The sequence below is a fragment of the Dama dama genome, chromosome 16, assembly GCF_033118175.1.
Source record: "Dama dama isolate Ldn47 chromosome 16, ASM3311817v1, whole genome shotgun sequence".
In the NCBI taxonomy this organism is placed as follows: Eukaryota; Metazoa; Chordata; class Mammalia; order Artiodactyla; family Cervidae; genus Dama; species Dama dama.
In genome coordinates, this window is record NC_083696.1 from 45,181,325 (window position 1) to 45,253,036 (window position 71,712).

Below are 71,712 nucleotides of genomic sequence, written 5' to 3' on the forward strand. Positions count from 1 at the left end.
AAAAACATGAAGAGCCTGAAAAGGTGTGGAAATTATGAAGAGCTTCAAAAGGTGTCAAATATATGAGGAGCATAAAACGGTTTGAAAAAAAGGAGGAGCATGAAATGGTGTTGAAAAACATGAAGAGCGTGAAAAGGTGTGAAAAATATGAAGAGCTTCAAAAGGTTTCAAAAATATGAGAGGCATGAACGGTCTGAAATATAGGGGGAGCATGAAGCGGTGTAGAAAAACATGAAGAGCCTGAAAAGGTGTGGAAATTATGAAGAGCTTCAAAAGATGTCAAATATATGAGGAGCATAAAACGGTCTGAAAAAAAGGAGGAGCATGAAATGGTGTTGAAAACCATGAAGAGCCTGAAAAGGTGTGATAAATATGAAGAGTTTCAAAACGTGTCAAAAAGATGAGGAGCATGAAACGGTCTGAAAAATAGGAGGAGCATGAAGCGGTGTTGAAAAATATGAAGAGCCTGAAAAGGTGTGAAAAATCTGAAGAGCATCAAAAGGTTTCAAATATATGAGGAGCATGTAACGGTCTGAAAAATAGGAGGAGCATGAAGTGGTGTTGAAAACCATGAAGAGCCTGTAAGGTGTGAAAAATATGAAGAACTTCAAAAGGTGTCAAAATTATAAGGAGCATGAAACGGCCTGAAAAATAGGAGGAGCATGAAGTGGTGTTGAAAAACGTGAAGAGCCTGAAAAGGTGTGAAAAATATGAAGAACTTCAAAAGGTGTCAAAAATATGAGCAGCATGAAACGGTCTGAAAAACAGGAGGAGCATGAAACGGTGTTCAAAAACATGAAGAGCCTGGAGAAGTGTGAAAAATATGAAGAGCTTCAAAAGGTGTGAAAAATACGAGGAGCAAGAAATGGTCTGAAAAATAGGAGGAGCATGAAGTGGTGTTCAAAAACATGAAAAGCCTGAAAAGATGTGAAATATATGAAGAGCTTCAAAAGCTGTCAAAAATATGAGGAGCATGAAACGGTCTGAAAAATAGGAGAAGCATGAAACGGTGTTGAGAAACATGAAGAGCCTGAAAAGGTGTGAAAAATATGAAGAGCATGAAAAGGTGTGAAAAATATGCGGAGCATGAAACTGTGTTCAAAAACATGAAGAGCCTGAAAAGCTGTGAAAAATATGAAGAGCTTCAAAAGGTGTCAAAAATATGAGGAGCAAGAAACGGTCTGAAAATTAGGAGGAGCATGAAGCCGTTTTCAAAAACTTGAAGAGCCTGAAATGGTGTGAAAAATACGAAGAGCTTCAAAAGGTGTCAAAGATATGAGAAGCATGAAACGGTCTGAAAAATAGGAGGAGCATGATACGGCGTTGAAAAACATAAAGAGCCTGAAAAGGTGTGAAAATTATGAAGAGCTTCAGAATGTGTCAAAAAAATGACGAGCATGATATGGTTTGAAAAATAGGAGGAGCATGTAACGGTGTTCAAAAACATGAAGAGCCTGAAAGGTATGAAAAATATGCAGAGCTTCAAAACGTCTCAAAAACATGAGGAGCATGAAACGGTCTGAAAAATAGGAGGAGCATGAAACGGTGTTCCAAAACATGAAGAGCCTGAAAAGGTGTGAAAAATATGAAGAGCTTCAAAAGGTGTCAAAAATATGAGGACCATGAAACGTTCTGAAAAATAGGAGGAGCATGAAGCGGTGTTGAAAAACATGAAGAGCCTGAAAAGGTGTGAAATATATGAAGAGCTTCAAAAGGTGTAAAAAATATGAGGAGTTTGAAACGGTCTGAAAAATAAGAGGATCTGGTTTCCTCAGTGTGTATGCCCAGAAGTGGAATTGCTGGGTCATATGGCAGTTCTATTTCCAGTTTTTTCAGAAATCTCTACACCGTTTTCCATAGCGGCTGTACTAGTGTGCATTCCCACCAACAGTATAAGAGGGTTCCCTTTTCTCCACTCCCTCTCCAGCATTTATTGCTTGTAGACTTTTGGATAGCAGCCATCCTGACTGGCATGTAATGGTACCTCATTGTGGTTTTGATTTGCATTTCTCTAATAATGAGTGATGTTGAGCATCTTTTCATGTGTTTGTTATCCATCTGTATGTCTTCTTTGGAGAAATGTCTGTTTAGTTCTTTGGCTCATTTTTTATTGGGTCATTTATTTTTCTGGAATTGAGCTGCAGGATTTGCTTGTATATTTTTGAGATTAATCCTTTGTCTGTTTCTTCATTTGCTATTATTTTCTCCCAATCTGAGGGCTGTCTTTTCAACTTACTTATAGTTTCCTTTGTAGTGCAAAAGCTTTTAAGTTTCATTAGGTCACATTTGTTTAGTTTTGCTTTTATTTCCAATATTCTGGGAGGGGGGTCATAGAGGATCTTGCTTTGATTTATGTCGGAGAGTGTTTTGCCTATCTTCTCCTCTAGGAGTTTTATAGTTTCTGGTCTTACATTTAGATCTTTAATCCATTTTGAGTTTATTTTTGTGTATGGTGTTAGAAAGTGTTCTATTTTCATTCTTTTACAAGTGGTTGACCAGTTTTCCCAGCACCACTTGTTAAAGAGGTTGTCTTTTTTCCATTGTATATCCTTGCCTCCTTTGTCAAAGATAAGGTGTCCATAGGTTCGTCTGAAAGAGACACGTGCACCCCAATGTTCATCGCAGCACTGTTTATAATAGCCAGGACATGGAAGCAACCTAGATGCCCGTCAGCAGATGAATGGATAAGAAAGCTGTGGTACATATACACCATGGAATATTACTCAGCCATTAAAAAATTCATTTGATTCAGTCCTAATGAGATGGATGAAGCTGGAGCCCATTATACAGAGTGAAGTAAGCCAGAAAGTTAAAGAACATTACAGCATACTGACACATGTATATGGAATTTAGAAAGGTGACAATGATAACCCTATATGCAGAACAGAAAAAGAGACACAGAAATACAGAACAGACTTTTAAACTTTGTGGGAGAATGTGAGGGTGGGATATTTCAAAAGAACAGCATGTATGCTATCTATGGTGAAACAGATCACCAGCCCAGGTAGGAAGCACGAGACAAGTGCTCCGGCTTGGTGCACTGGGAAGACCCAGAGGAATCGGGTGGAGAGGGAGGTGGGAGGGGGAATCGCGACTGGGAATACATGGAAATCCATGGCTGATTCATATCAAAGTATGACAAAACCCACTGGGAAAAAAAATTAAAAAAAAAAAAATAAGAGGAGCATGAAACGGTGTTCAAAAACATGAAGAGCCTGAAAAGGTGTGGAAATTATGAAGAGCTTCAAAAGGTGTCAAATATATGAGGAGCATAAAACGGTTTGAAAAAAAGGAGGAGCATGAAATGGTGTTGAAAAACATGAAGAGCCTGAAAAGGTGTGAAAAATATGAAGAGCTTCAAAAGGTTTCAAAAATATGAGAGGCATGAACGGTCTGAAATAAAGGGGGAGCATGAAGCGGTGTAGAAAAACATGAAGAGCCTGAAAAGGTGTGGAAATTATGAAGAGCTTCAAAAGGTGTCAAATATATGAGGAGCATAAAACGGTTGAAAAAAAGGAGGAGCATGAAATGGTGTTGAAAAACATGAAGAGCCTGAAACGGTGTGATAAATATGAAGAGTTTCAAAACGTGTCAAAAAGATGAGGAGCATGAAACGGTCTGAAAAATAGGAGGAGCATGAAGCGGTGTTGAAAAATATGAAAAGCCTGAAAAGGTGTGAAAAATCTGAAGAGCTTCAAAATGTGTCAAATATATGAGGAGCATGAAACGGTCTGAAAAATAGGAGGAGCATGAAGTGGTGTTGAAAACCATGAAGAGCCTGTAAGGTGTGAAAAATATGAAGAACTTCAAAAGGTGTCAAAAATATAAGGAGCATGAAACGGCCTGAAAATAGGAGGAGCATGAAGTGGTGTTGAAAAACGTGAAGAGCCTGAAAAGGTGTGAAATATATGAAGAACTTCAAAAGGTGTCAAAAATATGAGCAGCATGAAACGGTCTGAAAAACAGGAGGAGCATGAAACGGTGTTCAAAAACATGAAGAGCCTGAAAAAGTGTGAAAAATATGAAGAGCTTCAAACGTGTGAAAAATACGAGGAGCATGAAATGGTCTGAAAAATAGGAGGAGCATGAACCGGTGTTCAAAAACATGAAGAGCCTGAAAAGGTGTGAAATATATGAAGAGCTTCAAAAGCTGTCAAAAATATGAGGAGCATGACACGGTCAGAAATATAGGAGGAGCATGAAGTGGTGTTGAATACATGAAGAACCTGAAAAGTTGTGAAAAATATGAAGAGCTTCAAAAGTTGTCAAATATATGAGGAGCATGAAACGGTCTGAAAATTAGGAGGCGGATGAAACGGTGTTCAAAACATGAAGAGCCTGAAATGTTTTGAAAAATGTGAATAGCTTGAAAAGGTGTCAAAATATGAGGGGCATGAAACGGTCTGAAAAAGAGGATGAGCAAGAAGCGCTGTTGAAAAACATAAAGAGCCTGAAAATGTGTGAAAAATATGAAGAGCTTCAAAAGGAGTCAAAATATGAGGAGCATGAAACGGTCTGAAAAATAGGAGGAGCATGAAACTGTGTTGAAAACATGAAGAGCCTGAAAAGTTGTTAGAAATATGACGAGCTTCAAAAGATATCCAAAATATGAGGAGCATGAAACGGTTTGAAAAATAGAAGGAGCATGATGTGGTGTTGAAAACAAGAAGTGCATAAAATGTGTGAAAAATATGAAGAGCTTCAAAAGATATCAAATATATGAGGAGCATGTAACGGTCTGAAAATTAGGAGGAGCATGAGGTGGTGTTCAAAAACATGAAGAGCCTGAAAAGGTGTGAAAAATATGAAGAGCATCAAGAGGTGTCAAAATATGAGGAGCATGAAATGGTCTAAAAAATAGGAGAAGAATGAAACGGTGTTTAAAATCATGAAGAGCCTGAAAAAGTGTGAAAAATATGAAGAGCTTCAAAAGGTGTCAAAAATATGAGGAGCATGAAACGGTCTGAAAAATAACAGGAGCATGAAGCGGTATTGAAAAACATGAAGAGCCTGAAAAGGTGTGAAAAATATGAAGAGCTCAAAAGGTGTCAAAAATATGAGGAGCATGAAACGGTCTGAAAAATAGGAGGAGCAGAAGCAGATTTGAAAAACATGAAGAGCCTGAAAAGGTGTGAAAAATATGAAGAGCTTCAAAAGGTGTGAAAAATATGAGGTGCATGAAACGATCTGAAAAATAGGAGGAGCATGAAACGGTGATCAAAAACATGAAGATGCTGAAAAGTTGTGAAAAATATGAAGAGCTTCAAAAGGTGTGAAATACATGAGTAGCATGAAACTCTGAAAAAGAGGAGGAGCATGAAGCCTTGTTCAAAAACATGAAGAGCCTAAAAAGTTGTGAAAAATATGAAAAGATTCAAAAGGTGTCAAAAATGAGATGAGCATGAAACGGTCTGAAAAATAGGAGGATCATGAAACGGTGTTGAAAAACATGAAGAGCCTGAAAAGGTGTGAAAAATATGAAGAGCTTCAAAAGGCTTCAAAAATATGAGGAGAATGAAACGGTCTGAAAAATAGGAGGAGCATGAAGATGTGTTCAAAAACATGAAGAGCCTGAAAAGGTGTGAAAAATATTAAGAGCTCAAAAGGTGTGAAATACATGAGGAGCATTAAACGGTCTGAAAAATAAAAGCAGCATGAAACGGTGTTGAATAACATGAAGAGCCTGAAAAGGAGTGAAAAATATGAAGATCTTCAAAAGGTGTGAAAAATATGATGAGCTTCAAAGGTGTCAAAAATGAGATGAGCATGAAACGGTCTGAAGAATAAGAGAAGCATGAAGTGGTGTTGAAAAACATGAAGAGCCTGAAAAGATGTGAAAAATATGAAGAGCTTCAAAAGGTGTGAAAAATATGAGGAGCATGAAACGGTCTGAAAAATAGGAGAACATGAAACGGTGATCAAAAACATGAAGAACCTGAAAGGGTGTGAAAAATATGAAGAGCTTCAAAAGGTGTGAAATACATGAGGAGCATGAAACTCTCTGAAAAATAGGAGGAGCATGAAGCGGTGTTGAAAAACATGAAGAGTCTGAAAACGTGTGAAAATATGAAGAGTTTCAAAAATATGAAAAATATGAAGAGCTTCAAAAGTTGTGAAAAATATCAAGAGCTTCAAAAGATGTCAAAAATTAGATGAGCATGAAAGGGTCTGAAAAATAGGAGGAGCATGAAGAGGCTTTGAAAATCATGAAGAGCCTGAAAAGTTGTGAAAAATATGAAGAGCTTCAAAACGTGTCAAAAATATGAGGAGCATGAAATGGTGTGAAAAGTAGGAGGAGCAAGAAGGGGTGTTGAAAAACAAGAAGAGCCTGGAATGGTGTGAAAAATACGAAGAGCTTCAAAAGATGTCGTAAAATATGAAGAGCTTCAAAAGGTGTCAAAAATGAGATGAGCATGAAACGGACTGAAAAATAGGAGGAGCATGAAGCAGTGTTGAAAAACATGAAGAACCTGAAAAGCTGTGAGAAATACGAAGAGCTTCAAATGGTGTCAAAAATATGAGGAGCATGAAACGGTCTGTAAAATAGGAGGAGCATGAAGCGGTGTTCAAAAACATGAAGAGTTTGTAAAGGTGTGAAATATATGAAGAGTTTCAAAAGGTGTCAAAAATATGAGGAGCATGAAACGGTCTGAAAAATAGGAGGAGCATGAAACGGTGTTGAAAAAAATGAACAGCCTGAAAACGTTTGAAAAATATGAAGAGCTTCAAAAGGTGTGAAATTAATGAGGAGCATGAAACGGTCTGAAAAATAAAAGCAGCATGAAACGGTGTTGAAAAACATGAAGAGCCTGAAAAGATGTGAAAAATATGAAGAGCTTCAAAAGGTGTGAAAAATATGAGGAGCATGAAACGGTCTGAAAAATAGGAGGAGCATGAAACGGTGATCAAAAACATGAAGAACCTGAAAGGGTGTAAAAATATGAAGAGCTTCAAAAGGTGTGAAATACATGAGGAGCATGAAACTCTCTGAAAAATAGGAGGAGCATGAAGCGGTGTTGAAAAACATGAAGAGTCTGAAAACGTGTGAAAATATGAAGAGCTTCAAAAATATGAAAAATATGAAGAGCTTCAAAAGTTGTGAAAAATATGAAGAGCTTCAAAAGATGTCAAAAATTAGATGAGCATGCAAGGGTCTGAAAAATAGGAGGAGCATGAAGAGGCTTTGAAAATCATGAAGAGCCTGAAAAGTTGTGAAAAGTATGAAGAGCTTCAAAACGTGTCAAAAATATGAGGAGCATGAAATGGTCTGAAAATTAGGAGGAGCAAGAAGGGGTGTTGAAAAACAAGAAGAGCCTGGAATGGTGTGAAAAATACGAAGAGCTTCAAAAGGTGTCAAAAATGAGATGAGCATGAAACGGTCTGAAAAATAGGAGGAGCATGAAGCGGTGTTGAAAAACATGAAGAACCTGAAAAGCTGTGAGAAATACGAAGAGCTTCAAATGGTGTGAAAAATATGAGGAGCATGAAGCTGTGTTCAAAAACATGCAGAGCCTGAAAAGGTGTTAAAAATATGAAGAGTTTCAAAAGGTGTCGAAAATATGAGGTGCATGAAACGGTCTGAAAAATAGGAGGAGCATGAAGCGGTGTTGAAAAACATGAAGAGTCTGAAAAGGTGTGAAAAATATCAAGAGCTTTAAAGGTGTCAAAAATATGAGGAGCATGAAACGGTCTGAAAAATAGGAGGAGCATGAAGCGGTGTTGAAAATCATGATGAGCCTGAAAAGTGTGAAATATATGAAGAGCTTCAAAAGGTGTAAAAAATAGGAGGAGCATGAACAAGTGTTCAAAAACATAAAGAGTATGAAAAGGTGTGAAAAACTTGAAGAGCTTCATAAGGTTTCAAAATTAGTTTAGCATGAAAGGGTCTGAAAAATAGGAGGAGCATGAAGTGGTGTTGAAAACATGAAGGGCCTGAAAAGGTGTGAAATATATGAAGAGCTTCAAAAGGTGTAAAAAATATGAAGAGCTTTAAAAGGTGTCAAAAATGAGATGAGCATGAAACGGTCGGAAAAATAGGAGGAGCATGAAGCGGTGTTCAAAAACATGGGGAGCCTGAAAAGCTGTGAAATTAAGAGAAGCTTCAAAAGGTGTGAAAAATATGAGGAGCATGAAACGGTCTGAAAAATACGAGGAGCATGAAGCGGTTTTAAAAAACATGAAGAGCTTTAAAAGGTGTGAAACATATGAAGAGCTTCAAAAGGTGTCAAAAATATGAGTAGCAAGAAACAGTCTGAAAAATAAGAGGAGCATGAAGGGGTGTTGAAAAACATAAGGAGCCAGAAAAGGTGTGAGAATTATGTAGAGCTTCAAAAGGTGTCAAAAATATGAGGAGCATTAAACGGTATGAAAAATAGGAGGAGCATGAAGCTGTGTAGAAAAACATGAAGAGCCTGAACAGGTGTGAAAAATATGAAGAGCTTCAAAAGGTGTGAAAAATATGAGGAGCATGAAAAGGTCTGAAAAATAGGAAGAGCATGAAGCGGTGTAGAAAAACATGAAGCGCCTTAAAAGGTGTGAAAAATATGAAGAGCTTCAAAAGGTGTCGTATATATGAGGAGCATGAAACGGTCTGAAAAATAGGAGGAGCATGAAGTGATATTCAAAAAAATGAAGAGCCAGAAAAGGTGTGAAAAATACAAAGAGCTTCAAAAGGTGTCAAAAATATAAGGAGAGTGAAACTCTCTGAAAAATAGGAGGAGCATGAAGCGATGTTGAAAAACATGAAGAGCCTGAAAAGGTCTGAAAAAAATGAAAAGCTTCAAAGGTGTCAATAATAAGATGTGCATGAAACAGTCTGAAAAATAGGAGGAGCATGAAACGGTCTGAAATATAGGAGGAGCATGAAGCAGTGTTCAAAACAAGAAGAGCCTGAAAAGGTGTGACAAATATAAAGAGCTTCACAACGTGTGATAAATATGAGGAGCATGTAACGGTCTGAAAAATAGGAGGAGCATGAAACGGTGTGAAAAACATGAAGAGCATGAAAAGGTGTGAAAAATATGAAGAGCTTCAAAAGGTGTCAAAAATATGAGGAGCATGAAACGGCCTCAAAAATAGGAGGAGCATGAAGCGGTCTGAAAAATAGGAGGAGCATGAAGCTGTGTTCAAAAACATGAAGAGCCTGAAAAGGTGTGAAAAATATGAAGAGCTTCAAAACGTGTCAAAAATATGAGGAGCCTGAAACGGTCTCAAAAATAGGAGGAGCATGAAACGGTCTGAAAAATAGGAGGAGCATGAAGCGGTGTTCAAAAACATGAAGAGCCAGAAAAGGTGTGAAAAATATGAAGAGCTTCAAAAAGTGTAAAAATATGAGGAGCAAGAAACGGTCGGAAAATAGGAGGAGCATGAAACGATCTGAAAAATAGGAGGAGCATGAAGCTGTGTTCAAAAACATGAAGAGCCTGAAAAGGTGTGAAAAATATGAAGAGCTTCAAAAGGTGTAAAAAATTTGAGCAGCATGAAACGGTCTGAAAAATAGGAGGAGCATGAAGTGGAGCTGAAAAACATGAAGTGCCTGAAAAGGTGTGCAAAATATGAAGAGCTTCAAAAGGTGTAAAAAATGAGATGAGCATGAAACGGTCTGAAAAATAGGAGGAGCATGAACTGGTGCTGAAAAACCTGAAGAGCCTGAAAAGGTGTGAAAAATATGAAGAGCTTCAAAAGGTGTGAAAAATATGAGGAGCATGAAACGGTCTGAAAAATAGGAGGAGCATGGATCGGTGTTCAAAAACATGAAGAGCCTGAAAAGGTGTTAAAAATATGAAGAGCTTCAAAAAGTGTCAAATATATGAGGAGAAAGAAACGGTCCGAAAAAAAGGAGGAGCATGAAGCGGTGTTCAAAAATATGAAGAGCCTGAAAAGGTGTGAAAAATATGAAGAGCTTCAAAAGGTGTCAAAAATATGAGGAGCATGAAACGGCCTCAAATATAGGAGGAGTATGAATCGCTGATGAAAAACATGGAGTGCCTGAAAAGGTGTGAAAAATATGAAGAGCTTCAAAACGTGTCAAAAATATGAGGAGAATGAAACAGTCTCAAGGATAGGAGGAGCATGAAACGGTCTGAAAAATATGAGGGCATGAAACTGTGTTGAAAAACATGAAGAGCCTGAAATTGTGTGAAAAATATGAAGAGCTTCAAAACGTGTCAAAAATATGAGGAGCATGAAACGGTCTCAAGAATAGGAGGAGCATGAAACGGTCTGAAAAATATGAGGGCATGAAACTGTGTTGAAAAACATGAAGAGCCTGAAATGGTGTAAAAAATATGAAGAGCTTCAAAAGGTTTCAAAAATATGAGGAGCATGAAACGGTCTGAAAAATAGGAGGAGCATGAAGCGGTTTTGAAAAACTGAAGAGCCTGAAAAGGTATGGGAAATATGAAGAGCTTCAAAAGGTGTGAAATACATGAGGAGCATGAAACGGTCTGAAAAATAGGAGGAGCATGAAGCGGTGTTGAAAAACATGAAGAGCCTGAAAAGGTGTGATAAATATGAAGAGCTTCTAAAGGTGTCAAATATATGAGGAGCATGAAAAGGTGTGAAAAAAAGGAAGAGCTTCAAAAGTTGTCAAAAATATGAGGAGCATGAAAAGGTCTGAAAAATACGAGGAGCATGAAGTGGTGTTCAAAAACATGAAGAGCCTGAAAAGGTGTGAAAAATATGAAGAGTTTCAAAAGGTTTCAAAACTTTGAGGAGCATGAATCGGTCTGAAAAATAGGAGGAGCATGAAGCGGTGTTCAAAAACATGAAGAGCCTGAAAAGGTGTGAAAAATATGAAGAGCTCCAAAAGTTGTCAAAAATATGTGGAGCGTGAAACGGTCTCAAAAATAGGAGGAGCGTGAAACGGTAATGAAAAACATGAAGAGCCTGAAAACGTGTGAAAAATATGAAGAGCTTCAAAAGGTGTAAAAAATATGAGGAGCATGAAACGGTCTCAAATATAGTAGGAGCATGAAGCGGTGTTGAAAAACATGAAGAGCCTGAAAAGGTGTGAAAAATATGAAGAGCTTCAAAAGGTGTCAATAATAAGAGGTGCATGAAACAGCCTGAAATATATGAGGAGCATGAAACGGTCTGAAGAATAGGAGGAGCATGAAGCGCTGTTGAAAAATATGAAGAGCCTGAAAAGGAGTGAAAAATATGAAGAGCTACAAAACGTGTCAAAATATGAGGAGCATGAAACGGTCTCAAAAATACTGGGAGCATGAAATGGTCTGAAAAATAGGAGGACCATGAAACGGTGTTGAAAAACATCAAGAGCCTGAAAACGTGTGAAAAATAGGAGGAGCTTCAAAAGGTGTCAAAAATATGAGGAGCATGAAACGGTCTGAAAAATAGGAGCAGCATGAAACGGTGTTCAAAAACATGAAGAGCCTGGAAAGGTTGGAAAAATATGAAGAGTATCAAAAGGTTTGAAAAATACGAAGAGCTTCAAAAGGTGTGAAAAACATGAAGAGATTCAAAAGGTGTGAAAAATAGGAGCAGCTTCAAAAGGTTTCAAAAATATGAGGAGCATGAAACGGTCTGAAAAATAGGAGGAGCATGAAGCGGTGTTGAAAAACATGAAGAGCCTGAAAACGTGTGAAAAATATTAAGAGCTTCAAAAGGTGTCAAAATGAGATGAGCATGAAACGTTCTGAAAAATAGGAGGAACATGAAGCTGTGTTGAAAACCATCAAGAGCCTGAAAAGGTGTGAAACATATGAAGAGCTTCAAAACGTGTCAAAAATATGAGGAGCCTGAAACGGTCTCAAAAATAGGAGGAGAATGAAACGGTCTGAAAAATAGGAGGAGCATGAAGCTGTGTTCAAAAACATGAAGAGCCAGAAAAGGTGTGAAAAATATGAAGAGCTTCAAAAAGTGTCAAAAATATGAGGAGCAAGAAACGGTCGGAAAATAGGAGGAGCATGAAAAGATCTGAAAAATAGGAGGAGCATGAAGCTGTGTTCAAAAACATGAAGAGCCTGAAAAGGTGTGAAAAATATGAAGAGCTTCAAAAGGTGTAAAAAATTTGAGCAGATTGAAACGGTCTGAAAAATAGGAGGAGCATGAAGTGGAGCTGAAAAACATGAATGCCTGAAAAGGTGTGCAAAATATGAAGAGCTTCAAAAGGTGTAAAAAATGAGATGAGCATGAAACGGTCTGAAAAATAGGAGGAGCATGAACTGGTGCTGAAAATCCTGAAGAGCCTGAAAAGTGTGAAAAATATGAAGAGCTTCAAAAGGTGTGAAAAATATGAGGAGCATGAAACGGTCTGAAAATAGGAGGAGCATGGATCAGTGTTCAAAAACATGAAGAGCCTGAAAAGGTGTGAAAAATATGAAGAGCTTCAAAAAGTGTCAAATATATGAGGAGAAAGAAACGGTCTGAAAAAAAGGAGGAGCATGAAGCGGTGTTCAAAAACATGAAGAGCCTGAAAAGGTGTGAAAAATATGAGGAGCTTCAAAAGGTGTAAAAAATTTGAGAAGCATGAAACGGTCTGAAAAATAGGAGGAGCATGAAGTGGAGCTGAAAAACATGAAGTGCCTGAAAAGGTGTGCAAAATATGAAGAGCTTCAAAAGGTGTAAAAAATGAGATGAGCATGAAACGGTCTGAAAAATTGGAGGAGCATGAACTGGTGCTGAAAAACCTGAAGAGCATGAAAAGGTGTGAAAAATATGAAGAGCTTCAAAAGGTGTGAAAACTATGAAGAGCTTCAAAAGGTGTCAAAAATATGAGGAGAATGAAACGGTCTGAAAAATAGGCGGAGCATGAAACGGTGTTCAAAAACATGAAGAGCCTGAAAAGGTGTGAAAAATATGAAGAGCATCAAAACGTGTCAAAATATGAGGAGCATGAAACGGTCTGAAAAATAGGAGGAGCAAGAAGCGGTGTTGAAAAACATGAAGAGCCTGAAAATGTGTGAAAAATATGAAGAGCTTCAAAAGGTGTGAAAAATATGAAGAGCTTCAAAAGCTGTCAAATGAGATGAGCATGAAACGGTCTGAAAAATAGCAGGAGCATGAAGAGGTGTTCAAAAACATGAAGAGCCTGAAAAGGGGTGAAAAATATGAAGAGCTTAAAAAGGTGGCAAAATTATGAGGAGCATTAAACGGTCTGAAAAATAGCAGGAGCATGAAGCTTTGTTCAACAACATGAAGAGACTGAAAAGGTGCGAAAAATATGAAGAACCTGAAAAGGTGTGAAAAATATGAAGAGCTTCAAAAGGTGTCAAAAATTAGATGAGCATGAAACGGTCTGAAAAATAGGAGGAGCATTAAACGGTGTGGAAAAACATGAAGAGCCTGAAAATGTGTGGAAAAATAGGAGGAGCTTCAAAATGTGTCAAATATATGAGGAGAATGAAACGGTCTGAAAAATAGGAGGAGCATGAAACGGTCTGAAAAATAGGAAGAGCATGAAACGGTCTGAAAAATAGGAGGATCATGAAGCTGTGTTCAAAAACATGAAGAGCCTGAAAAGGTGTGAAAAATATGAAGAGCTTAAAAAGGTGTCAAAATTATGAGGAGCATTAAACGGCCTGAAAAATAGGAGCATGAACCTGTGTTCAACAACATGAAGAGCCTAAAAAGGTGTGAAAATTATGAAGAGCTTCAAAAAGTGTCAATAATTTGAGGAGCAAGGAACGGTCTGAAAAATAGGAGTAGCATGAAATGATCTGAAAAATAGGAGAAGCATGAAGCTGTGTTCAAAAACATGAAGAGCCAGAAAAGGTGTGAAAAATATGAAGAGCTTCAAAAAGTGTCAAAAATATGAGGAGCAAGAAACGGTCGGAAAAGAGGAGGAGCATGAAACGATCTGAAAAATAGGAGGAGCATGAAGCTGTGTTCAAAAACATGAAGAGCCTGAAAAGGTGTGAAAAATATGAGGAGCTTCAAAAGGTGTAAAAAATTTGAGCAGCATGAAACGGTCTGAAAAATAGGAGGAGCATGAAGTGGAGCTGAAAAACCTGAAGAGCCTGAAAAAGTGTGCAAAATATGAAGAGCTTCAAAAGGTGTGAAAAATATGAGGAGCATGAAACGGTCTGAAAAATAGGAGGAGCTTGGATCGGTGTTCAAATACATGAAGAGACTGAAAAGGTGTGAAAAATATGAAGAGCTTCAAAAAGTGTCAAATATATGAGGAGAAAGAAACGGTCTGAAAAAAAGGAGAAGCATGAAGCGGTGTTCAAAAACATGAAGAGCCTGAAAAGGTGTGAAAAATATGAAGAGCTTCAAAAGCTGTCAAAAATGAGATGAGCATGAAACGGTCTGCAAAAAAGGATGAGCATGAAGCGTTGTTGAAAATCTTGAAGAGCTTGAAAAGGTGTGAAAAATATGAAGAGCTTCAAAAGCTTTCAAAAATATGAGGATCATGAAACGGTCTGCAAAATAGGAACAACATGAAACGGTCTGAAAAATAAGAGGAGCATGAAATGGTGTTGAAAAACAGGAAGAGCCTGAAAATGTGAGAAAAATATGAAGAGCTTCAAAAGGTTTCAAAAAAATGAGGAGCATGAAAATTTCTGAAAAAGAGGAGGAGCATGAACCGGCATTGAAAAACATGAAGAGCCTGAAAAGGTGTGAAAAATATGAAGAGGTTTAAAAGGTGTCAAAAATATGAGGAGCATGAAACTTTCTGTAAAATAGGAGGAGCATGAAGCTGTGTTCAAAAACATGAAGAGCCAGAAAAGGTGTGAAAAATATGAAGAGCTTCAAAAAGTGTCAAAAATATGAGGAGCAAGAAACGGTCAGAAAAATATGAGCAGCATGAAACGATCTGAAAAATAGGAGGAGCATGAAGCTGTGTTGAAAAACATGAAGAGCCTGAAAAGGTGTGAAAAATATGAAGAGCCTTAAAAAATGTCAAAAATATGAGGAGTATGAAATGGTCTGAAAAATAGCAGGAGCATGAAGCGGTTTTGAAAAACATGAAGAGCCTGAAAATGTGTGAAAAATATGAAGAGCTTCAAAAGGTTTGAAAAATATGAAGAGCTTCAAAAGCTGTCAAATGAGATGAGCATGAAACGGTCTGAAAAATAACAGGAGCATGAAGCGGTGTTCAAAAACATGAAGAGCCTGAAAAGGGGTGAAAAATATGAAGAGCTTAAAAAGGTGTTAAAATTATGAGGAGCATGAAACGGTCTGAAAAATAGGAGGAGCATGAAGCTGTGTTCAACAACATGAAGAGCCTGAAAAGGTGTGAAAAATATGAAGAGCCTGAAAAGGTGTGAAAATTATGAAGAGCTTCAAAAGTTGTCAAAAATGAGATGAGCATGAAACGGTCTGATAAATAGGAGGAGCATTAAGCGGTGATGAAAATCATGAAGAGCCTGAAAAGGTGTGAAAATTATTAAGAGCTTCAAAAATGTGAAAAATATGAAGAGCTTCAAAAGGTCTCAAAAATGAGATGAGCATGAAACGGTCTGAAAAATAGGAGGAGCATTAAACGGTGTGGAAAAACATGAAGAGCCTGAAAAGGTGTGGAAAAATAGGAAGAGCTTCAAAATGTGTCAAATATATGAGGAGAATGAAACGGTCTGAAAAATAGGAGGAGCATGAAACGGTCTGAAAAATAGGAAGAGAATGAGACGGACTGAAAAATAGGAGGATCATGAAGCGGTGTTGAAAATCGTGAAGAGCCTGAAATGGTGTGAAAAATGTGAAGAGCTTCAACAGGTGTCAAAAACTTGAGGAGAATGAAACGGTCTCAAAAATAGGAGGAGCATGAAGCTGTGTTCAAAAACATGAAGAGCCAGAAAAGGTGTGAAAAATATGAAGAGCTTCAAAAAGTGTCAAAAATATGAGGAGCAAGAAACGGTCTGAAAAATAGGAGTAGCATGAAACGATCTGAAAAATAGGAGGAGCATGAAGCTGTGTTGAAAAACATGAAGAGTCTGAAAAGGTGTGAAAAATATGAAGAGCTTCAAAAAGTGTCAAAAATATGAGGAGTAAGAAACGGTCGGAAAATAGGAGGAGCATGAAACGATCTGAAAAACAGGAGGAGCATGAAGCTTTGTTCAAAAAATGAAGAGCCTGAAAAGGTGTGAAAAATATGAAGAGCTTCAAAAGGTGTAAAAAATTTGAGCAGCATGAAACGGTCTGAAAAATAGGAGGAGCATGAAGTGGAGCTGAAAAACCTGAAGAGCCTGAAAAGGTGTGCAAAATATGAAGAGCTTCAAAAGCTGTGAGAAATATGAGGAGCATGAAACGGTCTGAAAAATAGGAGGAGCATGTATCAGTGTTCAAAAACATGAAGAGCCTGAAAAGGTGTGAAAAATATCAAGTGCTTCAAAAAGTGTCAAATATATGAGGAGAAAGAAACGGTCTGAAAAAAAGGAGGAGCATGATGCGGTGTTCAAAAACATGAAGAGCCTGAAAAGGTGTGAAAAATATGAAGAGCTTCAAAAGCTGTCAAAAATGAGATCAGCATGAAACGGTCTGAAAAAAAGGAGGAGCTTGAAGCGTTGTTGAAAATCTTGAAGAGCTTGAAAAAGTGTGAAAAATATGAAGAGCCTCAAAACGTGTCAAAAATATGAGGATCATGAAACGGTCTGAAAAATAGGAGCAACATGAAACAGTCTGAAAAATAAGAGGAGCATGAAATGGTGTTCAAAAACAGGAAGAGCCTGAAAATGTGAGAAAAATATGAACAGCTTCAAAAGGTTTCAAAAATATGAGGAGCATGAAACTTTCTGAAAAAGAGGAGGGGCATGAACCGGTGTTGAAAAACATGAAGAGCCTGAAAAGGTGTGAAAAATATGAAGAGGTTTAACAGGTGTCAAAAATATGAGGAGCATGAAACTTTCTGAAAAATAGGAGGATCATGAAACCGTGTTCAAAAACATGAAGAGCCTGAAAAGGTGTGAAAAATATGAAGAGCCTTAAAAAATGTCAAAAATATGAGGAGTATGAAACGGTCTGAAAAATAGCAGGAGCATGAAGCGGTGTTGAAAAACATGAAGAGCCTGAAAAGGTGTGAAAAATATGAAGAGCTTCAAAAGGGGTAAAAATTGAGAGCAGCATGAAACTGTCTGAAAAATAGGAGGAGCATGAAGTGGAGCTGAAAAACATGAAGTGTCTGAAAAGGTGGGCAAAATATGAAGAGCTTCAAAAGGTGTAAAAAATGAGATGAGCATGAAACTGTCTGAAAAATAGGAGGAGCATGAAGTGGTGTTGAAAAACATGACGAGCCTGAAAAGTTGTGAAAAATATGAAGAGCTTCAAAAGGTTTCAAATATATGAGGAGCATGAAACGGTCTGAAAAATAGGAGGAGCATGAAATCGTGTTCAAATACATGAAGAGACTGAAAAGGTGTGAAAAATATGAAGAGCTTCAAAAGGTGTGAAATACATGAGGAACATGAAACGGTCTGAAAAATAGGAGGAGCATGAAGGTGTGTTCAAAAATATGAAGAGCCTGAAAAGGTGTGAAAAATATGAAGAGCTTCAAAAGGTGTCAAAAATATGAGGAACATGAAAAGGCCTGAAAATTAGGAGAAGCATGAAGCGGTGTTCAAAATCATGAAGAGACTGAAAAGGTGTGAAAAATATTAAAAGCTTCAAAAGCTGTCAAAAACATGAGGAGCATGAAACGGTCTGAAAATTAGGAGGGGTATGAAACGGTGTTCAAAAACATGAAGAGCATGAAAAGGTTTGAAAAATATGAAGAGCTTCCAAAATTGTCAAAAATATGAGGAGCATGAAACGGTCTGAAAAATAGAAGGAGCATGAAGCGGTCGGAAAAATAGGAGGAGCATGAAGCGGTGTTCAAAAACATAAAGAGCCTGAAAAGTTGTGAAAAATGTGAAGAGTTTAAAAGGTGTCAAAATATGAGGAGCATGAAACGTTCTGAAAAATAGGAGGAGCATGAAGCTATGCTCAAAAACATGAATAGCCTGAAAAGGTGTGAAAAATGTGAAGAGCTTCAAAAGGGGTGAAAAATGTGAGGAGCATGAAATGGTCTGAAAAATAGGAGGAGCATGAAGAGGTGTTCAAAAACTTGAAGAGCCTGAAAAGGTGTGAAAAATATGAAGAGCTTCAAAAATTGTCAAAATTATGAGGAGCATGATACGGAAAAAACATAGGAGGAGCTTGACACGGTGTTCAAAAACATGAAGGGCCTGGAAAGGTGTGAAAAATATGAAAAGCCTCAAAACGTGTCAAATATATGAGGAGCATGAACCGGTCTGAAAAATAGGAGGAACATGAAGCGGTGTTGAAAAACATGAAGAGCCTGAAAAAGTGTGAAAAACATGAAGAGCCTGAAAATGTGTGAAAAATATGAAGAGCTTCAAGAAGTGTGAAAAATAGGAGGAGCATGAAGCGGTGTTGAAAAACATGAAGAGCCTGAAATGGCGTCAAAATTAGGAAGAGCTTCAAAAGGTGTCAAAAATATGAGGAGCAAGAAAAGGTCTGAAAAATAGGAGGAGCATGAAACGGTGTTCAAAAACATGAAGAGCCTGAAAAGGTGTGAATAATATGAAGAGATTCAAAAGGTGTGAAAAATATGAAGAAGTTCCAAAGGCGTCAAAAATGAGATGAGCATGAAACGGTCTGAAAAATAGGAGGAGCATGAAGCGGTGTTGAAAAACTTGAAGAGCCTGAAAAGGTATGAAAAATATGAAGAGCTTCAAAAGGTATGAAAAATATGAAGAGCATCAAAAGGTGTCAAAACAAGATGAGCATGAAATATTCTGAAAAATAGGAGGAGCATGAAGTGGTGTTCAAAAAATGAAGAGCCTGAAAAGGTGTAAAATATATGAAGAGCTTCAAAAGGTGTCTAAAATATGAGGAGCATGAAACGGTCTGAAATATAGGAGGAGCATGAAACGGTGTTCAAAAACATGAAGAGACTGAAAAGGTGTGAAAAATATGATGAGCTTCAAAAGGTGTCAAAAATATGAGGAGCATGAAACGGTCTGAAAAATAGGAGAAGCAAAAGCTGTGTTCAAAAACCTGAGAGCCTGAAACGGTGTGAAATATATGAACAGCTGCAAAACGTGTCAAAAATATGAAGAGCATGAAGCGATCTGCAAAATAGGAGAAGCATGAAACGGTGTTCAAAAACATGAAGAGCCTGAAAAGGTGTGAAAAATATGAAGACCTTCAAAAGGTGTCAAAAATATGAAGAGCCTGAATCGGTCTGAAAAATTGGAGGAGCCAGAAATGATGTTCCAAAACATTAAAGGTTGAAAAGGTGTGAAAAATATGAAGAGCTTCAAAACGTGTCAAAAATATGAGAAGCTTGAAACGGTCTCAAAAATAGGAGGACCATGAAGCGGTGTTGAAAAACATGAAGAGCCTGAAAACGTGTGAAAAAAAAGAAGAGCTTCAAAAGGTGTGAAAAATATGAAGAGCTTCAAAAGCTTTCAAAAATGAGATGAGCATGAAACGCTCTGAAAAATAGGAGGAGCAAGAAACGGTGTTCAAAAACATGCAGAGCCTGAAAGGGTGTGAAAAATATGAAGAGCTTCAAAAGGTGTGAAAAATAGGAGGAGTATGAAGCGTTGTTGAAAAACATGAAGAGCCTGGAAAGGTGTGAAAAATATGAAGAGCTTCAAAAGGTGTCAAAAATATGAGGAGCAAAAACGGTCTGAAAATAGGAGGAGCATGAAGTGGTGTTGAAAATCATGAAGAGTCTGGAAAGGTGTGAATAATATGAAGAGCTTCAAAATGTGTCAAACATATGAGGAGGATGAAACGGTCTGAAACATAGGAGGAGCATGAGTGGTGTTCAAAAACATGAAGACATGAAAAGGTCTGAAAAATATGAAGAGCTTCAAAAGGTGTCAAAAATATGAAGAGCTTCAAAATGTCTCAAAAACATCAGGAGCATGAAACGGTCTGAAAATAGAAGGAGCATGAAGCGGTGTTCAAAAACATGAAGAGCCTGAAAAGGTGTGAAAAATATGAAGAGCTTCAAAAGGTGTCAAAAATATGAAGAGCTTCAAAAGGTGTCAAAAATGATATGAGCTTGAAACGGTCTGAAAATTAGGAGAAGCATGAAGCGGTGTTCAAAAAATGAAGAGCCTGAAAAGGTGTGAAAAATAAGAAGAGCTTCAAAAGGTGTGAAAAATGCGAGGATCATGAAACGGTCTGAAAAATAGGAGGAGCATTAAGCAGTGTTCAAAAACATGAAGAGCCTGAAAAGGTATGAAATATATGAAGAGCTTCAAAAAGTGTCAAAAATATGAGGAGCATGAAATGGTCTCAAAAATAGGAGGAGCATGAAGCGGTGTTAAAAATATGGAGAGCGTGAAAAGGTGTGAAAAATATGAAGAGCGTCAAAAGCTGTGAAAATTATGAGGAACATGAAACAGTCTGAAAAATAGTAGGAGCATGAAGCGGTGTTGAAAAACATGAAGAGCCTGAAAAGGTGTGAAAAATATGAAGAGCTTCCAAAATTGTCAAAAATATGAGGAGCATGAAACGGTCTGAAAAATAGGAGGAGCCTGAAACAGTCGGAAAAAAAGGAGGACATTGAAACTGTGTTGAAAAACATGAAGAGCATGAAAACGTGTGAAAAATAGGAGGAGCTTCAAAAGGTGTCAAAAATATGAGGAGCATGAAACGGTCTGAAAAATAGGAGGAGCAAGAAGCGGCGTGCAACAACATGAAGAGCCTTAAAATGTGTGAAAAATATGAAGAGCTTCAAAACGTGTTAAATATATGAGGAGCATGAAACGGTCTCATATATAGGAGGAGCATGAAGCGGTGTTGAAAAACATGAAGAGCCTGAAAATGTGTGAAGAATATGAAGAGCTTCAAAAGGTGTGAAAATTATGAGGAGCATGAAAAGGTCTGAAAAATAGGAAGAGCATGAAGCGGTGTAGAAAAACATGAAGCGCCTTAAAAGGTGTGAAAAATATGAAGAGCTTCAAAAGGTGTCGTATATATGAGGAGCATGAAACGGTCTGAAAAATAGGAGGAGCATGAAGTGGTATTCAAAAAAATGAAGAGCCAGAAAAGGTGTGAAAAATACAAAGAGCTTCAAAAGGTGTCAAAAATATAAGGAGCTTGAAACTCTCTGAAAAATAGGAGGAGCATGAAGCGGTGTTGAAAAACATGAAGAGCCTGAAAAGGTCTGAAAAAAATGAAAAGCTTCAAAGGTGTCAATAATAAGATGTGCATGAAACAGTCTGAAAAATAGGAGGAGCATGAAACGGTCTGAAATATAGGAGGAGCATGAAGCGGTGTTCAAAACAAGAAGAGCCTGAAAAGGTGTGACAAATATAAAGAGCTTTACAACGTGTGAAAAATATGAGGAGCATGTAACGGTCTGAAAAATAGGAGGAGCATGAAACGGTGTGAAAAACATGAAGAGCATGAAAAGGTGTGAAAAATATGAAGAGCTTCAAAAGGTGTCAAAAATATGAGGAGCATGAAACGGCCTCAAAAATAGGAGGAGCATGAAGCGGTCTGAAAAATAGGAGGAGCATGAAGCTGTGTTCAAAAACATGAAGAGCCTAAAAAGGTGTGAAAAATATGAAGAGCTTCAAAACGTGTCAAAAATATGAGGAGCCTGAAACGGTCTCAAAAATAGGAGGAGCATGAAACGGTCTGAAAAATAGGAGGAGCATGAAGCGGTGTTCAAAAACATGACGAGCCAGAAAAGGTGTGAAAAATATGAAGAGCTTCAAAAAGTGTCAAAAATATGAGGAGCAAGAAACGGTCGGAAAATAGGAGGAGCATGAAACGATCTGAAAAATAGGAGGAGCATGAAGCTGTGTTCAAAAACATGAAGAGCCTGAAAAGGTGTGAAAAATATGAAGAGCTTCAAAAGGTGTAAAAAATTTGAGCAGCATGAAACGGTCTGAAAAATAGGAGGAGCATGAAGTGGAGCTGAAAAACATGAAGTGCCTGAAAAGGTGTGCAAAATATGAAGAGCTTCAAAAGGTGTAAAAAATGAGATGAGCATGAAACGGTCTGAAAAATAGGAGGAGCATGAACTGGTGCTGAAAAACCTGAAGAGCCTGAAAAGGTGTGAAAAATATGAAGAGCTTCAAAAGGTGTGAAAAATATGAGGAGCATGAAACGGTCTGAAAAATAGGAGGAGCATGGATCGGTGTTCAAAAACATGAAGAGCCTGAAAAGGTGTTAAAAATATGAAGAGCTTCAAAAAGTGTCAAATATATGAGGAGAAAGAAACGGTCAGAAAAAAAGGAGGAGCATGAAGCGGTGTTCAAAAACATGAAGAGCCTGAAAACGTGTGAAAAATATGAAGAGCTTCAAAAGGTGTCAAAAATATGAGGAGCATGAAACGGACTCAATTATAGGAGGAGTATGAATCGCTGATGAAAAACATGGAGTGCCTGAAAAGGTGTGAAAAATATGAAGAGCTTCAAAACGTGTCAAAAATATGAGGAGAATGAAACAGTCTCAAGAATAGGAGGAGCATGAAACGGTCTGAAAAATATGAGGGCATGAAACTGTGTTGAAAAACATGAAGAGCCTGAAATTGTGTGAAAAATATGAAGAGCTTCAAAACGTGTCAAAAATATGAGGAGCATGAAACGGTCTCAAGAATAGGAGGAGCATGAAACGGTCTGAAAAATATGAGGGCATGAAACTGTGTTGAAAAACATGAAGAGCCTGAAATGGTGTAAAAAATATGAAGAGCTTCAAAAGGTTTCAAAAATATGAGGAGCATGAAACGGTCTGAAAAATAGGAGGAGCATGAAGCGGTTTTGAAAAACTGAAGAGCCTGAAAAGGTATGGGAAATATGAAGAGCTTCAAAAGGTGTGAAATACATGAGGAGCATGAAACGGTCTGAAAAATAGGAGGAGCATGAAGCGGTGTTGAAAAACATGAAGAGCCTGAAAAGTTGTGACAAATATAAAGAGCTTCAAAAGGTGTGAAAAATATGAGGAGCATGAAAAGGTGTGAAAAAAAGGAAGAGCTTCAAAAGTTGTCAAAAATATGAGGAGCATGAAAAGGTCTGAAAAATACGAGGAGCATGAAGTGGTGTTCAAAAACATGAAGAGCCTGAAAAGGTGTGAAAAATATGAAGAGTTTCAAAAGGTTTCAAAACTTTGAGGAGCATGAATCGGTCTGAAAAATAGGAGGAGCATGAAGCGGTGTTCAAAAACATGAAGAGCCTGAAAAGGTGTGAAAAATATGAAGAGCTCCAAAAGTTGTCAAAAATATGTGGAGCGTGAAACGGTCTCAAAAATAGGAGGAGCGTGAAACGGTAATGAAAAACATGAAGAGCCTGAAAACGTGTGAAAAATATGAAGAGCTTCAAAAGGTGTAAAAAATATGAGGAGCATGAAACGGTCTCAAATATAGTAGGAGCATGAAGCGGTGTTGAAAAACATGAAGAGCCTGAAAAGGTGTGAAAAATATGAAGAGCTTCAAAAGGTGTCAATAATAAGAGGTGCATGAAACAGCCTGAAATATATGAGGAGCATGAAACGGTCTGAAGAATAGGAGGAGCATGAAGCGCTGTTGAAAAATATGAAGAGCCTGAAAAGGAGTGAAAAATATGAAGAGCTACAAAACGTGTCAAAATATGAGGAGCATGAAACGGTCTCAAAAATACTGGGAGCATGAAATGGTCTGAAAAATAGGAGGACCATGAAACGGTGTTGAAAAACATCAAGAGCCTGAAAACGTGTGAAAAATAGGAGGAGCTTCAAAAGGTGTCAAAAATATGAGGAGCATGAAACGGTCTGAAAAATAGGAGCAGCATGAAACGGTGTTCAAAAACATGAAGAGCCTGGAAAGGTTGGAAAAATATGAAGAGTATCAAAAGGTATGAAAAATATGAAGAGCTTCAAAAGGTGTGAAAAACATGAAGAGATTCAAAAGGTGTGAAAAATAGGAGCAGCTTCAAAAGGTTTCAAAAATATGAGGAGCATGAAACGGTCTGAAAAATAGGAGGAGCATGAAGCGGTGTTCAAAAACATGAAGAGCCTGAAAACGTGTGAAAAATATTAAGAGCTTCAAAAGGTGTCAAAATGAGATGAGCATGAAACGTTCTGAAAAATAGGAGGAACATGAAGCTGTGTTGAAAACCATCAAGAGCCTGAAAAGGTGTGAAACATATGAAGAGCTTCAAAACGTGTCAAAAATATGAGGAGCCTGAAACGGTCTCAAAAATAGGAGGAGAATGAAACGGTCTGAAAAATAGGAGGAGCATGAAGCTGTGTTCAAAAACATGAAGAGCCAGAAAAGGTGTGAAAAATATGAAGAGCTTCAAAAAGTGTCAAAAATATGACGAGCAAGAAACGGTCGGAAAACAGGAGGAGCATGAAACGATCTGAAAAATAGGAGGAGCATGAAGCTGTGTTCAAAAACATGAAGAGCCTGAAAAGGTGTGAAAAATATGAAGAGCTTCAAAAGGTGTAAAAAATTTGAGCAGATTGAAACGGTCTGAAAAATAGGAGGAGCATGAAGTGGAGCTGAAAAACATGAATGCCTGAAAAGGTGTGCAAAATATGAAGAGCTTCAAAAGGTGTAAAAAATGAGATGAGCATGAAACGGTCTGAAAAATAGGAGGAGCATGAACTGGTGCTGAAAAACCTGAAGAGCCTGAAAACGTGTGAAAAATATGAAGAGCTTCAAAAGGTGTGAAAAATATGAGGAGCATGAAACGGTCTGAAAATAGGAGGAGCATGGATCGGTGTTCAAAAACATGAAGAGCCTGAAAAGGTGTGAAAAATATGAAGAGCTTCAAAAAGTGTCAAATATATGAGGAGAAAGAAACGGTCTGAAAAAAAGGAGGAGCATGAAGCGGTGTTCAAAAACATGAAGAGCCTGAAAAGGTGTGAAAAATATGAAGAGCTTCAAAAGGTGTAAAAAATTTGAGAAGCATGAAACGGTCTGAAAAATAGGAGGAGCATGAAGTGGATCTGAAAAACATGAAGTGCCTGAAAAGGTGTGCAAAATATGAAGAGCTTCAAAAGGTGTAAAAAATGAGATGAGCATGAAACGGTCTGAAAAATTGGAGGAGCATGAACTGGTGCTGAAAAACCTGAAGAGCCTGAAAAGGTGTGAAAAATATGAAGAGCTTCAAAAGGTGTGAAAATTATGAAGAGCTTCAAAAGGTGTCAAAAATATGAGGAGAATGAAACGGTCTGAAAAATAGGCGGCGCATGAAACGGTGTTCAAAAACATGAAGAGCCTGAAAAGGTGTGAAAAATATGAAGAGCGTCAAAACGTGTCAAAATATGAGGAGCATGAAACGGTCTGAAAAATAGGAGGAGCAAGAAGCGGTGTTGAAAAACATGAAGAGCCTGAAAATGTGTGAAAAATATGAAGAGCTTCAAAAGGTATGAAAAATATGAAGAGCATCAAAAGGTGTCAAAACAAGATGAGCATGAAATTGTCTGAAAAATAGGAGGAGCATGAAGTGGTGTTCAAAAAATGAAGAGCCTGAAAAGGTGTAAAATATATGAAGAGCTTCAAAAGGTGTCTAAAATATGAGGAGCATGAAACGGTCTGAAATATAGGAGGAGCATGAAACGGTGTTCAAAAACATGAAGAGACTGAAAAGGTGTGAAAAATATGATGAGCTTCAAAAGGTGTCAAAAATATGAGGAGCATGAAACGGTCTGAAAAATAGGAGAAGCAAAAGCTGTGTTCAAAAACCTGAGAGCCTGAAACGGTGTGAAATATATGAACAGCTGCAAAACGTGTCAAAAATATGAAGAGCATGAAGCGATCTGCAAAATAGGAGAAGCATGAAACGGTGTTCAAAAACATGAAGAGCCTGAAAAGGTGTGAAAAATATGAAGACCTTCAAAAGGTGTCAAAAATATGAAGAGCCTGAATCGGTCTGAAAAATTGGAGGAGCCAGAAATGATGTTCCAAAACATTAAAGGTTGAAAAGGTGTGAAAAATATGAAGAGCTTCAAAACGTGTCAAAAATATGAGAAGCTTGAAACGGTCTCAAAAACAGGAGGACCATGAAGCGGTGTTGAAAAACATGAAGAGCCTGAAAACGTGTGAAAAAAAAGAAGAGCTTCAAAAGGTGTGAAAAATATGAAGAGCTTCAAAAGCTTTCAAAAATGAGATGAGCATGAAACGCTCTGAAAAATAGGAGGAGCAAGAAACGGTGTTCAAAAACATGAAGAGCCTGAAAGGGTGTGAAAAATATGAAGAGCTTCAAAAGGTGTGAAAAATAGGAGGAGTATGAAGCGTTGTTGAAAAACATGAAGAGCCTGGAAAGGTGTGAAAAATATGAAGAGCTTCAAAAGGTGTCAAAAATATGAGGAGCAAAAACGGTCTGAAAATAGGAGGAGCATGAAGTGGTGTTGAAAATCATGAAGAGTCTGGAAAGGTGTGAATAATATGAAGAGCTTCAAAATGTGTCAAACATATGAGGAGGATGAAACGGTCTGAAACATAGGAGGAGCATGAGTGGTGTTCAAAAACATGAAGACATGAAAAGGTCTGAAAAATATGAAGAGCTTCAAAAGGTGTCAAAAATATGAAGAGCTTCAAAATGTCTCAAAAACATCAGGAGCATGAAACGGTCTGAAAATAGAAGGAGCATGAAGCGGTGTTCAAAAACATGAAGAGCCTGAAAAGGTGTGAAAAATATGAAGAGCTTCAAAAGGTGTCAAAAATATGAAGAGCTTCAAAAGGTGTCAAAAATGATATGAGCTTGAAACGGTCTGAAAATTAGGAGAAGCATGAAGCGGTGTTCAAAAAATGAAGAGCCTGAAAAGGTGTGAAAAAAATGAAGAGCTTCAAAAGGTGTGAAAAATGCGAGGATCATGAAACGGTCTGAAAAATAGGAGGAGCATTAAGCAGTGTTCAAAAACATGAAGAGCCTGAAAAGGTATGAAATATATGAAGAGCTTCAAAAAGTGTCAAAAATATGAGGAGCATGAAATGGTCTCAAAAATAGGAGGAGAATGAAGCGGTGTTAAAAATATGGAGAGCGTGAAAAGGTGTGAAAAATATGAAGAGCGTCAAAACGTGTCAAAAATATGAGGAGAATGAAACAGTCTCAAGAATAGGAGGAGCATGAAACGGTCTGAAAAATATGAGGGCATGAAACTGTGTTGAAAAACATGAAGAGCCTGAAATTGTGTGAAAAATATGAAGAGCTTCAAAACGTGTCAAAAATATGAGGAGCATGAAACGGTCTCAAGAATAGGAGGAGCATGAAACGGTCTGAAAAATATGAGGGCATGAAACTGTGTTGAAAAACATGAAGAGCCTGAAATGGTGTAAAAAATATGAAGAGCTTCAAAAGGTTTCAAAAATATGAGGAGCATGAAACGGTCTGAAAAATAGGAGGAGCATGAAGCGGTTTTGAAAAACTGAAGAGCCTGAAAAGGTATGGGAAATATGAAGAGCTTCAAAAGGTGTGAAATACATGAGGAGCATGAAACGGTCTGAAAAATAGGAGGAGCATGAAGCGGTGTTGAAAAACATGAAGAGCCTGAAAAGTTGTGACAAATATAAAGAGCTTCAAAAGGTGTGAAAAATATGAGGAGCATGAAAAGGTGTGAAAAAAAGGAAGAGCTTCAAAAGTTGTCAAAAATATGAGGAGCATGAAAAGGTCTGAAAAATACGAGGAGCATGAAGTGGTGTTCAAAAACATGAAGAGCCTGAAAAGGTGTGAAAAATATGAAGAGTTTCAAAAGGTTTCAAAACTTTGAGGAGCATGAATCGGTCTGAAAAATAGGAGGAGCATGAAGCGGTGTTCAAAAACATGAAGAGCCTGAAAAGGTGTGAAAAATATGAAGAGCTCCAAAAGTTGTCAAAAATATGTGGAGCGTGAAACGGTCTCAAAAATAGGAGGAGCGTGAAACGGTAATGAAAAACATGAAGAGCCTGAAAACGTGTGAAAAATATGAAGAGCTTCAAAAGGTGTAAAAAATATGAGGAGCATGAAACGGTCTCAAATATAGTAGGAGCATGAAGCGGTGTTGAAAAACATGAAGAGCCTGAAAAGGTGTGAAAAATATGAAGAGCTTCAAAAGGTGTCAATAATAAGAGGTGCATGAAACAGCCTGAAATATATGAGGAGCATGAAACGGTCTGAAGAATAGGAGGAGCATGAAGCGCTGTTGAAAAATATGAAGAGCCTGAAAAGGAGTGAAAAATATGAAGAGCTACAAAACGTGTCAAAATATGAGGAGCATGAAACGGTCTCAAAAATACTGGGAGCATGAAATGGTCTGAAAAATAGGAGGACCATGAAACGGTGTTGAAAAACATCAAGAGCCTGAAAACCTGTGAAAAATAGGAGGAGCTTCAAAAGGTGTCAAAAATATGAGGAGCATGAAACGGTCTGAAAAATAGGAGCAGCATGAAACGGTGTTCAAAAACATGAAGAGCCTGGAAAGGTTGGAAAAATATGAAGAGTATCAAAAGGTATGAAAAATATGAAGAGCTTCAAAAGGTGTGAAAAACATGAAGAGATTCAAAAGGTGTGAAAAATAGGAGCAGCTTCAAAAGGTTTCAAAAATATGAGGAGCATGAAACGGTCTGAAAAATAGGAGGAGCATGAAGCGGTGTTGAAAAACATGAAGAGCCTGAAAACGTGTGAAAAATATTAAGAGCTTCAAAAGGTGTCAAAATGAGATGAGCATGAAACGTTCTGAAAAATAGGAGGAACATGAAGCTGTGTTGAAAACCATCAAGAGCCTGAAAAGGTGTGAAACATATGAAGAGCTTCAAAACGTGTCAAAAATATGAGGAGCCTGAAACGGTCTCAAAAATAGGAGGAGAATGAAACGGTCTGAAAAATAGGAGGAGCATGAAGCTGTGTTCAAAAACATGAAGAGCCAGAAAAGGTGTGAAAAATATGAAGAGCTTCAAAAAGTGTCAAAAATATGAGGAGCAAGAAACGGTCGGAAAATAGGAGGAGCATGAAACGATCTGAAAAATAGGAGGAGCATGAAGCTGTGTTCAAAAACATGAAGAGCCTGAAAAGGTGTGAAAAATATGAAGAGCTTCAAAAGGTGTAAAAAATTGAGCAGCATGAAACGGTCTGAAAAATAGGAGGAGCATGAAGTGGAGCTGAAAAACCTGAAGAGCCTGAAAAGGTGTGCAAAATATGAAGAGCTTCAAAAGGTGTGAAAAATATGAGGAGCATGAAACGGTCTGAAAAATAGGAGGAGCTTGGATCGGTGTTCAAATATATGAAGAGACTGAAAAGGTGTGAAAAATATGAAGAGCTTCAAAAAGTGTCAAATATATGAGGAGAAAGAAACGGTCTGAAAAAAAGGAGAAGCATGAAGCGGTGTTCAAAAACATGAAGAGCCTGAAAAGGTGTGAAAAATATGAAGAGCTTCAAAAGCTGTCAAAAATGAGATGAGCATGAAACGGTCTGCAAAAAAGGAGGAGCATGAAGCGTTGTTGAAAATCTTGAAGAGCTTGAAAAGGTGTGAAAAATATGAAGAGCTTCAAAAGCTTTCAAAAATATGAGGATCATGAAACGGTCTGAAAAATAGGAACAACATGAAACGGTGTGAAAAATAAGAGGAGCATGAAATGGTGTTGAAAAACAGGAAGAGCCTGAAAATGTGAGAAAAATATGAAGAGCTTCAAAAGGTTTCAAAAAAATGAGGAGCATGAAAATTTCTGTAAAAGAGGAGGAGCATGAACCGGCATTGAAAAACATGAAGAGCCTGAAAAGGTGTGAAAAATATGAAGAGGTTTAAAAGGTGTCAAAAATATGAGGAGCATGAAACTTTCTGAAAATAGGAGGAGCATGAAGCTGTGTTCAAAAACATGAAGAGCCAGAAAAGGTGTGAAAAATATGAAGAGCTTCAAAAAGTGTCAAAAATATGAGGAGCAAGAAACGGTCAGAAAAATATGAGCAGCATGAAACGATCTGAAAAATAGGAGGAGCATGAAGCTGTGTTGAAAAACATGAAGAGCCTGAAAAGGTGTGAAAAATATGAAGAGCCTTAAAAAATGTCAAAAATATGAGGAGTATGAAATGGTCTGAAAAATAGCAGGAGCATGAAGCGGTTTTGAAAAACATGAAGAGCCTGAAAATTTGTGAAAAATATGAAGAGCTTCAAAAGGTTTGAAAAATATGAAGAGCTTCAAAAGCTGTCAAATGAGATGAGCATGAAACGGTCTGAAAAATAACAGGAGCATGAAGCGGTGTTCAAAAACATGAAGAGCCTGAAAAGGGGTGAAAAATATGAAGAGCTTAAAAAGGTGTTAAAATTATGAGGAGCATGAAACGGTCTGAAAAATAGGAGGAGCATGAAGCTGTGTTCAACAACATGAAGAGCCTGAAAAGGTGCGAAAAATATGAAGAGCCTGAAAAGGTGTGAAAATTATGAAGAGCTTCAAAAGTTGTCAAAAATGAGATGAGCATGAAACTGTCTGAAAAATAGGAGGAGCATTCAGCGGTGATGAAAATCATGAAGAGCCTGAAAAGGTGTGAAAAATATTAAGAGCTTCAAAAATGTGAAAAATATGAAGAGCTTCAAAAGGTCTCAAAAATGAGATGAGCATGAAACGGTCTGAAAAATAGGAGGAGCATTAAACGGTGTGGAAAAACATGAAGAGCCTGAAAAGGTGTGGAAAAATAGGAAGAGCTTCAAAATGTGTCAAATATATGAGGAGAATGAAACGGTCTGAAAAATAGGAGGAGCATGAAACGGTCTGAAAAATAGGAAGAGCATGAAACGGACTGAAAAATAGGAGGATCATGAAGCGGTGTTGAAAATCGTGAAGAGCCTGAAATGGTGTGAAAAATGTGAAGAGCTTCAACAGGTGTCAAAAACTTGAGGAGAATGAAACGGTCTCAAAAATAGGAGGAGCATGAAGCTGTGTTCAAAAACATGAAGAGCCAGAAAAGGTGTGAAAAATATGAAGAGCTTCAAAAAGTGTCAAAAATATGAGGAGCAAGAAACGGTCTGAAAAATAGGAGTAGCATGAAACGATCTGAAAAATAGGAGGAGCATGAAGCTGTGTTGAAAAACATGAAGAGTCTGAAAAGGTGTGAAAAATATGAAGAGCTTCAAAAAGTGTCAAAAATATGAGGAGCAAGAAACGGTCGGAAAATAGGAGGAGCATGAAACGATCTGAAAAACAGGAGGAGCATGAAGCTTTGTTCAAAAAATGAAGAGCCTGAAAAGGTGTGAAAAATATGAAGAGCTTCAAAAGGTGTAAAAAATTTGAGCAGCATGAAACGGTCTGAAAAATAGGAGGAGCATGAAGTGGAGCTGAAAAACCTGAAGAGCCTGAAAAGGTGTGCAAAATATGAAGAGCTTCAAAAGCTGTGAGAAATATGAGGAGCATGAAACGGTCTGAAAAATAGGAGGAGCATGTATCGGTGTTCAAAAACATGAAGAGCCTGAAAAGGTGTGAAAAATATCTAGTGCTTCAAAAAGTGTCAAATATATGAGGAGAAAGAAACGGTCTGAAAAAAAGGAGGAGCATGATGCGGTGTTCAAAAACATGAAGAGCCTGAAAAGGTGTGAAAAATATGAAGAGCTTCAAAAGCTGTCAAAAATGAGATGAGCATGAAACGGTCTGAAAAAAAGGAGGAGCTTGAAGCGTTGTTGAAAATCTTGAAGAGCTTGAAAAGGTGTGAAAAATATGAAGAGCCTCAAAACGTGTCAAAAATATGAGGATCATGAAACGGTCTGAAAAATAGGAGCAACATGAAACAGTCTGAAAAATAAGAGGAGCATGAAATGGTGTTCAAAAACAGGAAGAGCCTGAAAATGTGAGAAAAATATGAACAGCTTCAAAAGGTTGCAAAAATATGAGGAGCATGAAACTTTCTGAAAAAGAGGAGGAGCATGAACCGGTGTTGAAAAACATGAAGAGCCTGAAAAGGTGTGAAAAATATGAAGAGGTTTAAAAGGTGTCAAAAATATGAGGAGCATGAAACTTTCTGAAAAATAGGAGGATCATGAAACCGTGTTCAAAAACATGAAGAGCCTGAAAAGGTGTGAAAAATATGAAGAGCCTTAAAAAATGTCAAAAATATGAGGAGTATGAAACGGTCTGAAAAATAGCAGGAGCATGAAGCGGTGTTGAAAAACATGAAGAGCCTGAAAAGGTGTGAAAAATATGAAGAGCTTCAAAAGGTGTAAAAAATGAGAGCAGCATGAAACTGTCTGAAAAATAGGAGGAGCATGAAGTGGAGCTGAAAAACATGAAGTGTCTGAAAAGGTCGGCAAAATATGAAGAGCTTCAAAAGGTGTAAAAAATGAGATGAGCATGAAACTGTCTGAAAAATAGGAGGAGCATGAAGTGGTGTTGAAAAACATGACGAGCCTGAAAAGTTGTGAAAAATATGAAGAGCTTCAAAAGGTTTCAAATATATGAGGAGCATGAAACGGTCTGAAAAATAGGAGGAGCATGAAATCGTGTTCAAATACATGAAGAGACTGAAAAGGTGTGAAAAATATGAAGAGCTTCAAAAGGTGTGAAATACATGAGGAACATGAAACGGTCTGAACAATAGGAGGAGCATGAAGGTGTGTTCAAAAACATGAAGAGCCTGAAAAGGTTTGAAAAATATGAAGAGCTTCAAAAGGTGTCAAAAATATGAGGAACATGAAAAGGCCTGAAAATTAGGAGAAGCATGAAGCGGTGTTCAAAATCATGAAGAGCCTGAAAAGGTGTGAAAATATTAAAAGCTTCAAAAGCTGTCAAAAACATGAGGAGCATGAAACGGTCTGAAAATTAGGAGGGGTATGAAACGGTGTTCAAAAACATGAAGAGCATGAAACGGTTTGAAAAATATGAAGAGCTTCCAAAATTGTCAAAAATATGAGGAGCATGAAACGGTCTGAAAAATAGAAGGAGCATGAAGCGGTCGGAAAAATAGGAGGAGCATGAAGCGGTGTTCAAAAACATAAAGAGCCTGAAAAGTTGTGAAAAATGTGAAGAGTTTAAAAGGTGTCAAAATATGAGGAGCATGAAACGTTCTGAAAAATAGGAGGAGCATGAAGCTGTGCTCAAAAACATGAATAGCCTGAAAAGGTGTGAAAAATGTGAAGAGCTTCAAAAGGGGTGAAAAATGTGAGGAGCATGAAATGGTCTGAAAAATAGGAGGAGCATGAAGAGGTGTTCAAAAACTTGAAGAGCCTGAAAAGGTGTGAAAAATATGAAGAGCTTCAAAAATTGTCAAAATTATGAGGAGCATGATACGGAAAAAACATAGGAGGAGCTTGACACGGTGTTCAAAAACATGAAGGGCCTGGAAAGGTGTGAAAAATATGAAAAGCCTCAAAACGTGTCAAATATATGAGGAGCATGAACCGGTCTGAAAAATAGGAGGAACATGAAGCGGTGTTGAAAAACATGAAGAGCCTGAAAAAGTGTGAAAAACATGAAGAGCCTGAAAATGTGTGAAAAATATGAAGAGCTTCAAGAGGTGTGAAAAATATGAGGAGCATGAAACGGTCTGAAAAATAGGAGGAGCATGAAGCGGTGTTGAAAAACATGAAGAGCCTGAAATGGCGTCAAAATTAGGAAGAGCTTCAAAAGGTGTCAAAAATATGAGGAGCAAGAAAAGGTCTGAAAAATAGGAGGAGCATGAAACGGTGTTCAAAAACATGAAGAGCCTGAAAAGGTGTGAATAATATGAAGAGATTCAAAAGGTGTGAAAAATATGAAGAAGTTCCAAAGGCGTCAAAAATGAGATGAGCATGAAACGGTCTGAAAAATAGGAGGAGCATGAAGCGGTGTTGAAAAACATGAAGAGCCTGAAAAGGTAGGAAAAATATGAAGAGCTTCAAAAGGTATGAAAAATATGAAGAGCATCAAAAGGTGTCAAAACAAGATGAGCATGAAATTGTCTGAAAAATAGGAGGAGCATGAAGTGGTGTTCAAAAAATGAAGAGCCTGAAAAGGTGTAAAATATATGAAGAGCTTCAAAAGGTGTCTAAAATATGAGGAGCATGAAACGGTCTGAAATATAGGAGGAGCATGAAACGGTGTTCAAAAACATGAAGAGACTGAAAAGGTGTGAAAAATATGATGAGCTTCAAAAGGTGTCAAAAATATGAGGAGCATGAAACGGTCTGAAAAATAGGAGAAGCAAAAGCTGTGTTCAAAAACCTGAGAGCCTGAAACGGTGTGAAATATATGAACAGCTGCAAAACGTGTCAAAAATATGAAGAGCATGAAGCGATCTGCAAAATAGTAGAAGCATGAAACTGTGTTCAAAAACATGAAGAGCCTGAAAAGGTGTGAAAAATATGAAGACCTTCAAAAGGTGTCAAAAATATGAAGAGCCTGAATCGGTCTGAAAAATTGGAGGAGCCAGAAATGATGTTCCAAAACATTAAAGGTTGAAAAGGTGTGAAAAATATGAAGAGCTTCAAAACGTGTGAAAAATATGAAGAGCTTCAAAAGCTTTCAAAAATGAGATGAGCATGAAACGCTCTGAAAAATAGGAGGAGCAAGAAACGGAGTTCAAAAACATGAAGAGCCTGAAAGGGTGTGAAAAATATGAAGAGCTTCAAAAGGTGTGAAAAATAGGAGGAGTATGAAGCGTTGTTGAAAAACATGAAGAGCCTGGAAAGGTGTGAAAAATATGAAGAGCTTCAAAAGGTGTCAAAAATATGAGGAGCAAAAACGGTCTGAAAATAGGAGGAGCATGAAGTGGTGTTGAAAATCATGAAGAGCCTGGAAAGGTGTGAAAAATATGAAGAGCTTCAAAATGTGTCAAACATATGAGGAGCATGAAACGGTCTGAAACATAGGAGGAGCATGAGTGGTGTTCAAAAACATGAAGACATGAAAAGGTCTGAAAAATATGAAGAGCTTCAAAAGGTATCAAAAATATGAAGAGCTTCAAAATGTCTCAAAAACTTCAGGAGCATGAAACGGTCTGAAAATAGAAGGAGCATGAAGCGGTGTTCAAAAACATGAAGAGCCTGAAAAGGTGTGAAAAATAAGAAGAGCTTCAAAACGTGTTAAATATATGAGGAGCATGAAACGGTCTGATATATAGGAGGAGCATGAAGCGGTGTTGAAAAACATGAAGAGCCTGAAAAGGTGTGAAAAATATGAAGAGCTTCAAAAGGTGTCAAAAATATGAAGAGCATGAAACGGTCTGAAAAATAGGAGGAGCATTAAGCGGTGTTGAAAACCATGAAGAAACTGAAAACCTGTGAAAAATATGAAAAGCTTCAGAAGGTGTGAAAAATATCAGCAGCAGGAAACGGTCTTAAAATAGGAGGAGCATGAGGCGGTGTTGAGAAACATGAAGAGGCTGAAAAGGTGTGAAATATATGAAGAGCTTCAAAAGGTGTCAAAAATATGAGGAGCATGAAACGGTCTGAAAAATAGGAGGAGCATGAAGCGGTGTTGAAAAACATGAAGAGCCTGAAAAGGTGTGAAATATATGAAGAGCTTCAAAAGGAGTCAAAAATATGACGAGCATGAAACGCTCTAAAGAATAGGAGGGGCATGAAACGGTATTGAAAAACATGAAGAGGCAGAAAAGGTGTGAAAGACATGAAGAGCTTCAAAAGGTGTCAAAAATATGAGGAGCATGAAACGGTCTGAAAAATAGGAGGAGCATGAATCTGTGTTAAAGAACATGAAGAGCCTGAAAAGGTGTGAAATATATGAAGAGCTTCAAAAGGTGTCAAAAATATGAGGAGCAGGAAACGATCTGAAAAATAGGAGGAGCATGAAGCGGTGTTGAAAAACATGAAGAGCCTGAAAAGGTGTGAAAAATATAAAGAGCTTCAAAAGGTGTCAAAAATATGAGGAGCATGAAACGGTCTGAAAAATAGGGGAAGCATGAAGTTGTGTTGAAAAATATGAAGAGTCTGAAAAGGTGTGAAAAATATGAAGAGCTTCAAAATGTGTCAAAATATGAGCAGCATATAACGGTCTGAAAAATATGAGGAGCATGAAGCGGTGTTCAAAAACATGAAGAACCAGGAAAGGTGTGAAAAATATGAAGAGCTTCAAAATGTGTCAAACATATGAGGAGCATGAAACGGTCTGAAAAATAGGAGGAGCATGAGTGGTGTTCAAAAACATGAAGACATGGAAAGGTGTGAAAAATATGAAGAGCTTCAAAAGGTGTCAAAAATATGAGGAGAATGAAACGGTCTGAAAAATAGGAGGAGCAAGAAACGGTGGTGAAAAACATGAAGAGCCTGAAATGGTGTGAAAAATATGAAGAGCTTCAAAAGTGGTCAAAAATACGAGGAGCATGAAACGATCTGAAAAATAGGAGGAGCATGAAGTAGTCTTGAAAAACATGAAGAGCCTGAAAAGGTGTGAAAAATATGAAGAGCTTCAAATCGTGTCAAAAATATGAGGAGTATGAAACAGTGTGAAAAATAGGAGGAGCATGAAGTGGTGTTGAAAAATATGAAGAACGTGAAAAGGTGTGAAAAATATGAAGAGCATGAAAATGTGTGAAAAATATGAGGAGCATAAACGGTGTTGAAAAACATGAAGATCCAGAAAAGGTGTGAAAAATATGAAGAGCGTCAAAATGTCTCAAAAACATCAGGAGCATGAAACGGTCTGAAAATAGAAGGAGCAGGAAGCGGTGTTCAAAAACATGAAGAGCCTGAAAAGGTGTGAAAAATATGAAGAGCTTCAAAAGGTGTCAAAAATATGAAGAGCTTCAAAAGGTGTCAAAAATGATATGAGCATGAAACGGTCTGAAAAATAGGAGGAGCATGAAGCGGTGTTCAAAAACATGAAGAGCCTGAAAAGTTGTGAAAAATAAGAAGAGCTTCAAAAGGTGTGAAAAATGCGAGGATCATGAAACGGTCTGAAAAATAGGAGGAGCATGAAGCGGTGTTCAAAAACATGAAGAGCCTGAAAAGGTGTGAAAAATATGAAGACCTTCAAAAGGTGTCAAAAATATGAAGAGCCTGAATCGGTCTGAAAAATTGGAGGAGCCAGAAATGATGTTCCAAAACATTAAAGGTTGAAAAGGTGTGAAAAATATGAAGAGCTTCAAAACGTGTGAAAAATATGAAGAGCTTCAAAAGCTTTCAAAAATGAGATGAGCATGAAACGCTCTGAAAAATAGGAGGAGCAAGAAACGGAGTTCAAAAACATGAAGAGCCTGAAAGGGTGTGAAAAATATGAAGAGCTTCAAAAGGTGTGAAAAATAGGAGGAGTATGAAGCGTTGTTGAAAAACATGAAGAGCCTGGAAAGGTGTGAAAAATATGAAGAGCTTCAAAAGGTGTCAAAAATATGAGGAGCAAAAACGGTCTGAAAATAGGAGGAGCATGAAGTGGTGTTGAAAATCATGAAGAGCCTGGAAAGGTGTGAAAAATATGAAGAGCTTCAAAATGTGTCAAACATATGAGGAGCATGAAACGGTCTGAAACATAGGAGGAGCATGAGTGGTGTTCAAAAACATGAAGACATGAAAAGGTCTGAAAAATATGAAGAGCTTCAATAGGTATCAAAAATATGAAGAGCTTCAAAATGTCTCAAAAACATCAGGAGCATGAAACGGTCTGAAAATAGAAGGAGCATGAAGCGGTGTTCAAAAACATGAAGAGCCTGAAAAGGTGTGAAAAATAAGAAGAGCTTCAAAACGTGTTAAATATATGAGGAGCATGAAACGGTCTGATATATAGGAGGAGCATGAAGCGGTGTTGAAAAACATGAATAGCCTGAAAAGGTGTGAAAAATGTGAAGAGCTTCAAAAGGGGTGAAAAATGTGAGGAGCATGAAATGGTCTGAAAAATAGGAGGAGCATGAAGAGGTGTTCAAAAACTTGAAGAGCCTGAAAAGGTGTGAAAAATATGAAGAGCTTCAAAAATTGTCAAAATTATGAGGAGCATGATACGGAAAAAACATAGGAGGAGCTTGACACGGTGTTCAAAAACATGAAGGGCCTGGAAAGGTGTGAAAAATATGAAAAGCCTCAAAACGTGTCAAATATATGAGGAGCATGAACCGGTCTGAAAAATAGGAGGAACATGAAGCGGTGTTGAAAAACATGAAGAGCCTGAAAAAGTGTGAAAAACATGAAGAGCCTGAAAATGTGTGAAAAATATGAAGAGCTTCAAGAGGTGTGAAAAATATGAGGAGCATGAAACGGTCTGAAAAATAGGAGGAGCATGAAGCGGTGTTGAAAAACATGAAGAGCCTGAAATGGCGTCAAAATTAGGAAGAGCTTCAAAAGGTGTCAAAAATATGAGGAGCAAGAAAAGGTCTGAAAAATAGGAGGAGCATGAAACGGTGTTCAAAAACATGAAGAGCCTGAAAAGGTGTGAATAATATGAAGAGATTCAAAAGGTGTGAAAAATATGAAGAAGTTCCAAAGGCGTCAAAAATGAGATGAGCATGAAACGGTCTGAAAAATAGGAGGAGCATGAAGCGGTGTTGAAAAACATGAAGAGCCTGAAAAGGTATGAAAAATATGAAGAGCTTCAAAAGGTATGAAAAATATGAAGAGCATCAAAAGGTGTCAAAACAAGATGAGCATGAAATATTCTGAAAAATAGGAGGAGCATGAAGTGGTGTTCAAAAAATGAAGAGCCTGAAAAGGTGTAAAATATATGAAGAGCTTCAAAAGGTGTCTAAAATATGAGGAGCATGAAACGGTCTGAAATATAGGAGGAGCATGAAACGGTGTTCAAAAACATGAAGAGACTGAAAAGGTGTGAAAAATATGATGAGCTTCAAAAGGTGTCAAAAATATGAGGAGCATGAAACGGTCTGAAAAATAGGAGAAGCAAAAGCTGTGTTCAAAAACCTGAGAGCCTGAAACGGTGTGAAATATATGAACAGCTGCAAAACGTGTCAAAAATATGAAGAGCATGAAGCGATCTGCAAAATAGTAGAAGCATGAAACTGTGTTCAAAAACATGAAGAGCCTGAAAAGGTGTGAAAAATATGAAGACCTTCAAAAGGTGTCAAAAATATGAAGAGCCTGAATCGGTCTGAAAAATTGGAGGAGCCAGAAATGATGTTCCAAAACATTAAAGGTTGAAAAGGTGTGAAAAATATGAAGAGCTTCAAAACGTGTGAAAAATATGAAGAGCTTCAAAAGCTTTCAAAAATGAGATGAGCATGAAACGCTCTGAAAAATAGGAGGAGCAAGAAACGGAGTTCAAAAACATGAAGAGCCTGAAAGGGTGTGAAAAATATGAAGAGCTTCAAAAGGTGTGAAAAATAGGAGGAGTATGAAGCGTTGTTGAAAAACATGAAGAGCCTGGAAAGGTGTGAAAAATATGAAGAGCTTCAAAAGGTGTCAAAAATATGAGGAGCAAAAACGGTCTGAAAATAGGAGGAGCATGAAGTGGTGTTGAAAATCATGAAGAGCCTGGAAAGGTGTGAAAAATATGAAGAGCTTCAAAATGTGTCAAACATATGAGGAGCATGAAACGGTCTGAAACATAGGAGGAGCATGAGTGGTGTTCAAAAACATGAAGACATGAAAAGGTCTGAAAAATATGAAGAGCTTCAAAAGGTATCAAAAATATGAAGAGCTTCAAAATGTCTCAAAAACATCAGGAGCATGAAACGGTCTGAAAATAGAAGGAGCATGAAGCGGTGTTCAAAAACATGAAGAGCCTGAAAAGGTGTGAAAAATAAGAAGAGCTTCAAAACGTGTTAAATATATGAGGAGCATGAAACGGTCTGATATATAGGAGGAGCATGAAGCGGTGTTGAAAAACATGAAGAGCCTGAAAAGGTGTGAAAAATATGAAGAGCTTCAAAAGGTGTCAAAAATATGAAGAGCATGAAACGGTCTGAAAAATAGGAGGAGCATTAAGCGGTGTTGAAAACCATGAAGAAACTGAAAACCTGTGAAAAATATGAAAAGCTTCAGAAGGTGTGAAAAATATGAGCAGCAGGAAACGGTCTTAAAATAGGAGGAGCATGAGGCGGTGTTGAGAAACATGAAGAGGCTGAAAAGGTGTGAAATATATGAAGAGCTTCAAAAGGTGTCAAAAATATGAGGAGCATGAAACGGTCTGAAAAATAGGAGGAGCATGAAGCGGTGTTGAAAAACATGAAGAGCCTGAAAAGGTGTGAAATATATGAAGAGCTTCAAAAGGAGTCAAAAATATGACGAGCATGAAACGCTCTAAAGAATAGGAGGGGCATGAAACGGTATTGAAAAACATGAAGAGGCAGAAAAGGTGTGAAAGACATGAAGAGCTTCAAAAGGTGTCAAAAATATGAGGAGCATGAAACGGTCTGAAAAATAGGAGGAGCATGAATCTGTGTTAAAGAACATGAAGAGCCTGAAAAGGTGTGAAATATATGAAGAGCTTCAAAAGGTGTCAAAAATATGAGGAGCAGGAAACGATCTGAAAAATAGGAGGAGCATGAAGCGGTGTTGAAAAACATGAAGAGCCTGAAAAGGTGTGAAAAATATAAAGAGCTTCAAAAGGTGTCAAAAATATGAGGAGCATGAAACGGTCTGAAAAATAGGGGAAGCATGAAGTTGTGTTGAAAAATATGAAGAGTCTGAAAAGGTGTGAAAAATATGAAGAGCTTCAAAATGTGTCAAAATATGAGCAGCATATAACGGTCTGAAAAATATGAGGAGCATGAAGCGGTGTTCAAAAACATGAAGAACCAGGAAAGGTGTGAAAAATATGAAGAGCTTCAAAATGTGTCAAACATATGAGGAGCATGAAACGGTCTGAAAAATAGGAGGAGCATGAGTGGTGTTCAAAAACATGAAGACATGGAAAGGTGTGAAAAATATGAAGAGCTTCAAAAGGTGTCAAAAATATGAGGAGAATGAAACGGTCTGAAAAATAGGAGGAGCAAGAAACGGTGGTGAAAAACATGAAGAGCCTGAAATGGTGTGAAAAATATGAAGAGCTTCAAAAGTGGTCAAAAATACGAGGAGCATGAAACGATCTGAAAAATAGGAGGAGCATGAAGTAGTCTTGAAAAACATGAAGAGCCTGAAAAGGTGTGAAAAATATGAAGAGCTTCAAATCGTGTCAAAAATATGAGGAATATGAAACAGTGTGAAAAATAGGAGGAGCATGAAGTGGTGTTGAAAAATATGAAGAACGTGAAAAGGTGTGAAAAATATGAAGAGCATGAAAATGTGTGAAAAATATGAGGAGCATAAACGGTGTTGAAAAACATGAAGATCCAGAAAAGGTGTGAAAAATATGAAGAGCGTCAAAATGTCTCAAAAACATCAGGAGCATGAAACGGTCTGAAAATAGAAGGAGCAGGAAGCGGTGTTCAAAAACATGAAGAGCCTGAAAAGGTGTGAAAAATATGAAGAGCTTCAAAAGGTGTCAAAAATATGAAGAGCTTCAAAAGGTGTCAAAAATGATATGAGCATGAAACGGTCTGAAAAATAGGAGGAGCATGAAGCGGTGTTCAAAAACATGAAGAGCCTGAAAAGTTGTGAAAAATAAGAAGAGCTTCAAAAGGTGTGAAAAATGCGAGGATCATGAAACGGTCTGAAAAATAGGAGGAGCATGAAGCGGTGTTCAAAAACATGAAGAGCCTGAAAAGGTGTGAAAAATATGAAGACCTTCAAAAGGTGTCAAAAATATGAAGAGCCTGAATCGGTCTGAAAAATTGGAGGAGCCAGAAATGATGTTCCAAAACATTAAAGGTTGAAAAGGTGTGAAAAATATGAAGAGCTTCAAAACGTGTGAAAAATATGAAGAGCTTCAAAAGCTTTCAAAAATGAGATGAGCATGAAACGCTCTGAAAAATAGGAGGAGCAAGAAACGGAGTTCAAAAACATGAAGAGCCTGAAAGGGTGTGAAAAATATGAAGAGCTTCAAAAGGTGTGAAAAATAGGAGGAGTATGAAGCGTTGTTGAAAAACATGAAGAGCCTGGAAAGGTGTGAAAAATATGAAGAGCTTCAAAAGGTGTCAAAAATATGAGGAGCAAAAACGGTCTGAAAATAGGAGGAGCATGAAGTGGTGTTGAAAATCATGAAGAGCCTGGAAAGGTGTGAAAAATATGAAGAGCTTCAAAATGTGTCAAACATATGAGGAGCATGAAACGGTCTGAAACATAGGAGGAGCATGAGTGGTGTTCAAAAACATGAAGACATGAAAAGGTCTGAAAAATATGAAGAGCTTCAAAAGGTATCAAAAATATGAAGAGCTTCAAAATGTCTCAAAAACATCAGGAGCATGAAACGGTCTGAAAATAGAAGGAGCATGAAGCGGTGTTCAAAAACATGAAGAGCCTGAAAAGGTGTGAAAAATAAGAAGAGCTTCAAAACGTGTTAAATATATGAGGAGCATGAAACGGTCTGATATATAGGAGGAGCATGAAGCGGTGTTGAAAAACATGAAGAGCCTGAAAAGGTGTGAAAAATATGAAGAGCTTCAAAAGGTGTCAAAAATATGAAGAGCATGAAACGGTCTGAAAAATAGGAGGAGCATTAAGCGGTGTTGAAAACCATGAAGAAACTGAAAACCTGTGAAAAATATGAAAAGCTTCAGAAGGTGTGAAAAATATGAGCAGCAGGAAACGGTCTTAAAATAGGAGGAGCATGAGGCGGTGTTGAGAAACATGAAGAGGCTGAAAAGGTGTGAAATATATGAAGAGCTTCAAAAGGTGTCAAAAATATGAGGAGCATGAAACGGTCTGAAAAATAGGAGGAGCATGAAGCGGTGTTGAAAAACATGAAGAGCCTGAAAAGGTGTGAAATATATGAAGAGCTTCAAAAGGAGTCAAAAATATGACGAGCATGAAACGCTCTAAAGAATAGGAGGGGCATGAAACGGTATTGAAAAACATGAAGAGGCAGAAAAGGTGTGAAAGACATGAAGAGCTTCAAAAGGTGTCAAAAATATGAGGAGCATGAAACGGTCTGAGAAATAGGAGGAGCATGAATCTGTGTTAAAGAACATGAAGAGCCTGAAAAGGTGTGAAATATATGAAGAGCTTCAAAAGGTGTCAAAAATATGAGGAGCAGGAAACGATCTGAAAAATAGGAGGAGCATGAAGCGGTGTTGAAAAACATGAAGAGCCTGAAAAGGTGTGAAAAATATAAAGAGCTTCAAAAGGTGTCAAAAATATGAGGAGCATGAAACGGTCTGAAAAATAGGGGAAGCATGAAGTTGTGTTGAAAAATATGAAGAGTCTGAAAAGGTGTGAAAAATATGAAGAGCTTCAAAATGTGTCAAAATATGAGCAGCATATAACGGTCTGAAAAATATGAGGAGCATGAAGCGGTGTTCAAAAACATGAAGAACCAGGAAAGGTGTGAAAAATATGAAGAGCTTCAAAATGTGTCAAACATATGAGGAGCATGAAACGGTCTGAAAAATAGGAGGAGCATGAGTGGTGTTCAAAAACATGAAGACATGGAAAGGTGTGAAAAATATGAAGAGCTTCAAAAGGTGTCAAAAATATGAGGAGAATGAAACGGTCTGAAAAATAGGAGGAGCAAGAAACGGTGGTGAAAAACATGAAGAGCCTGAAATGGTGTGAAAAATATGAAGAGCTTCAAAAGTGGTCAAAAATACGAGGAGCATGAAACGATCTGAAAAATAGGAGGAGCATGAAGTAGTCTTGAAAAACATGAAGAGCCTGAAAAGGTGTGAAAAATATGAAGAGCTTCAAATCGTGTCAAAAATATGAGGAGTATGAAACAGTGTGAAAAATAGGAGGAGCATGAAGTGGTGTTGAAAAATATGAAGAACGTGAAAAGGTGTGAAAAATATGAAGAGCATGAAAATGTGTGAAAAATATGAGGAGCATAAACGGTGTTGAAAAACATGAAGATCCAGAAAAGGTGTGAAAAATATGAAGAGCGTCAAAATGTCTCAAAAACATCAGGAGCATGAAACGGTCTGAAAATAGAAGGAGCAGGAAGCGGTGTTCAAAAACATGAAGAGCCTGAAAAGGTGTGAAAAATATGAAGAGCTTCAAAAGGTGTCAAAAATATGAAGAGCTTCAAAAGGTGTCAAAAATGATATGAGCATGAAACGGTCTGAAAAATAGGAGGAGCATGAAGCGGTGTTCAAAAACATGAAGAGCCTGAAAAGTTGTGAAAAATAAGAAGAGCTTCAAAAGGTGTGAAAAATGCGAGGATCATGAAACGGTCTGAAAAATAGGAGGAGCATGAAGCGGTGTTCAAAAACATGAAGAGCCTGAAAAGGTGTGAAAAATATGAAGACCTTCAAAAGGTGTCAAAAATATGAAGAGCCTGAATCGGTCTGAAAAATTGGAGGAGCCAGAAATGATGTTCCAAAACATTAAAGGTTGAAAAGGTGTGAAAAATATGAAGAGCTTCAAAACGTGTGAAAAATATGAAGAGCTTCAAAAGCTTTCAAAAATGAGATGAGCATGAAACGCTCTGAAAAATAGGAGGAGCAAGAAACGGAGTTCAAAAACATGAAGAGCCTGAAAGGGTGTGAAAAATATGAAGAGCTTCAAAAGGTGTGAAAAATAGGAGGAGTATGAAGCGTTGTTGAAAAACATGAAGAGCCTGGAAAGGTGTGAAAAATATGAAGAGCTTCAAAAGGTGTCAAAAATATGAGGAGCAAAAACGGTCTGAAAATAGGAGGAGCATGAAGTGGTGTTGAAAATCATGAAGAGCCTGGAAAGGTGTGAAAAATATGAAGAGCTTCAAAATGTGTCAAACATATGAGGAGCATGAAACGGTCTGAAACATAGGAGGAGCATGAGTGGTGTTCAAAAACATGAAGACATGAAAAGGTCTGAAAAATATGAAGAGCTTCAATAGGTATCAAAAATATGAAGAGCTTCAAAATGTCTCAAAAACATCAGGAGCATGAAACGGTCTGAAAATAGAAGGAGCATGAAGCGGTGTTCAAAAACATGAAGAGCCTGAAAAGGTGTGAAAAATAAGAAGAGCTTCAAAACGTGTTAAATATATGAGGAGCATGAAACGGTCTGATATATAGGAGGAGCATGAAGCGGTGTTGAAAAACATGAAGAGCCTGAAAAGGTGTGAAAAATATGAAGAGCTTCAAAAGGTGTCAAAAATATGAAGAGCATGAAACGGTCTGAAAAATAGGAGGAGCATTAAGCGGTGTTGAAAACCATGAAGAAACTGAAAACCTGTGAAAAATATGAAAAGCTTCAGAAGGTGTGAAAAATATGAGCAGCAGGAAACGGTCTTAAAATAGGAGGAGCATGAGGCGGTGTTGAGAAACATGAAGAGGCTGAAAAGGTGTGAAATATATGAAGAGCTTCAAAAGGTGTCAAAAATATGAGGAGCATGAAACGGTCTGAAAAATAGGAGGAGCATGAAGCGGTGTTGAAAAACATGAAGAGCCTGAAAAGGTGTGAAATATATGAAGAGCTTCAAAAGGAGTCAAAAATATGACGAGCATGAAACGCTCTAAAGAATAGGAGGGGCATGAAACGGTATTGAAAAACATGAAGAGGCAGAAAAGGTGTGAAAGACATGAAGAGCTTCAAAAGGTGTCAAAAATATGAGGAGCATGAAACGGTCTGAAATATAGGAGGAGCATGAAACGGTGTTCAAAAACATGAAGAGACTGAAAAGGTGTGAAAAATATGATGAGCTTCAAAAGGTGTCAAAAATATGAGGAGCATGAAACGGTCTGAAAAATAGGAGAAGCAAAAGCTGTGTTCAAAAACCTGAGAGCCTGAAACGGTGTGAAATATATGAACAGCTGCAAAACGTGTCAAAAATATGAAGAGCATGAAGCGATCTGCAAAATAGGAGAAGCATGAAACGGTGTTCAAAAACATGAAGAGCCTGAAAAGGTGTGAAAAATATGAAGACCTTCAAAAGGTGTCAAAAATATGAAGAGCCTGAATCGGTCTGAAAAATTGGAGGAGCCAGAAATGATGTTCCAAAACATTAAAGCCTGAAAAGTTGTGAAAAATAAGAAGAGCTTCAAAAGGTGTGAAAAATGCGAGGATCATGAAACGGTCTGAAAAATAGGAGGAGCATGAAGCAGTGTTCAAAAACATCAAGAGCCTGAAAAGGTATGAAAAATATGAAGAGCTTCAAAAAGTGTCAAAAATATGAGGAGCATGAAACGGTCTCAAAAATAGGAGGAGCATGAAGGGGTGGTAAAAATATGGAGAGCGTGAAAAGGTGTGAAAAATATGGAGAGCGTCAAAAGCTGTGAAAATTATGAGGAACATGAAACAGTCTGAAAAATAGTAGGAGCATGAAGCGGTGTTGAAAAACATGAAGAGCCTGAAAAGGTGTGAAAAATATGAAGAGCTTCCAAAATTGTCAAAAATATGAGGAGCATGAAACGGTCTGAAAAATAGGAGGAGCCTGAAACAGTCGGAAAAAAAGGAGGACATTGAAACTGTGTTGAAAAACATGAAGAGCCTGAAAACGTGTGAAAAATAGGAGGAGCTTCAAAAGGTGTCAAAAATATGAGGAACATGAAACGGTCTGAAAAATAGGAGGAGCAAGAAGCGGCGTGCAAAAACATGAAGAGCCTGAAAAGGTGTGAAAAATATGAAGAGCTTCAAAAGGTGTGAAGTACATGAGGAGCATGTAACTGTCTGAAAAATAGGAGGACATGAAGCGGTGTTGAAAAACATGAAAAGCCTGAGAACGTGTGATAAATCTGAAGAGCTTCAAAAGCTGTGATAACATGAGGAGCTTCAAAAGGTGTCAAAAATGAGATGAGCAATAAAAGATCTGAAAAACAGGAGGAGAATGAAGTGCTGTTGAAAACCATGAAGAGCCTGAAATGGTGTGAAATATATGAAGAGCTTCAAAAGGTGTGAAATACATGAATAGCAAGAAACGGTCTGAAAAATAGGAGAAGCATGAAGTGGTGTGGAAAAAGATGAAGAGCCTGAAAAGCTGTGAGAAATATGAAGAGCTTCAAAAGGTGTCAAAAATATGAGGAGCATGAAACCGTCTGAAAAATAGGAGGAGCATGAAACCGTGTTCAAAAACATGAAGAGACTGAAAAGGTGTGAAATATATGAAGAGCTTCAAAAAGTGTGAAAAATATGAAGAGCTTCAAAAAGTGTCAAAAATGAGATGAGCATGAAAAGGTCTGAAAAATAGGAGGAGCATGAAGTGGTGTTCAAAAAAATAAAGAGCCTGAAAAGGTGTGAAATACATGAAGAGCTTCAAAAAGTGTCAAAAATATGAGGAGCATGAAATGGTCTGAAAAATCGGAGGAGCATGAAGTGGTGTTGAAAAACATGAAGAGCCTGAAAAGGTGTGAAATATATGAAGAGATTCAAAAGGTGTGCAATACATAAGGAGCATGAAACAACCTTAAAATCAGGACGAGCATGAAGCTCTGATCAAAAACATGAGTGCCTGAAAAGTTGTGAAAAATATGAAGAGCTTCAAAAGGTGTCAAAAATATGAAGAGCTTCAAAAGGTGTCAAAAATATGAGGAGCATGAAACGGTCTGAAAAATCGGGGAGCATGAAGCAGTGTTGAAAATCATGAAGAGCCTGAAAAACTGTGAGAAATATGAAGAGCTTCAAAAGGTGTCAAAAATATGAAGAGCTTCATAATGTGTCAAAAATATGAGGAGCATGAAAAGGTCTGAAAAATAGGAGGAGCATGAAGCGGTGTTGAAAAACATGAAGAGCCTGAAAAGGTGTGAAAAATATAAAGAGCTTCAAAAGGTGTCAAAATATGAGGAGCATGAAACGGTCTGAAAAACAGGGGAAGCATGAAGTTGTGTTGAAAAATATGAAGAGTCTGAAAAGGTGTGAAAAATATGAAGAGCTTCAAAATGTGTCAAAATATGAGCAGCATATAACGGTCTGAAAAATATGAGGAGCATGAAGCGGTGTTCAAAAACATGAAGAACCAGGAAAGGTGTGAAAAATATGAAGAGCTTCAAAATGTGTCAAACATATGAGGAGCATGAAACGGTCTGAAAAATAGGAGGAGCATGAGTGGTGTTCAAAAACATGAAGACATGGAAAGGTGTGAAAAATATGAAGAGCTTCAAAAGGTGTCAAAAATATGAGGAGAATGAAACGGTCTGAAAAATAGGAGGAGCAAGAAACGGTGGTGAAAAACATGAAGAGCCTGAAATGGTGTGAAAAATTTGAAGAGCTTCAAAAGTGGTCAAAAATACGAGGAGCATGAAACGATCTGAAAAATAGGAGGAGCATGAAGTAGTCTTGAAAAACATGAAGAGCCTGAAAAGGTGTGAAAAATATGAAGAGCTTCAAATCGTGTCAAAAATATGAGGAGTATGAAACAGTGTGAAAAATAGGAGGAGCATGAAGTGGTGTTGAAAAATATGAAGAACGTGAAAAGGTGTGAAAAATATGAAGAGCATGAAAATGTGTGAAAAATATGAGGAGCATAAACGGTGTTGAAAAACATGAAGATCCAGAAAAGGTGTGAAAAATATGAAGAGCGTCAAAATGTCTCAAAAACATCAGGAGCATGAAACGGTCTGAAAATAGAAGGAGCAGGAAGCGGTGTTCAAAAACATGAAGAGCCTGAAAAGGTGTGAAAAATATGAAGAGCTTCAAAAGGTGTCAAAAATATGAAGAGCTTCAAAAGGTGTCAAAAATGATATGAGCATGAAACGGTCTGAAAAATAGGAGGAGCATGAAGCGGTGTTCAAAAACATGAAGAGCCTGAAAAGTTGTGAAAAATAAGAAGAGCTTCAAAAGGTGTGAAAAATGCGAGGATCATGAAACGGTCTGAAAAATAGGAGGAGCATGAAGCAGTGTTCAAAAACATCAAGAGCCTGAAAAGGTATGAAAAATATGAAGAGCTTCAAAAAGTGTCAAAAATATGAGGAGCATGAAACGGTCTCAAAAATAGGAGGAGCATGAAGGGGTGGTAAAAATATGGAGAGCGTGAAAAGGTGTGAAAAATATGAAGAGCGTCAAAAGCTGTGAAAATTATGAGGAACATGAAACAGTCTGAAAAATAGTAGGAGCATGAAGCGGTGTTGAAAAACATGAAGAGCCTGAAAAGGTGTGAAAAATATGAAGAGCTTCCAAAATTGTCAAAAATATGAGGAGCATGAAACGGTCTGAAAAATAGGAGGAGCCTGAAACAGTCGGAAAAAAAGGAGGACATTGAAACTGTGTTGAAAAACATGAAGAGCCTGAAAACGTGTGAAAAATAGGAGGAGCTTCAAAAGGTGTCAAAAATATGAGGAACATGAAACGGTCTGAAAAATAGGAGGAGCAAGAAGCGGCGTGCAAAAACATGAAGAGCCTGAAAAGGTGTGAAAAATATGAAGAGCTTCAAAAGGTGTGAAGTACATGAGGAGCATGTAACTGTCTGAAAAATAGGAGGACCATGAAGCGGTGTTGAAAAACATGAAAAGCCTGAGAACGTGTGATAAATCTGAAGAGCTTCAAAAGCTGTGATAACATGAGGAGCTTCAAAAGGTGTCAAAAATGAGATGAGCAATAAAAGATCTGAAAAACAGGAGGAGAATGAAGTGCTGTTGAAAACCATGAAGAGCCTGAAATGGTGTGAAATATATGAAGAGCTTCAAAAGGTGTGAAATACATGAATAGCAAGAAACGGTCTGAAAAATAGGAGAAGCATGAAGTGGTGTGGAAAAAGATGAAGAGCCTGAAAAGCTGTGAGAAATATGAAGAGCTTCAAAAGGTGTCAAAAATATGAGGAGCATGAAACCGTCTGAAAAATAGGAGGAGCATGAAACCGTGTTCAAAAACATGAAGAGACTGAAAAGGTGTGAAATATATGAAGAGCTTCAAAAAGTGTGAAAAATATGAAGAGCTTCAAAAAGTGTCAAAAATGAGATGAGCATGAAAAGGTCTGAAAAATAGGAGGAGCATGAAGTGGTGTTCAAAAAAATAAAGAGCCTGAAAAGGTGTGAAATACATGAAGAGCTTCAAAAAGTGTCAAAAATATGAGGAGCATGAAATGGTCTGAAAAATCGGAGGAGCATGAAGTGGTGTTGAAAAACATGAAGAGCCTGAAAAGGTGTGAAATATATGAAGAGATTCAAAAGGTGTGCAATACATAAGGAGCATGAAACAACCTTAAAATCAGGACGAGCATGAAGCTCTGATCAAAAACATGAGTGCCTGAAAAGTTGTGAAAAATATGAAGAGCTTCAAAAGGTGTCAAAAATATGAAGAGCTTCAAAAGGTGTCAAAAATATGAGGAGCATGAAACGGTCTGAAAAATCGGGGAGCATGAAGCAGTGTTGAAAATCATGAAGAGCCTGAAAAACTGTGAGAAATATGAAGAGCTTCAAAAGGTGTCAAAAATATGAAGAGCTTCATAATGTGTCAAAAATATGAGGAGCATGAAAAGGTCTGAAAAATAGGAGGAGCATGAAGCGGTGTTGAAAAACATGAAGAGCCTGAAAAGGTGTGAAAAATATAAAGAGCTTCAAAAGGTGTCAAAATATGAGGAGCATGAAACGGTCTGAAAAATAGGGGAAGCATGAAGTTGTGTTGAAAAATATGAAGAGTCTGAAAAGGTGTGAAAAATATGAAGAGCTTCAAAATGTGTCAAAATATGAGCAGCATATAACGGTCTGAAAAATATGAGGAGCATGAAGCGGTGTTCAAAAACATGAAGAACCAGGAAAGGTGTGAAAAATATGAAGAGCTTCAAAATGTGTCAAACATATGAGGAGCATGAAACGGTCTGAAAAATAGGAGGAGCATGAGTGGTGTTCAAAAACATGAAGACATGGAAAGGTGTGAAAAATATGAAGAGCTTCAAAAGGTGTCAAAAATATGAGGAGAATGAAACGGTCTGAAAAATAGGAGGAGCAAGAAACGGTGGTGAAAAACATGAAGAGCCTGAAATGGTGTGAAAAATTTGAAGAGCTTCAAAAGTGGTCAAAAATACGAGGAGCATGAAACGATCTGAAAAATAGGAGGAGCATGAAGTAGTCTTGAAAAACATGAAGAGCCTGAAAAGGTGTGAAAAATATGAAGAGCTTCAAATCGTGTCAAAAATATGAGGAGTATGAAACAGTGTGAAAAATAGGAGGAGCATGAAGTGGTGTTGAAAAATATGAAGAACGTGAAAAGGTGTGAAAAATATGAAGAGCATGAAAATGTGTGAAAAATATGAGGAGCATAAACGGTGTTGAAAAACATGAAGATCCAGAAAAGGTGTGAAAAATATGAAGAGCGTCAAAATGTCTCAAAAACATCAGGAGCATGAAACGGTCTGAAAATAGAAGGAGCAGGAAGCGGTGTTCAAAAACATGAAGAGCCTGAAAAGGTGTGAAAAATATGAAGAGCTTCAAAAGGTGTCAAAAATATGAAGAGCTTCAAAAGGTGTCAAAAATGATATGAGCATGAAACGGTCTGAAAAATAGGAGGAGCATGAAGCGGTGTTCAAAAACATGAAGAGCCTGAAAAGTTGTGAAAAATAAGAAGAGCTTCAAAAGGTGTGAAAAATGCGAGGATCATGAAACGGTCTGAAAAATAGGAGGAGCATGAAGCAGTGTTCAAAAACATCAAGAGCCTGAAAAGGTATGAAAAATATGAAGAGCTTCAAAAAGTGTCAAAAATATGAGGAGCATGAAACGGTCTCAAAAATAGGAGGAGCATGAAGCGGTGTTCAAAAACATGAAGAGCCTGAAAAGTTGTGAAAAATAAGAAGAGCTTCAAAAGGTGTGAAAAATGCGAGGATCATGAAACGGTCTGAAAAATAGGAGGAGCATGAAGCAGTGTTCAAAAACATCAAGAGCCTGAAAAGGTATGAAAAATATGAAGAGCTTCAAAAAGTGTCAAAAATATGAGGAGCATGAAACGGTCTCAAAAATAGGAGGAGCATGAAGGGGTGGTAAAAATATGGAGAGCGTGAAAAGGTGTGAAAAATATGAAGAGCGTCAAAAGCTGTGAAAATTATGAGGAACATGAAACAGTCTGAAAAATAGTAGGAGCATGAAGCGGTGTTGAAAAACATGAAGAGCCTGAAAAGGTGTGAAAAATATGAAGAGCTTCCAAAATTGTCAAAAATATGAGGAGCATGAAACGGTCTGAAAAATAGGAGGAGCCTGAAACAGTCGGAAAAAAAGGAGGACATTGAAACTGTGTTGAAAAACATGAAGAGCCTGAAAACGTGTGAAAAATAGGAGGAGCTTCAAAAGGTGTCAAAAATATGAGGAACATGAAACGGTCTGAAAAATAGGAGGAGCAAGAAGCGGCGTGCAAAAACATGAAGAGCCTGAAAAGGTGTGAAAAATATGAAGAGCTTCAAAAGGTGTGAAGTACATGAGGAGCATGTAACTGTCTGAAAAATAGGAGGACCATGAAGCGGTGTTGAAAAACATGAAAAGCCTGAGAACGTGTGATAAATCTGAAGAGCTTCAAAAGCTGTGATAACATGAGGAGCTTCAAAAGGTGTCAAAAATGAGATGAGCAATAAAAGATCTGAAAAACAGGAGGAGAATGAAGTGCTGTTGAAAAACATGAAGAGCCTGAAATGGTGTGAAATATATGAAGAGCTTCAAAAGGTGTGAAATACATGAATAGCAAGAAACGGTCTGAAAAATAGGAGAAGCATGAAGTGGTGTGGAAAAAGATGAAGAGCCTGAAAAGCTGTGAGAAATATGAAGAGCTTCAAAAGGTGTCAAAAATATGAGGAGCATGAAACCGTCTGAAAAATAGGAGGAGCATGAAACCGTGTTCAAAAACATGAAGAGACTGAAAAGGTGTGAAATATATGAAGAGCTTCTAAAAGTGTGAAAAATATGAAGAGCTTCAAAAAGTGTCAAAAATATGAGGAGCATGAAATGGTCTGAAAAATCGGAGGAGCATGAAGTGGTGTTGAAAAACATGAAGAGCCTGAAAAGGTGTGAAATATATGAAGAGATTCAAAAGGTGTGAAATACATAAGGAGCATGAAACAACCTTAAAATCAGGACGAGCATGAAGCTCTGATCAAAAACATGAGTGCCTGAAAAGTTGTGAAAAATATGAAGAGCTTCAAAAGGTGTCAAAAATATGAAGAGCTTCAAAAGGTGTCAAAAATATGAGGAGCATGAAACGGTCTGAAAAATCGGGGAGCATGAAGCAGTGTTGAAAATCATGAAGAGCCTGAAAAACTGTGAGAAATATGAAGAGCTTCAAAAGGTGTCAAAAATATGAAGAGCTTCATAATGTGTCAAAAATATGAGGAGCATGAAAAGGTCTGAAAAATAGGAGGAGCATGAAGCGGTGTTGAAAAACATGAAGAGCCTGAAAAGGTGTGAAAAATATAAAGAGCTTCAAAAGGTGTCAAAATATGAGGAGCATGAAACGGTCTGAAAAATAGGGGAAGCATGAAGTTGTCTTGAAAAATATGAAGAGTCTGAAAAGGTGTGAAAAATATGAAGAGCTTCAAAATGTGTCAAAATATGAGCAGCATATAACGGTCTGAAAAATATGAGGAGCATGAAGCGGTGTTCAAAAACATGAAGAACCAGGAAAGGTGTGAAAAATATGAAGAGCTTCAAAATGTGTCAAACATATGAGGAGCATGAAACGGTCTGAAAAATAGGAGGAGCATGAGTGGTGTTCAAAAACATGAAGACATGGAAAGGTGTGAAAAATATGAAGAGCTTCAAAAGGTGTCAAAAATATGAGGAGAATGAAACGGTCTGAAAAATAGGAGGAGCAAGAAACGGTGGTGAAAAACATGAAGAGCCTGAAATGGTGTGAAAAATATGAAGAGCTTCAAAAGTGGTCAAAAATACGAGGAGCATGAAACGATCTGAAAAATAGGAGGAGCATGAAGTAGTCTTGAAAAACATGAAGAGCCTGAAAAGGTGTGAAAAATATGAAGAGCTTCAAATCGTGTCAAAAATATGAGGAGTATGAAACAGTGTGAAAAATAGGAGGAGCATGAAGTGGTGTTGAAAAATATGAAGAACGTGAAAAGGTGTGAAAAATATGAAGAGCATGAAAATGTGTGAAAAATATGAGGAGCATAAACGGTGTTGAAAAACATGAAGATCCAGAAAAGGTGTGAAAAATATGAAGAGCGTCAAAATGTCTCAAAAACATCAGGAGCATGAAACGGTCTGAAAATAGAAGGAGCAGGAAGCGGTGTTCAAAAACATGAAGAGCCTGAAAAGGTGTGAAAAATAAGAAGAGCTTCAAAAGGTGTGAAAAATGCGAGGATCATGAAACGGTCTGAAAAATAGGAGGAGCATGAAGCAGTGTTCAAAAACATCAAGAGCCTGAAAAGGTATGAAAAATATGAAGAGCTTCAAAAAGTGTCAAAAATATGAGGAGCATGAAACGGTCTCAAAAATAGGAGGAGCATGAAGGGGTGGTAAAAATATGGAGAGCGTGAAAAGGTGTGAAAAATATGAAGAGCGTCAAAAGCTGTGAAAATTATGAGGAACATGAAACAGTCTGAAAAATAGTAGGAGCATGAAGCGGTGTTGAAAAACATGAAGAGCCTGAAAAGGTGTGAAAAATATGAAGAGCTTCCAAAATTGTCAAAAATATGAGGAGCATGAAACGGTCTGAAAAATAGGAGGAGCCTGAAACAGTCAGAAAAAAAGGAGGACATTGAAACTGTGTTGAAAAACATGAAGAGCCTGAAAACGTGTGAAAAATAGGAGGAGCTTCAAAAGGTGTCAAAAATATGAGGAACATGAAACGGTCTGAAAAATAGGAGGAGCAAGAAGCGGCGTGCAAAAACATGAAGAGCCTGAAAAGGTGTGAAAAATATGAAGAGCTTCAAAAGGTGTGAAGTACATGAGGAGCATGTAACTGTCTGAAAAATAGGAGGACCATGAAGCGGTGTTGAAAAACATGAAAAGCCTGAGAACGTGTGATAAATCTGAAGAGCTTCAAAAGCTGTGATAACATGAGGAGCTTCAAAAGGTGTCAAAAATGAGATGAGCAATAAAAGATCTGAAAAACAGGAGGAGAATGAAGTGCTGTTGAAAACCATGAAGAGCCTGAAATGGTGTGAAATATATGAAGAGCTTCAAAAGGTGTGAAATACATGAATAGCAAGAAACGGTCTGAAAAATAGGAGAAGCATGAAGTGGTGTGGAAAAAGATGAAGAGCCTGAAAAGCTGTGAGAAATATGAAGAGCTTCAAAAGGTATCAAAAATATGAGGAGCATGAAACCGTCTGAAAAATAGGAGGAGCATGAAACCGTGTTCAAAAACATGAAGAGACTGAAAAGGTGTGAAATATATGAAGAGCTTCAAAAAGTGTGAAAAATATGAAGAGCTTCAAAAAGTGTCAAAAATGAGATGAGCATGAAAAGGTCTGAAAAATAGGAGGAGCATGAAGTGGTGTTCAAAAAAATAAAGAGCCTGAAAAGGTGTGAAATACATGAAGAGCTTCAAAAAGTGTCAAAAATATGAGGAGCATGAAATGGTCTGAAAAATCGGAGGAGCATGAAGCGGTGTTGAAAAACATGAAGAGCCTGAAAAGGTGTGAAATATATGAAGAGATTCAAAAGGTGTGCAATACATAAGGAGCATGAAACAACCTTAAAATCAGGACGAGCATGAAGCTCTGATCAAAAACATGAGTGCCTGAAAAGTTGTGAAAAATATGAAGAGCTTCAAAAGGTGTCAAAAATATGAAGAGCTTCAAAAGGTGTCAAAAATATGAGGAGCATGAAACGGTCTGAAAAATCGGGGAGCATGAAACAGTGTTGAAAATCATGAAGAGCCTGAAAAACTGTGAGAAATATGAAGAGCTTCAAAAGGTGTCAAAAATATGAAGAGCTTCATAATGTGTCAAAAATATGAGGAGCATGAAAAGGTCTGAAAAATAGGAGGAGCATGAAGCGGTGTTGAAAAACATGAAGAGCCTGAAAAGGTGTGAAAAATATAAAGAGCTTCAAAAGGTGTCAAAATATGAGGAGCATGAAACGGTCTGAAAAATAGGGGAAGCATGAAGTTGTGTTGAAAAATATGAAGAGTCTGAAAAGGTGTGAAAAATATGAAGAGCTTCAAAATGTGTCAAAATATGAGCAGCATATAACGGTCTGAAAAATATGAGGAGCATGAAGCGGTGTTCAAAAACATGAAGAACCAGGAAAGGTGTGAAAAATATGAAGAGCTTCAAAATGTGTCAAACATATGAGGAGCATGAAACGGTCTGAAAAATAGGAGGAGCATGAGTGGTGTTCAAAAACATGAAGACATGGAAAGGTGTGAAAAATATGAAGAGCTTCAAAAGGTGTCAAAAATATGAGGAGAATGAAACGGTCTGAAAAATAGGAGGAGCAAGAAACGGTGGTGAAAAACATGAAGAGCCTGAAATGGTGTGAAAAATATGAAGAGCTTCAAAAGTGGTCAAAAATACGAGGAGCATGAAACGATCTGAAAAATAGGAGGAGCATGAAGTAGTCTTGAAAAACATGAAGAGCCTGAAAAGGTGTGAAAAATATGAAGAGCTTCAAATCGTGTCAAAAATATGAGGAGTATGAAACAGTGTGAAAAATAGGAGGAGCATGAAGTGGTGTTGAAAAATATGAAGAACGTGAAAAGGTGTGAAAAATATGAAGAGCATGAAAATGTGTGAAAAATATGAGGAGCATAAACGGTGTTGAAAAACATGAAGATCCAGAAAAGGTGTGAAAAATATGAAGAGCGTCAAAATGTCTCAAAAACATCAGGAGCATGAAACGGTCTGAAAATAGAAGGAGCAGGAAGCGGTGTTCAAAAACATGAAGAGCCTGAAAAGGTGTGAAAAATATGAAGAGCTTCAAAAGGTGTCAAAAATATGAAGAGCTTCAAAAGGTGTCAAAAATGATATGAGCATGAAACGGTCTGAAAAATAGGAGGAGCATGAAGCGGTGTTCAAAAACATGAAGAGCCTGAAAAGTTGTGAAAAATAAGAAGAGCTTCAAAAGGTGTGAAAAATGCGAGGATCATGAAACGGTCTGAAAAATAGGAGGAGCATGAAGCAGTGTTCAAAAACATCAAGAGCCTGAAAAGGTATGAAAAATATGAAGAGCTTCAAAAAGTGTCAAAAATAGGAGGAGCATGAAACGGTCTCAAAAATAGGAGGAGCATGAAGGGGTGGTAAAAATATGGAGAGCGTGAAAAGGTGTGAAAAATATGAAGAGCGTCAAAAGCTGTGAAAATTATGAGGAACATGAAACAGTCTGAAAAATAGTAGGAGCATGAAGAGGTGTTGAAAAACATGAAAATCCTGAAAAGGTGTGAAAAATATGAAGAGCTTCCAAAATTGTCAAAAATATGAGGAGCATGAAACGGTCTGAAAAATAGGAGGAGCCTGAAACAGTCGGAAAAAAAGGAGGACATTGAAACTGTGTTGAAAAACATGAAGAGCCTGAAAACGTGTGAAAAATAGGAGGAGCTTCAAAAGGTGTCAAAAATATGAGGAACATGAAACGGTCTGAAAAATAGGAGGAGCAAGAAGCGGCGTGCAAAAACATGAAGAGCCTGAAAAGGTGTGAAAAATATGAAGAGCTTCAAAAGGTGTGAAAAATGAAAGGAGCATGAAACGGTATGAAAAATAGAAGGAGCATGAAGTGGTGTTGAAAAAAAAGAAGAGCCTGAAAATGTGTGTAAAATATGAAGAGCTTCAAAAGGTGTGAAATACATGAGGAACATCAAGCGTTCTGAAAAATAGGAGGAGCATGAAGCGGTGTTCAAAAACATGAAGAGCCTGAAAAGGTTGAAAAATATGAAGAGCTTCAAAAAGTGTGAAAAATAGGAGGAGCATGAAGCGGTGTTCAAAAACATGAAGAGCCTGAAAAGGTTTGAAAAATATGAAGAGCTTCAAACGATCTGAAATATAAGAGGAGCATGAAACGGTCTATAAAATAGGAGGAGAATCAAATGGTGTTCAAAAATAAGAAGAGCCTGAAAAGCTGTGAAAAATATGAAGACCTTCAAAAGGTGTCAAAATTATGAGGAGCATGAATCGGTCTGAAAAATAGGAGTAGCATGAAGCGGTGTTCAAAAACATGAAGATCCTGAAAAGGTGTGAAAAATATAGAGCTTCAAAAGGTGTCAAAGATATGAGGAGCATGAAACGGTGTGAAAAATAGGAGGTGCATGAAGTGGTGTTGAAAAACATGAAAGGGTGTGAAAAATATGAAGAGCTTCAAAAGGTGTCAAAAATATGAGGAGCATGAAACGGTCTGAAAAATAGGAGAATCATGCAGTGGTGTTGAAAAACATGAACAGCCTGAAAAGGTGTGTAAAATATGAAGAGCTTGATAAGGTGTCATAAATATGAGGAGCATGAAACGGTCGGAAAATAGGAGGAGCATGAAGCGGTGTTCAAAAACATGAAGAGCCTGAAAAGGTGTGAAAAATATGAAGACCTTCAAAAGATGTGAAAAATATGAGGAGCATGAAACAGTCTGAAAAATAGGAGGAGCATGAAGCGGTGTTGAAAAACATGAAGGGCCTGAAAACGTGTCAAAAATATGAAGAGCTTCAAAGGTGTGAAAAATATGAAGCACTTCAAAAGGTGTCAAAAATGAGAAGAGCATGAAACGGTCTGGAAAATAGGAGGAGCATGAAGTGGTGTTGAAAAACATGAAGAGACTGAAAAGGTGTGAAAAATATGAAGAGCTTCAAAAAGTGTCAAAATATGAGGAGCAAGAAACGGTCTGAAAAATTGGAGAATCATGCAGCGGTGTTGAAAACTATAAACAGCATGAAAAAGTGTGAAAAATATGAAGAGCTTCAAAAGGTGTCAAAAATATGAGTATCATGAAACGATCTGAAAAATAGGAGGAGCATAAAGCGGAGTTCAAAAATAGGAAGAGCCTGAAAAGGTGTGAAATATATGAAAAGCCTCCAAACGTGTCAAAAATATGAGGAGCATGAAACGGTCTGAAAAATATGAGCAGTATGAAACGGTGTTCAAAAACATGAAGAGCCTGAAAAGGTGTGACAAATATGAAGAGGTTCAAAAGGTGTGAAATTCATGAGGAGTATGAAACGGTCTGAAAAATAGGAGGAGCATGAAGCGGTGTTCAAAAACATGAAGAGCCTGAAAAGGTGTGAAAAATATGAAGAGCTTCAAAAGGTGTGAAAAATTTGAGGAGCTTCAAAAGGTGTCAAAAATATAAGGAGCATGAAACGGTCGGAAAAATTGGAGGCACATGAAACGGTGTTCAAAATCATGAAGAGCCTGAAAGCTGAGAAATATATGAAGAGCTTCAAAGGGTGTCAAATTATGAGGCGCATGAAACGGTCTGAAAAATACGAGAAGCATGAAACAGTGTTGAAAAATATGAAGAGCCTGAAAATGTGTGCAAAATATGAAGAGCTTCAAAACCTGTCAAAAATATGAGAAGCATGAATCGGTCTGAAAAATAGGAGGAGCATGAACCGGTGTTCAAAAACATGAAGAGACTGAAAAGGTGTGAAAAATATGAGGAGCTTCAAAAGGTGTGAAAAATATGAATATCTTCAAAAGGTGTCAAAAATGAGATGAGCATGAAACGGTCTGAAAAATAGGAGGAGCATGAAGTGGTGTTGATAAACATGAAGAGCCTGAAAAGGTGTGAAATATATGAGGAGCTTGAAAAGGTGTCAAAAATATGAGGAGCATGAAACGGTCTGAAAAATAGGAGGTGCATGAAGTGGTGTTGAAAAACATGAAGAGCCTGAAAAGGTTTGAAAAATATGAAGAGCTTCAAAGGTGTCAAAATTATGAGGAGCATGAAACGGTCTGAAAAATAGGAGGAGCATGAAGCGGGGTTGAAAAACATGAAGAGCCTGAGAATGTGTGAAAAATATGAGGAGCTTCAAAAGGTGTCAAAAATATGAGGAGCATGAAACGGTCTGAAAAATAGGAGGAGCATGAAGCAGTGTTGACAAATATGAAGAGCGTGAAAACGTGTGAAAAATATGAAGATCTTCAAAAGGTATGAAATATATGAAGAGCTTCAAAAGGTGTCAAAAATATGAGGAGCATGAAACGGTCCGAAAAATAGGAGGAGCATGAAGCGGTGTTGAAAAACTTGAAGAGCCTGAAAAGTTGTGAAAAATATGAAGAGCTTCAAAACGTGTAAAAATGATGAGGAGGAGGAAACAGTCTCAAAAATGGGAGGATCATGAAGCGGTGTTGAAAAACATGAAGAGCCTTAAAACGTGTGAAAAATATGAAGAGCTTCAAAAGATATGAAATACATGAGGAGCTTGAAACGGTCTGAAAAACAGGATGAGCATGAAGCGGTGTTGAAAAACATGAAGAGCCTGAAAAGGTGTGGAAAAAATGAAGAGCTTCAAAAGGTGTGAAAAATAAGAGCAGCTTCAAAAGGTGTCAAAATTGAGGTGAGCATGAAACGGTCTGATAAATAGGAGGATCATGAAGCGGTGTTGAAAATCATGAAGAGCCTGAAAAGGTGTGAAAAATATGAAGAGCTTCAAAAGGTGTAAAAATTATTAGGTGCAAGAAACGGTCTGAAAAATAGGAGGAGGATGAAGCGGTGTTTAAAAATATGAAGAACCTGAAAAGGTGTGAAAAAATGAAGAGCTTCAAAAGGTGTCAAAAATATGAGGAGTAAGAAAAGGTCTGAAAAATAGGAGGAGCATGAAACGGTCTCAAATATCCGAGGAGCATGAAACGGTCTGAAAAATAGGAGGAGCATGAAGCGGTGTTGAAAAACATGAATAGCCTGAAAAGGTGCGAAAAATATGAAGAGCCAGAAAAGGTGCGAAAAGTATGAAGAGCTTCAAAAGGTGTGAAAAATACGAAGAGCTTCAAAAGGTTTCAAATGAGATGAGCATGAAACGGTCTGAAAAATAGGAGGAGCATGAAGCGGTGTTAAAAAACATGAAGAGACTGAAAAGGGGTACAAAATATGAAGAGCTTCAAAAGGTGTAAAAATTATGAGGAGCATTTAACGGTCTGAAAAATAGGAGGAGCAGGAAGAGGTGTTCAAAAACATGAACCCTGAAAAGGTGCGAAAAATATGAAGAGCCAGCAAAGGTTTGAAAAGTATGAAGAGCTTCAAGAGGTGTGAAAAATAGGAAGAGCTTCAAAAGGTGTCAAAATTGAGTTGAGCAGGAACCGGTCTGAAAAATAGGAGGAGGATGAAACGTTGTTGAAAAACATGAAGAGCCTGAAACGGTGTGAGAAATATGAAGAGCTTCAAAAGGTGTCCAAATTATGAGCAGCATGAAACGGTCTGTAAAAAACGAGGAGCATGAAGTGGTGTTGAAAAACAAGAAGAGCCTGAAAAGGAGTGAAAAATATGAAGAGCTTCAAAAGGTGTCAAAAATATGAAGAGCTTCAAAAGGTGTCAAAAATGAGATAGGCATGAAACGGTCTGAAAAATAGGAGGAGCATGAAGCTGTGTTGAGAAACATGAAGAGCCTGAAACGGTGTGAACAATATGAAGAGCTTCAAAACGTGTCAAAAATATGAGGAGCATGAAACGGTCTAAAAAATAGGAGGAGCATGAAACGGTCTGAAAAATAGGAGGAGCATGAAGCGGTGTTGAAAAACATGAAGAGCCTGAAAAGCTGTGAAAAATATGAAGAGCTTCACAAGGTTTCAAAAATATGAGTAGCATGAAACGGTCTGAAAAATAGGAGGAGCATGAAGCAGTGCCCACAAACATGAAGAGCCTGAAAAAGTGTGAAAATATGAAGAGCTACAAAAGGTGTGAATTATATGAGGAGCATGAAAAGGTCTCAAAAAAAGGAGGAGCATGAAACGGTCTGAAAATTAGGAGGAGCATGAAATGGTGTTGAAAAACATGAGGAGCCTGAAAAGGTGTGAGAAATATGAGGAGCACGAAAAATTCTGAAAAATAGGAGGAGCATGAAACGGTGTTCAAAAACATGAAGAGCCTGAAAAGGTGTGAAAAATATGAAGAGCTTCAAAAGTGTGAAAAATACGAGGAGCATGAAACGTTCTGAAAAATAGGAGGAGCATGAAGCTGTGTTCAAAAATATGAAGAGCCTGAAAAGGTGTGAAAAATATGAAGAGCTTCAAAAGGTGTAAAAATTATGAGGAGCATTTAACGGTCTGAAAAATAGGAGGAGCAGGAAGAGGTGTTCAAAAACATGAACCCTGAAAAGGTGCGAAAAATATGAAGAGCCAGCAAAGGTTTGAAAAGTATGAAGAGCTTCAAGAGGTGTGAAAAATAGGAAGAGCTTCAAAAGGTGTCAAAATTGAGTTGAGCAGGAACCGGTCTGAAAAATAGGAGGAGGATGAAACGTTGTTGAAAAACATGAAGAGCCTGAAACGGTGTGAGAAATATGAAGAGCTTCAAAAGGTGTCCAAATTATGAGCAGCATGAAACGGTCTGTAAAAAACGAGGAGCATGAAGTGGTGTTGAAAAACAAGAAGAGCCTGAAAAGGAGTGAAAAATATGAAGAGCTTCAAAAGGTGTCAAAAATATGAAGAGCTTCAAAAGGTGTCAAAAATGAGATAGGCATGAAACGGTCTGAAAAATAGGAGGAGCATGAAGCTGTGTTGAGAAACATGAAGAGCCTGAAACGGTGTGAACAATATGAAGAGCTTCAAAACGTGTCAAAAATATGAGGAGCATGAAACGGTCTAAAAAATAGGAGGAGCATGAAACGGTCTGAAAAATAGGAGGAGCATGAAGCGGTGTTGAAAAACATGAAGAGCCTGAAAAGCTGTGAAAAATATGAAGAGCTTCACAAGGTTTCAAAAATATGAGTAGCATGAAACGGTCTGAAAAATAGGAGGAGCATGAAGCAGTGCCCACAAACATGAAGAGCCTGAAAAAGTGTGAAAATATGAAGAGCTACAAAAGGTGTGAATTATATGAGGAGCATGAAAAGGTCTCAAAAAAAGGAGGAGCATGAAACGGTCTGAAAATTAGGAGGAGCATGAAATGGTGTTGAAAAACATGAGGAGCCTGAAAAGGTGTGAGAAATATGAGGAGCACGAAAAATTCTGAAAAATAGGAGGAGCATGAAACGGTGTTCAAAAACATGAAGAGCCTGAAAAGGTGTGAAAAATATGAAGAGCTTCAAAAGTGTGAAAAATACGAGGAGCATGAAACGTTCTGAAAAATAGGAGGAGCATGAAGCTGTGTTCAAAAATATGAAGAGCCTGAAAAGGTGTGAAAAATATGAAGAGCTTCAAAAGGTGTCAAAAATATGAGGGGCATGAAACGGTCTGAAAAATAGGAGAAGCATGAAGCGGTGTTGAAAAACATGAAGTGCCTGAAAAGGTGTGAAAAATATGAAGAGCTTATAAAATTGTCAAAAATAAGGGGAGCATGAAATGGTCTGAAAAATGGGAGGAGCATGAAGCGGTGTTCAAAAATGTGAAGAGCCTGAAAAGGTGTGAAAAAAATGAAGAATTCCAAAAGTGTCAAAATATGAGAAGCATGAAATTGTCTGAAAAATAGGAGCAGCATGAAACGATCTGAAATATAGGAGGAGCATGAAATGGTGTTGAAAAACATGAAGAGCCTGAAAAGGTGTGAAAAATAGGAGGAGCTTCAAACGGTGTCAAAAATATGAGGAGCATGAAACGGTCTGATAAATAGGAAAAGGATGAAGCGGTGCCCAAAAACATGAAGAGCCTGAAAACGTGTGAAAAATATGAAGAGCTTCAAAAGGTGTCAATAATATGAGGAGCAAAAGCGGTCTGAAACATAGGAGGAGTATGAGGCGGTGTTTAAAATCATGAAGAGCCTGAAAAGGTGTGAAAAATATGAAGAGCTTCAAAAGGTGTCAAAAATATGACGAGCATGAAACGGTCTGAAAAATAGGAGGAGCATGAAGCGGTGTTGAAAAATATGAAGAGCCTGAAAACGTGTGAAAAATATGAAGAGCTTCTAAAGGCGTGAAAAATATGAAGAGCTTCAAAAGGTGTCAAAAATATGACGAGCATGAAACGGTCTCAATTATAGGAGGAGCAAGAAGCGGTGTTGAAAAACATGAAGAGCCTGAAAACGTGTGAAAAATATGAAGAGCTTCTAAAGGTGTGAAAATATGAAGAGCTTCAAAAGGTGTCAAAAATATGACGAGCATGAAAAGGTCTGAAAACTAAGAGGAGTATGAAGTGGTGTTGAAAAACATGAAGAGCCTAAAAAGTTGGGAAAATATGAAGAGCTTCAAAAGGTGTCAAAAACATGAGGAGCATTAAATGGTCTGATAAATAGGAGGATCATGAAGCGGTGTTGAAAAACATGAATAGCCTGAAAAGGTGTGAAAAATATGAAGAGCTTCAAAAGGTGTGAAAAATATGAGGAGCATGAAACGGTCTGAAAAATACGAGGAGCATGAAACGATGTTCAAATACATGAGGAGCCTGAAAAGGTGTGAAAAATATGAAGACCTTCAAAAGGTGTCAAAAATATGAGGAGCATGAAACGGTCGGAAAAATAGGAGGAGCATGAAGCGGTGTTGAAAAACATGAAGAGCCTGAAAATGTGTGAAAAATATGAAGAGCTTCAAAAGGTATGAAATACATCAGGAGCTTGAAACGGTCTGAAAAACAGGAGGAGCATGAAGCGGTGTTGAAAAACATGAAGAGCCTGAAAATGTGTGAAAAATATGAAGAGCTTCAAAAGGTGTGAAGTACATGAGGAGCATGTAACTGTCTGAAAAATAGGAGGACCATGAAGCGGTGTTGAAAAACATGAAAAGCCTGAGAACGTGTGAAAAATATGAAGAGCTTCAAAAGGTGTGAAAACATGAGGAGCTTCAAAAGGTGTCAAAAATGAGATGAGCAAGAAAAGATCTGAAAAACAGGAGGAGAATGAAGTGCTGTTGAAAAACATGAAGAGCCTGAAATGTTGTGAAATATATGAAGAGCTTCAAAAAGTGTGAAATACATGAATAGCAAGAAACGGTCTGAAAAATATGAGAAGCATGAAGTGGTGTGGAGAAGGATGAAGAGCCTGAAAAGCTGTGAGAAATATGAAGAGCTTCAAAAGGTGTCAAAAATATGAGGAGCATGAAACGGTCTGAAAAGTAGGAGGAGCATGAAGCGGTGTTGAAAAACATGAAGAACCTGAAAAGGTGTGAAAAATATGAAGAGCTTCAAAAGGTGTCAAAAATATGAGGAGCATGTAACGGTCTGAAAAATAGGAGGAGCACGAAGGGTGGTAAAAAAAATGAAGAGACTGTAAAGGTGTGAAAAATATGAAGAGCTTCAAAAGGCGACAAAAATATGAGGAGCATGAAACGGTCTGAAAAGTAGGAGGAGCATGAAGCGGTGTTGAGAAACATGAAGAACCTGAAAAGGTGTGAAAAATATGAAGAGCTTCAAAAGGTGTGAAATACATGAGGAGCATGAAACGGGCTGAAAAATAGGAGAAGCATGAAGTGGTGTGGAAAAACGTGAAGAGCCTGAAAAGGTGTGAAAAATATGAAGAGCTTCAAAAGGTGTGAAATACATGAGGAGCATGAAACTCTCTGAAAAATAGAAGGAGCATGAAGTGGTGTTCAAAAACAAGAAGAGCCTGAAAAGGTGTGAAAAATATGAAAAGCTTCAAAACGTGTCAAAAATATGAGGAGCATGAAACTGTCTCAAAAATAGGAGGAGCATGAAGCGGTGTTGAAAAACAAGAAGAGCCTGAAAAGGTGTGAAAAATATGAAGAGCTTCAAAAGGTGTCAAAAATATGAGGAGCATGAAACGGTCTGAAAAATAGCAGAAGCATGAAGCCGTGTACAAAAAAATGAAGAGCCTGAAAAGGTGTGAAAAATATGAAGACCTTCAAAAGGAGTGAAAAATATGAGGTGCATTAAACGGTCTGATAAATAGGAGGAGCAGGAAGCGGTGTTGAAACACATGAAGAGCCTGAAAACGTGTGAAAAATATGAAGAGCTTCAAAAGTTGTGAAAAATATGAAGAGCTGCAAAAGGTGTCAAAAATTAGATAAGCATGAAACGGTCTGAAAAATAGGAGGAGCATGAAGTGGTGTTGAAAAAAATGAAGAGCCTGAAAAGTTGTGAAAAATATGAAAAGCTTCAAAAGGTGTCAAAAATATGAGGAGCATGAAACTGTCTCAAAAATATGAGGAGCATGAAGCGGTGTTCAAAAACAAGAAGAGCCTGAAAAGTTGTGAAAAATATGAAGAGCTTCAAAAGGTGTCAAAAATATGAGGAGCATGAAACGGTCTGAAAAATATCAGAAGCATGAAGCCGTGTTCAAAAAAATGAAGAGGATGAAAAGGTGTGAAAAATATGAAGACCTTCAAAAGGAGTGAAAAATATGAGGTGCATGAAACGGTCTGAAAAATAGGAGGAGCATGAAGCGGTGTTCAAAGACATGAAGAGCCTGAAAAGGTGTGAAAAATATGAAGAGCTTCAAAAAGTGTCAAAATTATGAGGAGCATGAAACGGTCTGAAAAATAGGAGAAGCAAGAAGGGGTGTTGAAAAACATGAAGAGCCTGAAAACGTGTGGAAAATATGAAGAGCTTCAAAAGGTGTGAAAAATATGAAGAGCTTCAAAAGGTGTCAAAAATGAGATGAGTCTGAAACTGTTTGAAAAATAGTACGAGCATGAAGTGGTGTTCAAAAACATGAAGAGCCTGAAAATGTGTGAAAAATATGAAGAGCTTCAAAACTAGACAAAAATATGAGGAACATGAAACGGTCTGAAAAATAGGAGAAGCAAGAAGGGGTGTTGAAAAACATGAAGAGCCTGAAAACGTGTGAAAAATATGAAGAGCTTCAAAAGATGTGGAAAAATATGAAGAGCTTCAAAAGGTGTCAAAAATATGAGGAGCATGAAACCGTCTGAAAAATAGGAGGAGCATGAAGCGGTGTTGAAAAACATGAAGTGCCTGAAAAGGTGTGAAAAATATGAAGAACTTCAAAAGGTGTGAAAAATATGAAGAACTTCAAAAGGTGTCAAAAATTAGATGAGCATGGAAAGGTCTGAAAAATAGGAGGAACATGAAGCGGTGTTCAAAAACATGAAGAAACTGAAAAGGTGTGAAAAATATGAAGAGCTTCAAAACGTGTCAAAAATATGAGGAGCAAGAAACGTTCTGAAAAATAGGAGGAGCATGAAGCGGTGTTGAAAAACATGAAGAGCCTGAAAAAGTGTGAAAAATATGAAGAGCTTCAAAAGGTGTGAAAAATATGAGGTGCATTAAATGGTCTGAAAATAGGAGGAGCATGATGCCATGTTCAAAAATATGAAGAGCCTGAAAAGGTGTGAAAAGTATGAAGATCTTCAAAAGGTGTCGAAAATATGAGGAGCATGAAACGTTCTGAAAAATAGGAGGAGCATGAAGCGGTGTTGAAAAACATGAAGAGCGTGAAAACGTGTGAAAAATATTAAGAGTTTCAAAAGGTGTCAAAAATATGAGGAGCATGAAACGTTCTGAAAAATAGGACGAGCATGAAGCGGTGTTGAAAAACATGAAGTGCCTGAAAAGATGTGAAAAATATGAAGAGCTTATAACATTGTCAAAAATAAGGGGAGCATGAAATGGTCTGAAAAATGGGAGGAGCATGAAGCGGTGTTCAAAAATGTGAAGAGCCTGAAAAGGTGTGAAAAAAATGAAGAATTCCAAAAGTGTCAAAATATGAGAAGCATGAAATTGTCTGGAAAATAGGAGCATCATGAAACGATCTGAAATATAGGAGGAGCATGAAATGGTGTTGAAAAACATGAAGAGCCTGAAAAGGTGTGAAAAATAGGAGGAGCTTCAAACGGTGTCAAAAATACGAGGAGCATGAAACGGTCTGATAAATAGGAAAAGGATGAAGCGGTGCCCAAAAACAGGAAGAGCCTGAAAACGTGTGAAAAATATGAAGAGCTTCAAAAGGTGTCAATAATATGAGGAGCATGAAGCGGTCTGAAACATAGGAGGAGTATGAGGCGGTGTTTAAAATCATGAAGAGCCTGAAAAGGTGTGAAAAATATGAAGAGCTTCAAAAGGTGTCAAAAATATGACGAGCATGAAACGGTCTGAAAAATAGGAGGAGCATGAAGCGGTGTTGAAAAATATGAAGAGCCTGAAAACGTGTGAAAAATATGAAGAGCTTCTAAAGGCGTGAAAAATATGAAGAGCTTCAAAAGGTGTCAAAAATATGACGAGCATGAAACGGTCTGAAATATAGGAGGAGCAAGAAGCAGTGTTGAAAAACATGAAGAGCCTGAAAACGTGTGAAAAATATGAAGAGCTTCTAAAGGTGTGAAAATATGAAGAGCTTCAAAAGGTGTCAAAAATATGACGAGCATGAAAAGGTCTGAAAACTAAGAGGAGTATGAAGTGGTGTTGAAAAACATGAAGAGCCTAAAAAGTTGGGAAAATATGAAGAGCTTCAAAAGGTGTCAAAAACATGAGGAGCATTAAATGGTCTGATAAATAGGAGGATCATGAAGCGGTGTTGAAAATCATGAAGAGCCTGAAAAGGTGTGAGAAATATGAAGAGATTCAAAAGGTGTAAAAATTATTAGGTGCAAGATACGGTCTGAAAAATAGGAGGAGGATGAAGCGGTGTTTAAAAATATGAAGAGCCTGAAAAGGTGTGAAAAAAATGAAGAGCTTCAAAAGGTGTCAAAAATATGAGGAGCATGAAACGGTCTGAAAAATAGGAGGAGCATGAAGCGGTCTGATAAATAGGAGGAGCATGAAGCAGTGTTGAAAAACATGAAGAGCCTGAAAACGTGTGAAAAATTGAAGAGCTTTAAAAGGTGTGAAAAATATGAAGAGGTTCAAAAGGTGTCCAAAATGAGATGAGCATGAAACGGTCTGAAATATAGGAGGAGCATGAAGTGGTGCTGAAATCATGAAGAGTCTGAAAAGGTGTGAAATATATGAAGAGCTTCAAAAGGTGTCAAAAATATGAGGAGCATGAAACAGTTTGAAATATAGGAGGATCAAGAAGCGGTGTTGTAAAACATGAAGAGCCTGAAAAGGTGTGAAAAATATGAAGAGCTTCAAAAGGTGTCAAAAATATGAGGAGCATGAAACAGTCTGAAAAATAGGAGGAGTATGAAACGGTGTTGAAAAACACGAAGAGCCTGAAAAGTTGTGAAAAATAGGAAGAGCTTCAAAAGGTGTGAAATACATGAGGAGATTGAAACGGTCTGAAAATAGGAGGAGCATGAAGTGGTGTTCAAAAACTTGAAGAGCCTGGAAAAGTGTGAAAAATATGAAGAGCTTCAAAACATTTGAAAAATATGAGGAGCATGAAAAGGTCTGAAAAATAGGACGAGCATGAAGCAGTGTTTAAAAACATGAAGTGCCTGAAAAGGTGTGAAAAATATGAAGAGCTTCAAAAGGTGTCAAAAATATGAGGAGCATGAAAAGTCTGAAAAACAGGAGGAGCATGAAGCGGCGATGAAAAACATGAAGAGCCTGAAAAGGTGTGAAAAATATGAAGAGCTTCAAAAAGTTTCAAAAATATTACGGCAATGAACAGTCTGAACACTAGGAGGAGCATGAAGCGGTGTTGAAAAACATGAAGAGCTTCAAAAGTTGTCAAAAGAGAGATGAGCATGAAACGGTCTGAAATATAGGAGGAGCATGTACTGGTGTTGAAAAACATGAAGAGCCTGAAAAGGTGTCAGAAATATGAAGAGCTTCAAAACGTGTCAAAAATATGAAGAGCATGAAACGGTCCGAAAAAAAGGAGGAGCATGAAGCGGTGTTGAAAAACATGAAGAGCCTGACAACGTGTGAAAAATATGAAGAGCTTCAAATGGTATGAAAAATATCAAGAGCTTCAAAAGGTGTCAAAAATGAGATGAGCATGAAACGGTCTGAAAAATAGGAGGAGCATGAAGCGGTGTTGAAAAACATGAATAGCCTGAAAAGGTGTGAAAAATATGAAGAGCTTCAAAAGGTGTGAAAAATATGAGGAGCATGAAACGGTCTGAAAAATACGAGGAGCATGAAACGATGTTCAAATACATGAAGAGCCTGAGAAGGTGTGAAAAATATGAAGACCTTCAAAAGGTGTCAAAAATATGAGGAGCATGAAACAGTCGGAAAAATAGGAGGAGCATGAAATGGTGTTGAAAAACATGAAGAGCCTGAAAATGTGTGAAAAATATGAAGAGCTTCAAAAGGTATGAAATACATGAGGAGCTTGAAACGGTCTGAAAAACAGGAGGAGCATTAAGCGGTGTTGAAAAACATGAAGAGCCTGAAAATGTGTGAAAAATATGAAGAGCTTCAAAAGGTGTGAAAAATATTAGGTGCATTAAATGGTCTGATAAATAGGAGGAACATAAAGCGGTGTTGAAAAACATGAAGAGCCTGAAAACGTGTGAAAAATATGAAGAGCTTCAAAAGGAGTCAAAATGAGATGTGTCTGAAAAGGTTTGAAAAATAGGAGGAGCATGAAGTGGTGTGGAAAAATATGAAGAGCCTGAAAAGGTGTGAAAAATATGAAGAGCTTCAAAAGATGTGAAATACATGAGGAGCATGAAACTCTCTGAAAAATAGAAGGAGCATTAAGTGGTGTTGAAAAACATGAAGAGCCTGAAAACGCGTGAAAAATATGAAGAGCTTCAAAAGGTGTGAAAAATATGAAGAGCTGCAAAAGGTGTCAAAAATATGACGAGCTTGAAACTGTCTGAACAATAGGAGGATTATGAAACGGTGTTACAAAACATGAAGAGCTTGAAAAGGTGTTAAAAATATGAAGAGCTTCAAAAGGTGTGAAAAATATGAAGAGCTTCAAAAAGGGTGAAATACATGAGGAGGATTAAACGGTCTGAAATATAGGAGGAGCATGAAGCGGTGTTGAAAAACATGAAGAGCCTGAAAAGGTGTGAAAAATATGAAGAGCTTCAAAAGTTGTGAAAAATATGAAGAGCTTCAAAAGTTGTCAAAAATTAGATGAGCATGAAACGGTCTGAAAAAGAGGAGGAGCATGAAGCGGTGTTGAGAAACATGAAGAACCTGAAAAGGTGTGAGAAATATGAAGAGCTTCAAATGGTGTCAAAAATATGAGGAGCATGAAACGGTCTGAAAAAGAGGAGGAGCATGAAGCGGTTTTGAAAAACATGAAGAGCCTGAAAAGGTGTGATAAATATGAAGAGCTTCTAATGGTGTCAAATATATGAGGAGCATGAAACGGTCTGAAAAATAGGAGGAGCATGAAACGGTGTTCAAAAACATGAAGAGCCTGAAAAGGTGTGAAAAATATGAAGAGCTTCAAAACGTGTCAAAAATATGAGGAGCATGAAACGGTTTTGAGAAACATGAATAGCCTGAAAATATGTGAAAAATATGAAGAGCATAAAAATATGTGAAAAATATGAGGAGCATGAAACTGTGTTCAAAACATGAAGAGCCTGAAAAGGTGTGAAAATTATGAAGATCTTCAGAAGGTGTCAAAATTGAAGGCATTTCCCCTGAAATCAGGAACAAGACAAGGGTGCCCACTCTCACCACTATATTCAACATAGTGTTGGAAGTTCTGGCCACAGCAATCAGAGCAGAAAAAGAAGTAAAAGGAATCCAGATAGGAAAAGAAGAAGTAAAACTCTCACTGTTTGCAGATGACATGATCCTCTACATAGAAAACCCTAAAGACTCTACCAGAAAATTACTAGAACTAATCAATGAATATAGTAAAATTGCAGGATATAAAATTAACACACAGAAATCCCTTGCATTCCTATATACTAACAATGAAAAAACAAACAGAGAAATTAAGGAAACAATACCATTCACCATTGCAACAAAAAGAATAAAATACTTAGGAGTATATCTACCTAAAGAAACAAAGGACCTATACATAGAAAACTATAAAACACTGATGAAAGAAATCAAAGAGGACACAAACAGATGGAGAAACATACCGTGTTCATGGATTGGAAGAATTAATATTGTCAAAATGGCTATTCTACCCAAAGCAGTCTATAGATTCAATGCAATCCCTATCAAGCTACCAATGGTATTTTTCACAGAACTAGACCAAAGAATTTCACAATTTGTATGGAAATACAAAAAACCTCGAATAGCCAAAGTAATCTTGAGAAAGAAGAATGGAGCTGGAGGAATCAACCTGCCTGACTTCAGACTCTACT